The 60,948-nt window shown below is 34.1% G+C and overlaps 4 protein-coding genes and 1 pseudogene across 5 annotated transcripts; 4 read left to right on the forward strand and 1 right to left on the reverse strand.

Moving 5' to 3' along the window:
- The first annotated feature begins 15,356 nt into the window (after positions 1–15,356).
- LOC116132065 (NAC transcription factor 25-like) lies at positions 15,357–17,167 on the forward strand. The gene is made up of 3 exons (XM_031417744.1): positions 15,357–15,504; positions 15,944–16,284; positions 16,394–17,167. The coding sequence occupies exons 1-3, from the start codon at positions 15,357–15,359 to the stop codon at positions 17,165–17,167; spliced, it is 1,263 nt and encodes a 420-aa protein (XP_031273604.1).
- A 7,628-nt stretch (positions 17,168–24,795) lies between these two features.
- Positions 24,796–30,078, forward strand: LOC116132029 (shikimate O-hydroxycinnamoyltransferase-like). Its single transcript, XM_031417710.1, has 3 exons — positions 24,796–24,917; positions 25,617–26,051; positions 29,039–30,078. Exons 2-3 carry the CDS (start codon positions 25,644–25,646, stop codon positions 29,921–29,923), a joined length of 1,293 nt encoding a protein of 430 aa, XP_031273570.1. The 5' UTR covers positions 24,796–24,917; positions 25,617–25,643; the 3' UTR covers positions 29,924–30,078.
- Positions 30,079–33,831: 3,753 nt separating this feature from the next.
- Positions 33,832–34,609, reverse strand: LOC116132047. Its single transcript, XM_031417724.1, has 2 exons — positions 34,368–34,609; positions 33,832–34,275 (listed from the first exon to the last, which is right to left on the reverse strand). Exons 1-2 carry the CDS (start codon positions 34,504–34,506, stop codon positions 34,016–34,018), a joined length of 399 nt encoding a protein of 132 aa, XP_031273584.1. The 5' UTR covers positions 34,507–34,609; the 3' UTR covers positions 33,832–34,015.
- Positions 34,610–34,978: 369 nt separating this feature from the next.
- LOC116132035 lies at positions 34,979–39,850 on the forward strand (annotated as a pseudogene).
- Positions 39,851–42,778: 2,928 nt separating this feature from the next.
- On the forward strand, positions 42,779–48,014 carry LOC116132253 (shikimate O-hydroxycinnamoyltransferase-like). 2 transcript variants are annotated; one of them, XM_031417908.1, is made up of 3 exons: positions 42,779–42,883; positions 43,573–44,007; positions 46,975–48,014. In XM_031417908.1, the coding sequence occupies exons 2-3, from the start codon at positions 43,600–43,602 to the stop codon at positions 47,857–47,859; spliced, it is 1,293 nt and encodes a 430-aa protein (XP_031273768.1). In that variant the 5' UTR covers positions 42,779–42,883; positions 43,573–43,599; the 3' UTR covers positions 47,860–48,014. The 2 variants fall into 2 exon arrangements, with proteins under 2 accessions (XP_031273768.1, XP_031273776.1); XM_031417916.1 differs by lacking the exon at positions 42,779–42,883 and having other exon boundaries at positions 43,501–44,007.
- Positions 48,015–60,948: the final 12,934 nt, after the last annotated feature.

The raw sequence follows: 60,948 nt of genomic DNA on the forward strand, positions 1-60,948 counted from the left end.
TTAAGAGGAAAGATGTGTAGATCAATAAAGTGCATACTGACGACAATCTCATAGATCCACTGACAAAGCCAATATCGCAGCAGAAGCATGAAAGGCACTTGAGATCATTTGGAATTAAATACATGAATGATTGGCTATAGTGCAAGTGGGAGATTGTTAGAATAGATGTCCTAGAGCCAATCAATTATTGTAGAATTAACTCTTTGTAATAATGTTCATTGATCAATAAAAGGCATTTTATACTATATCGCGTAAATCATCATTGTATGTATTGATATATGTCCTTAGAATGGTAGAACCATGACGAGGGTATCAAGTGTTCAAATCTTGATAATGAGAACCTTATGAGCACATATGGTGGCCATTCTAGAAATGTCTGTAGCCCCAGTATTATTCTGAAGTAAGGGCACAGATAATACGGTAAGGCTATCATAGTGTTGAACGACCCTGTCGAAAGGCAGTGACTGATCTCACTTGTCAAGATTGTTTGGTGACAACCAGGTGCAAATGGGTGCTTGTTGTAGGCAAGTTCACTAGACTGACCCACCAGAGGATTCCATATGGATGGTAACCCTAGTGTTTATGGAACAAATCCTCTAACGAATAGTGGTGCATCTGATCCTTAGAGTTGAGATCACCAGAGCGCCTTATGCGTCGATTGATGTAGTTTGACACTAGCCTAACGCAATTCTATTCAGAGCTGTCAATACGGTGGTGATTGGCTGCATTAAAGAGTGTATCAAGACTATGGTGGATAGACAGAGGATTCATCACTCCTGGGTACGGGAGAAGTTATCTCACGGCGGAATTCAGTAAATGGCAATGACACTAAAACTGTGGCCACAATGGGATTGAGTTGTTGCTCTATCCAATTTATAATATAGGTCATTGGTCCAGTAACCGAATACATAATATCGAGAGTAACCGAGGTTGACACTATTTCTATGCCACAGTCTCATCGGGATAATGGATGATGAAAGGATTGGATTGTATGATAACCATATCATTGACAGGTAGTTGTTTCGCTGAATCCGAATCTATCGGATGGCCATGATGCCTTGCTAGGGGCCAATCTTGGTCTGTGTGTAGTGAGACAATTAATTGGTGTTAATCGTGATACTACACACTATCGGTATGATAAGGAGCCTACGAGTCACACACATAGAAGATAATTTAATAACCAGTTAATAAGAATGGTGTTTTCATCTTTTTAGACAAAAGGGTATTCTGGTAATTTCACAGTGCAATTAAATTTGCTGAGGTTGTAGCCTTTATTTAATTTGTTAATTAAAATTAAATAAGTGAAATTATATTTAAATATGTGTTCGCATATATTTAAATGAATTATTGTTATTGTTAAATGTTAATATATGAAATATATATATTAATTGAAAAATAATAATAATAATTATTAAAATATCTAAAGGGGTTGTTTGGATACAAGGAGTGTTTGGGTTGGAGCCCAAGCCTATTCCATGAGGGAATAGGGCATTATGTGCACTATATAAGTGCAGATTTTTTTGTGAAATTAGATGATTGAAATTCATTTAATTCACAAGTAAAATTCCAGCCCCTTTCTCTTCTCTTGCACGCCAGTTTGTATTTTTGATTGAAATCAAAGTTTGCTTGACTTCTTTTGGTTCTTAAAGACTAAAGAGGATCTAGCAAATCCCTCTTTAGTTCGTTAGAGTTATCTTCGTGTAGACTATATTGGTTCGATCCTACACTTGGGTCGGTAGCGAAATCCGTTCAGAGACAAACTTGGAGGAGCCTCCAAATGTGCGTATGATTTCTTAAACTTTAAACTAATTTTTCTGCAGATTCTATTATTATGTATAAACTGTAATTTTTGTGCCCTGATCTTGGTTCTAAGGAACGATCTAGCATGTAAACTGCCATAGATGATCGTTTCCTAACATTTGTTTGGTAGATTACCACACTATTCTACTCATTAAGTTTTTGGTTGTGCTTGCTTTCCTTACTTAAGGGATTTCAATACTCACAAGTTTAGCCTTCATTCTTGTAAATGTGTTTTTATAGGATATAGTTGGTTCACAAGGGTTACAAGAGTATGAATTCTAATGGTAAAGTCTATATAACTCCTAATGTTAGATTTAATGAACTAAAGTTTCCTTACGCTCACAATTTTGATCATTTTGTCTCCTCTTTTGCACATATAGCTTTCCCTAAACAAATATTTCTAGTTTTCCTTTTATTTCCGTCAAACACAACTCCAAGTCAACTGATGCAACTCCTCCAGCTACAGTTCCTCCAGCAGTAACTTGTACTCTGCACGGTCCACCATCATCAGTTCGTAAGAATACTTCTACTACACAATCTGTTGTTCCTTTTGCTTCATCAACTTCCTCACATACACAATCTCTACAGTCATCCTCACAAAATTTAGAATCACCTTTACTATCTTCACATATGTCTCCTTTAAGTTCAAATTCAACTTCATCAAACATAACATTTCCTTTTCTTGCTCCCACAAACAATCTACCATCTTGTCATTTAGAAGTTGATTTAACATCACCTCAATTTTTATCTTCATCTTCTCCAACACTGATCCTTCATTATCATTCTGCCATCTTCAAGTTGATTTTTCTCCATCACAATTTACTCATAAGACTCAAAATACTTCAACTCTTGCAAATACTCATTCTATGCTCACTAGAGCCAAAGCTACTCAAACTAAAACTGCTCTTGTCACTTCCCAAGTCTCATATGTTCAGACTGAACCTTCTTCAGTAAGGGAAGCCTTAAGAAGGGAGGAATGGAAAGAGGCAATGCAGACTAAATTTGTTGCCTTAGTGAAGAATAATACTTAGACTCTTGACCCTATGAATGTTGACCTAAATGTTGTTGGTAATAAGTGGGTCTTTTAAAACTAAGTTTAATGCAAATGGTTGCTTTTAGAAATATAAAGTCAAGCTTGTAGCCAAAAGGTTTCAACAAACCTGGACTGGATTATTTTGAAACCTTTAGTCTAGTTATAATGCCTTACATTAGGATTATACTTACCCTTGCAGTTACACATGGTTGGGATATTCAGCAAATAGATGTTAACAATGCATTCCTAAATGGTACTTTGAGTGAGATAGTCTTTATGCATCAACATTTAGTGTATATTAGTGTATGCCCTAGAAACCATTCGTGTTGTCAGTTTCAGAGCATTTTGTCTTGTATCTATATATCATAAATAATAGATGAAAGAGTTCTTCAATTCATATATATAAATTGCTTCCTTTATTCAGTCATGCATTTAAAATAAAGTACATATATGAATTGTCCAGATGATTCATTTAATCGGTAAATGAATTATCAAAAGGGTTCCCTACGGAAGCAATATAATTTGGGCAAGTATATTGCATAGTAGGCATATTGGATGCTTCCAAAAGATATCATGAGTTGATATAAGTACGGATGACGATGATAGTCATGTCACTGGGGCATTGGTATGGATTGGTGGTTGGTGAACTGTTTTTTCGAACGTGATTGAATAACGACAAATCACTTGGAAAAGCATGTAGTCAATGATTTATCGTTTGGTTATATAAGTGCACAATGTAGTTATTTGACCTGAGACATTGTAGTCGGATCCGATACGGATGCGTATGGTTCATACGCTGTATAAGTATGAGACTAGTCATGTTTCGTATGATAAAGCCTATTTGGTCATGCGTTGTTCATATGCGAAAACGAACAATGGTCAAGAAGGGATCCATTGACTCGGAAATATAGGATTAGGAGTACCACTGACTCCATCTGGATTCGAGTTCCTGGTCGAACGTTGATAAATGTCAGAAATCAAAATCTCTGGCCAGAGTCTATTATTAGTCATACAAAAGCAAGTTTGTGATGATGAGTTCCAGACATATTGATCGACGATTCGGTAGAAGATCGAGTTTAGGATTTTGACATTCCATGAATCCATGCTCGATCAGGATATATCAATGGAGGGACTTTATCTGTATGGTACATATGATCTAAAATGGGTTCGATGAAGTATTTCTTCATCGTGGTTTAAGGACTATGGCATATTGCTAGATGTTTACCATAGTCGTTAGACCTCCGGACAGATTTTTGGATTCATCCAGAACTGGCTCACGGCTAATCCACGGTGGACCTACATGGTCACACCAATAGCCTTGAGAAGTTAGAGAAGGATAAGAGAGAGAAATGATTATCCGAAGAGGGCTAGCACCTTCCGAGGGTAATAACGGGATTTCTATAGTAATAGTTACATAGACATTGTTTGTGACATTTTAAGGGTTAAATGTCAAGCAATAATTAATTATATTTAATTATTATATCTTAAAGCGTATTAATGAGATGAACGAATAACCTTTAATAGTTAAAAGGCAAAAGGGTAATTTATGTTTGTTATATGTAACTAGTTTATTTTACATGGGCCCTTGAATATATTGATTATTCAAAGGGTAAAATAATATATTCGTGGGCTCCTTTAAAATAAGTTTATTGGGGCATAGAAATGAAAACAACTAATACAAAAATGGCCCATGTATATATAAATGCAAATGGTTGCATTTTAGCTTATTATCACTTTGTTCACTCAAAAGCAAACTAAAATCTCTCCCCGTAAGGCACGGCCACTCTCTTACTCTCTCAAGGTGGTGTTAAAGGTGTAGGTCTCAACTCTTTGAGTCTTGACTTCATCAACCTTAAGCAAAGGAGAAGTATAAGTTTCTTACACTTTGTTTGAAATTTTTGAGTCCTATGCATCCAACCTTTCTGCTTTCATTCTTCATTTTTGCCACTCTTCATGCATGTTGTTCTTTCATCAACTTGCAGGTTTTGAAAATCCTCATTTCCTTGCTCATGTGTGCAAGCTTATAAAGCTCTTTATGGGCTTAAACAGCCCCAAGAGCTTGTGTATGAAAAATTGAAGCAAGCTCTCTTGGCCAAAGGATTTAGAAGTATGTTTTTGATACTAGTCTTATCACCATCAAGCATGATAGTTATATGATCTACATTCTCATATAGTAGATGATATACTGATCATAGAGGTCATACTCTTTCATTCATGAGTTGGTACAAACTTAAATGATCAATTCAGCTTAAAAGCTCTTGGCTCAATTCTTTACTTTCTTGGAATTGAAGCCACAAGAACAGATCAAGGTCATCACCTCAAACAAACCAAATATGTTGCTGATCTGCTTGTAAACAAAAATGTCAAATGCAAATGCTTCTCTACACCTATGGCAGTTGGTACTAACTTTTCTCAACTAATAGTGCTACTTTCGAGGATCCAAGCTATGTTTATTGTGTTTATTTTGGTCTCAACCTATTCAATGGAGCTCAAGAAATAGAAAGTTGTTGCCTTATCCTCCACAGAACAGAGTATAACACTCTTGCTTATACAGCAACTGAAATTGCTTGGTTAAAAGCATGTTCTCTGAATTAGGGATAACTTTAAACACCTTTCCTATCATATGGTGTGATAATGTTAGTGTAGAGCATTGGCATTAAATCCTGTTTTCCATGCTAGGACTAACATATTGAAATTGATGTTCATTTCATTAGGGATCAGTGTATTGAAAAAAAGCTTGTGTTCAATATGTCCCTTCTAAGTTATAGATTCCAGCTATTCTTACTAAGGCCTTATCCATTGCTCAATTCCATTTTGAAAAAAAGCTTAATGTGGTAATGGTGAATGTTTCCTGAGTAGTTGTGAAGTGTTGTTGGTTTGTCTGTTACTGAGCAGTTGAAGAAAAGCTTAATTTGGTAATGGTGAATGTTCCCTAAGCATTTTGAAGTGTGTTGGTTTGTCTGTTACTGAGCGTTTAAAGAAAAGCTTAATTTGGTAATGGTCAATGTTTCCTGAGCGTTGTGAAGTGTGCTAGTTTGTTTGTTATTGAGCAGTTGTGCAATGTTCTAGCTAATATGAAGAGTGATTGTGTAGATGCAAAAAATCTACCGTCATAAAATAGGGTGTGATCCCGTGAGGTTGAGGTCACTGACAATCCGTTAGACCTGCACACATGAAGGCAACGTGAAGCTCCGAAACACCGAGGTGGTGTTTGCCGTAGGCACTCCGACGCTCAAGTCAGCAAGGCTGAAGAGATTTAATAAGAATTAAGAGAAGAAGAATTACCAGGAGTCTTGTCGGAGGCTAGGACTACGTGGAGGCGTCGTTTCTTGGGAGCAAGAACTTAGAACAAATGATGGTTTTGAGTGGTGTAGATTGACTGTGAGAGATTGCCTCCTTAATGAGAGGGCAAGCCTCTATTTTTATAGTGAACCTAAGGGTTGGAATCCATGAGGACATTGAGTCCTCTTTTGGGAGATAATCCCTATCATAAAAGAGATAGATTTCTTAACCTTATCAGATTAAGTTTAATAGTTTAAATAAGAGTTGGAATCTTAGTAGACATTAGCCCTATTTTGGGAGATAATCCCTATCATGAAAGATGATTTCTTGACCTTATCAATCAAGTTTAATAGTTTAAATAAGTTGGAACTTAGTAGGACACTAAGTCCTATTTTGGAGATAATCCCTATCATGAAAGAGATATGATTTCTTGACCCTTATCAGATCAAGTTTAATAGTTTGAGTAAGATTTGAAATCTTAGTAAAGAGGAAATAGAATATAGATCTGATTTCCTTTATACTCTGTTGCAGGCTAATGGGCTGAAACACAGTTTAGCTTAACTTATAGGAAGCCCGACTCATAGAGTGGTAGGTCGCAAAGTGTTTTAAGCATGGCCCAATCGGTTGGGTTGAGGCCTTGGGCCGTGACATGTTTATTTCGTTATTGGGCCCCGTCAAGCCCAAGACGATTTTTGGCCCTAACAATTGTCGTAATGGTACTAAGCAATTATGCAGTGTGCAGTTGTGTAATTTAAATCTTTGCTTCTACTTAATCACTCTTGAAGTAAAAAGCTACTGAGTAATCAGTCTTTTGATGCAAGCTTGGTTGTTGAATGATTAAGTAGTTTTCTCTGTACTACACAGAAGATAAGTTTGAGTTGGAATATAAGTCAAATGCTGATATCTAGTAAAGTTCAGATTTTGTTGAAGTGGTTTTGATGCAAGCTTGATTGTGAAATGATTAATTAGTTTTCTCTATACTACACAAGAAGATAAGTTTGAGTTGGAATCTAGTCAAATGCTGAATATGACTAAATTTCATATTGTTAAGCGTGGTTTTGATGCAAGCTTGATTGTTGAAATGATTAAGTGTTTCTCTCATACTGCACAAGAAGATAAGTTTGAGTTGGAATCTAAGTGCAAATGCTGATATCTGACTAATAGTTTAGATTGTAAAGTGTGGTTCTTTTTAGTGCTTCCAGTAGTTACATATTAGTGCTAATTGGTGCACAACTGTTCCATTTTTTTTTTTTTAATTACGTTAAAGAGCCAATTTATTAGATTTTTTTTTTTATATCTAAAATGCATCTTTAGTTAGAATATGAGATGCTGAGAATTCATTCTATTTTTTTCGCTGGAAATTCAATCTTTTGGTTATTGCCCTGCTTGGTTCAAGCAAGCCGTCAAACAAAGTTCCTTTTTAGCAGTAATGGTCCCAAGCTATCAACGTTGTTCAAAAGTTCCCTTTTTGGTTTAAGGGGAATGTGGACTAGAGTGTTAGTTTCCAAAGCTGCAAGGTTATGGAATTCCTGTTTGATTTAAGGGGCAATATGGGCCAGATGTTAGTTTCCAAAGCTATAGAGTTTGTTTGTAATTTTGTTAAGTGATGTCGTTTTGACTCTCTTGTATAGTTGCTAAACCAGTTGGCTACAACTACTACTTTACCATTTGTTGTCTTAAATACAAAATGTAATTTGTATTCCTCATTCTCAATCAATCCAATTACGATATTCTTAACCATTTCTTCATTTCTCTCATGTAACTAGAGCTCCTTTTCATCATTCCTCTTAGTTTCACAAATTCCTTGTAATATATTTTGCCCTAAATGTGGAATTTAGTTGAACCATGTAAATAATTCTGAATAAATTTGAAATTAAAACCATAGAATATCATATTTGTCAAACTTATGACTTGTGTGTGCACACGCACACTAGCTACCAGACTTGTGTCTTAGCTTTTTTTGTATCGAGTGTGTGCACATGTTTGTGTTTGTACACTCGCTTCAAATATTTGCAACCCAACATGAGTTGCATGTTTGATAAAGTGCAAAGATATTTGTTTATCTTTGTTGCTATCTTTTTAAGTGGTCCTAGGGAATAAAGTGATTTTCCTGATTTGTTTTGTGTGTACAAACCAAAGAAAAAATATTTCCTATTTGGACAAACATGGGTCCCCCTTGTTGGCTGACATGACACAACAGCGTTGAGCAAGAAACCCTACATTATATAATTCCCTTTCTTGCGTGTATAATCTAATCTTTTGATCTTTTATTCTTCCTAGTACTCTGAAATTTCCTTAGAGTATATTTCCTCCAATGTTCATGTTCATTTCATTTTGTGCCAAAACCTCACCATATCATTCATTGTATTGTGGCTTTGGAACATGGTTCCTTTGCTGATACTAGTGCGTGGCATCATTGCTTGAACTTGGGCAGTTCACAAGCTGTTCCCGGTGTGAAGAAGGTCCAAGGAGTTTCAACACATTAGGTTCAGAGTGTGGTGCTAAGTGTAAAGTTGAACAGGAGTTTTTTTCCTGTATCTTAGACAACTTTGAACATTGTCTCGTAATGTGTTTTAAACTTAGTGGATGCTTCGATCTGGACAAGGTCTCATGGATATAGGTTAAAGAGTGGATTTTAGCTGAACCATGTATATGGTTATTTCTTTACTTATGCACTTGTTGATGTATGTTCAATTTGAAATCTCTTAATCAACTGGTAGAAAATTTTCGCTGCACTTAAAAATTGGTAACCAACACCAAAGTAGTTAACCAACCTACAACAACCAACACGAAAGAGAAAAAATAGAAACAAAGAGAAAAATATTCATAATATGCTTTTATTATTTATGATTAATTGTTGCTCATATTTTTCCCAATAGTAATAGGTATGAGAGAATTGTGGTTTTGATCTGCAAGTGATTGATTTCTTCAGCGCAAAAACATTGTTGATAGTCACGTGCTATCGGTGATGGGTAAGGACAGTCATTAGTAGTGTTGCAATTCTGCGAAATTGGAACTCTCCTTGCTTCTACATGTATTTCTTTCCACTCCAAACCAACTAACATTTCACCATTAATATAACTTAAGGATTAAATACTGTATATAATTAATTATTTGATAAATACAATACATATTAGGTTGCATCAAACACTTAATAAACACTAATAATATTACTAATATTATATACTGTATAAAATATACATATGAAAATTCTCCAATGTAGACATCTAAAGCTTTAACATGCAGATCAAAGGTGAGCATCTAGTCATTCACTTTTGATTGTATGGTTTGTGATGTGAGTCACTAGCACTCACCTTTAGTCCACATGTTAAAAATTCTAGGTTCGCATTAGAGAATGACATATATTTATACACACACATACTACAATGAAAACTATTACATACTTAAAAATAAGTATAAATATAAGGATTTAGCAAAAATTTCTCTTATTATATGTAATTGTGTAATTAAAAAGGAGGAAGAAGAAATTACCAATTGCAAAGATGAGTAATGCAAGAAGACCAAATGGGAGAAATTCTTTTCATAGTGAATCTGTTGATATTTGTTGATTACTGAGTTTAGTTATTTTTTTGATAAGATATTTCCATATTTATGTTGTGTGAAGTCATGATCCAGAAAAAAAGTTGAGAATACTACTAAATAATAGTTTATTAATGTTAGATTACATAATATCTAAAGATATAGAAATGCATCCAATGAACTTAAATCTACAAGCAAAATGTATATTCCCCCAACTTTTTTTTATTTTTTTTAATTTAATGTTGAGATATATTCTAACTAAATACAATCTAAACTCTAATATTTATTAAGTTTGCAACAAATATAGATTTAATGACTTAATCCTCATGAGGTATGATATAATAACAAAAGATCTTTGAGGTTTCAGAAAACAAAAAAAAAAAAATCTCACTGCCGTAAAATTATAGGTGTTAAAATAAACAGTATATACATTAAAAGGTAAATTAGTCAGAAACTATATTTAAAAAATTTATTTTACAATTTATTTTGTGGAATGCTAGAGTTAACTATTAAATTTCATTTAATCCACTTTAAAATCTTCATATGACGGAATTAATCAAGGTCTAAAGTAGCACAATGATATCTCAATAACACATGGAATGACAAGTTAATTATAATTTAACCAAATAATAATGTTTAATTATCTCACTATAATATCATTACATGTTACCAATTATCATTTCATGACAGAATTAATATTACCATTATGGTTGTATTGTGTTATGGATAAAAATACACATTGACATCAACACCACCAATCAAAATGAGCAGTTAGTCTCATCAACTAAAGTTCAACAAGAGCTAAAGGACAAAATAACATTAGTTGTCAAAACCAAACCGACTCAAGCTGTTATTAAGAGCATTTATATCAATCATATCCTATTTTAAGATAAGGACTAGGTAGGGGTCCTCACGTGTGCCCACAACTTGGAAAATCACTCATTACATTGAGCTTAAAGGTATAAATATGTACCTCTCTTCATGGAATAGGGAGCTGGGCATATGAGAGCTAGGCATACATTTGAGCTTTCAACCATTATTTTTCTCTATAAACAAAGCATTACTTCACCTTTGTATACCTTACAGGCAATATCAGAAAAATAGTCAGAGAAAAAAAAATAATAGTGGATGTAGGATTTGCTTCAAACATCTGAACTACTATAAAAATCTCTCTTGTCAATCTTTTATTTATGTTTCTTCAAACATATATAATCTCAGCACCATAATCAACTCTCATAATCATCTCATGTATAATTTTTAAGAATATCTTAGCACTTTGCACGTACAAAGTCACCGGTGTCAAAATCAAGCGTCAATAGTTTGGCGTTACAGAAAGAGCAAGATTCACATCAGCTCTCCACGTTTTTCCAACAAGTCTCAACTTCTTTCAGCAAGTTTTGACTTCTTATCAAATTTCAGCTTCTTTTTCTAAAATCACGTTATCAGATGTAAAAATTTGAGCAAGATAAAGTCTGAATCTAGAGAAGCCACAAACATAAGAACTGTAGCCCTTCAAGTTAGATTTTGGATGGTCTAAGAATCATCCAAATTCGAGGTCTACAGCTCAAGTTATCGTCAAAATACTGAAGCTTTTTCCAAATCAGAGCTTTCAGATCACGCGCATCAGAGTTCTCAGATCGCACGCATTAGAGATCTCAAATCACATGCTTCGGAGCTCTCTGATCACATGCTTTAGAACTCTCAAGTTCTCAGATCAAGCTTCGCGCTTTCAAATCGAACTTCTTGCGCTCTCAGATAGAGCTCATTATGCTCTCAAAACAAGCTCCTTGTGCTCTTAGATCGAGCTCTTTATGCTCTCTGATCGAGCTCATAAGATCTCACTCATCAGCTTGCGATTGTGTGCTTCTGAGCACCCAGATCATGCTTTCGAAAGCCTACATCATGCTTTCGAGAACCCAGATTGCGTGCCTTCGAGTGCCCAGATCGCGCTTCCAAGCACTCAAATTGTTAAGATCCTTCAAATCTTATGTTCTTAGATCAAGCCCTGCACTTTCTGATCGAACTTCTTGTGTTCTCAAATCAAGCCCTGCGCTTTCTGATTGAACTCATTGTGTTCTTAGATCAAGCCTTGCACTTTCTAATCAAACTTCTTGTGTTCTCAGATCAAGCCCTGCGATTTCTGTCTCTAACTTTTTGTGTTCTCAGATCAAGCCTAGGCTTTCTGATCGAACTCCTTATGCTCTCAAACGCAAAGAGTTCTCAAGCTCTCAGAGCATAAAGAGCTCTCTAGTTCTCAGATCAAAGCTCTCTATGCTCTCTAATTGAGCTCATAAGCTCACTCATTTGCTTAAGATCGCGCAATCCAGATCAAGCTCCTTATCTCGAGATCATGAACCTCAGATCGTTCAGATCACATGCCTCAAGCTCTCAAATTGAGCCTCTATCAGATTGCAATCAACTCTGAGCTCTAAGATTGTGAACAACCTCAGATTATGTTCTCAGCTCTCCAATTATGATCAATTCTTAGTTCTCAGATTGCAATCAACTACTAGCATAAAAAAAAGCATAGAAAACTTAAAACGGCCCCAAAACATGCCAAAATAGTGGATTTTGGCCTTGAAAACAAACCAACAAGGTTAACCGGTTGCCACGACATAGAGCTTGAAATGAGCTTGCTGTTGACTTCTTACAAGTTCCAAAAATCCTCTCGAATGAAAAGTTATGGTTGTTTTAATTTGGCATGTCTGTTTAGGACCTCTGAACTACACATTTGGGCTTCTAACGCTCAGCTCTCTCTAGGGATTTATCTTCTAGATGTTTTATGTCAGCGATTAGATTGTGATCAGCTCCCAGTTCTCAAATCCCAATCAGCTCTCAGCTATCAGGGTGCTCTTAACTCTTAGAGCGCAATCCTAGCTCTCAAATCATTATAGTAGATCAAGATCTCAGTACCCAATCACACCAAGTGTAATTTGAGCTCTTCAGTTCGAGACTGCAACCAATAGTGCAACAGCCATTCAAATCAAAGACATGAGTTTTTGAAGCATGATTATGCACTCCAAAAACTGGAGGGGCTTCTATTATGGATAAAAATACACACTGACATTAGCACCACCAATCAAAATGAGCTGTCAGTCCCACCAATTAAAGTTCAACACGAATTAAAAGACAAAATAACATTAGTTGTTAAAACAAACCAACCTAAGCTGTTATTAAGAGCATTTATATCAATTATATTCCATTTTAAGATAAGGATTATGGAGGGGTCTCCACGTGTCCCCACAACTTGCAAAAACACTAATTACATTGAGCTCAAAGGTATAAATAGGCACCTCTATTCCAAGAAGAGGAGCTGGGCATATGAGAGCTAGGCATACATTTGAGCTTTCAACCATTATTTTTCTCTGTAAACAAGGCGTTACTTCACCTTTGTATGCCTTATAGGCAATATCAGAAAAATAGCAGAGAATAAAAAAATAACAATGGATGTAGGATTTGCTTCAAGCATCTGAACCATTATAAAATCTCTCTTGTCAATCTTTTATTTATGTTTCTTCAAACATATATCATCTCAGCACCATAATCAACTCTCATAATCATCTCACGTGTAGTTTCTAAAAATCTCTTAGCACTTTGCACGTGCAAAGTCGTTGATGTCAAAATCAAGCATCAACATATTGTATTGTATATATTGTGGAATTAGTATACGAACAATTTCTGGTGTTTTTCTAACATAATTTATCTCTACTTGTGTTGTAGAAATACTCATATCCCAACATGAGCGATATTAAAGTATGACAATGACTATACCGATGCGTACATAACATCAAACTAGTGTTAGGAGCCACACACGATGATTCAGCGTGCATGACATCAATGCTTAGGCCAATTCCAATTACAAATATTTAATAAAGTAATGCTACACCCACAACCTCTTCTCACAAACTTTCTCTCACAATCCCGATGTGACAGCTCGCAACTAGTCAGCTGCAATTTATTAGGTGAGACCCATTATGAGCTAACCAATTGCAAGCTAGCACGTCAGGAAGTTTGTGAGAAGAGGTGTTGTGGGTGTAGTATTTTCCTATTTAATATGTACATATATGTCTCTTTCCTACAATATATATTTTGTACTCTTAACAAAGTTGTAATGAATAAACCACTACCAGGTGGCCCTAATGGTAAAAGAGCAAAGACATGGTCTCCCAAGTTCGAGTCCCCTTAATAGTAAAAGAGTAAGAGGAAGATCTAACATGGCCTCCCAAGTTTGAATCCTCACGGTTGCTAATAGGGGTGGCCAAAGTTCGAGTCTCCATGGTTGCTAATAGGGATGGTCACTGAAGCTCTTACTTGGCCGATAGTTCCAGGGTTCTAGATGATTAGTTGAGGTGCATGTAAGTTAGTATGTTCGAGTCCCCATAGTTGCTAATAGGGATGGCCACTGGAGCTCTTACCCGATCGGTAGTTCTAAGGTTTCGAGGGATTAGTTGAGGTATGCCAGAGCCAGCCTAATGGGTAGGTAAGTGATGTACCTGCTCAGGGCCCCAAAAAAATAGGGCCAAAAGGGGCCCAAATTTTTTATAAATTTTTTTTGAATATCTATTCTTGAGACAACCCTAAGGTATGTGCACGATTAGTTCGAACACCCATTATCATTAAAAAAAAAAAAAAAAAAAAAAAAAAAAAAAAAAAAAAAAAAAAAAAATTGTTGTAATGAGTATCAGTTCTAATGGACGGACCTACATATTGATGAGTAAGGGCTGGTAACCCCATTTGGTTTTATTTTTCATTTTGACTACCCTGTATTTGTATTGAAATTTTTAGATTTTACCCCACTGATTTTCTTTCCCTCTATTTTCTATTATATTATTCTGAATTTGTCCCCTTTAAAATTAATTTATGGGTCCGTCCGTGCCATTTGCCATTGTTATTTACGAAGGAAAAAGAGATCTTGGGTTAACTAGGAGCAGAAGGCAAGCCACGTATTCTGTAACCAAAAAAAAAAAAAAAAAAAAAAAAAAACAATGGAAAACAGTGATTCCATTGTTTTTTCATTTAAACTCAGCTAAGAAGTAATAGTTGAATATTGAAGAGGATGGTTAGTTTTAGCCCTATGCTGACTTGGCAGCAGTTAGATATCTCACAACGAACTCCGGAAATTAAGGCGTGAATTTAGGTGATTAGTTTTTAGTTAACTGTCTTTCCCTCCAAAACGTTATCAATATAATCTGAATAATTCTTCGAATTGTTTGACAAACGCTTTCTCATTGCACCAGAGATTTGATCATAGCTCTAATTCAGAAAAACAAAATTTCACAAGAATATTTTCTGAAATATCAGTTCACTTCTTCAGAATTCATGGAATATCATATCAAGAAAGACATGAACAGATTAAGGGAGGTGAAAATAATTGAAAAAAGGAAAAGAAACTGAAATTCCTTCTCCAGGAAGAATCAATGAATTATCAATATGTGGGAATGGTAGAGCCTTCGTTTATGATAGATGTTTATAACAAAATAGAAAATATATTATGGAAGAAAATGATTAAAAAAATTAATTTAAATTTATATATACTTTCAGAAATAATAGGGTACTTATATTTGTAAACCAAATAGAATTCCTAAAATAAATGGAAATGCAACTCCTAATTAACTAATTAGAAGATAAAAGATATATATATCAACAAAACTTAACAATAATCTTCCTCTTTGTTTAATTAATTGAAAGTTGAACCAGAAACATGGCATTCCCATCCGGGTATAGGTTCAACCCAACTGACGAAGAACTGGTGGTCGACTACCTGAAGAACAAAATCTTTAAGAATGCTTTGCCTTGCAACATCATTCAAGAAATTAATCTTTATGATTATCATCCTCAACAATTATACAGTTCGTCTTCTTTAATTAGTTTAATCTTTCCTTTTTCAAGTTTCTCTTCATTAATTTTTGTTATCTTTTCATGGGTTTAATTCTTTTTTTCCTTTTCAAGTTGATTTTTTTCTGTTTTTGAGCATTATTAGAACATGAAAATTTAATTAAAAAAAAAAAAAAAAGAATTCAAAACCGCTTCTCTTCTTTAATTTCATAAATCTACTGTTTAAAATTCGTAATTATTGTATGTTACATCTTTGAGTTTTTCATTAGAATTAATTTGTCGCATAAAAAGAATATTATTTTCTAATCGCTCTTTTTCTTTGATTTTCTTTGACTACTATAGCTCTCTAAGTAAACTGTTTTTTTATTTCTCTCTTAGCAATCCAACAAATTCTTCATGGCTTAAATTAATGATATTTATGTTTTATTATATATATAAATTCTGTGAATGCAGATTCGCACAAGAAGGAAGGGGGTAAGTTCATGTACTTCTTCACTCCAAGGGACCGGAAGTACCCACATGGAAACCGGCCAAAACGACAGGCCGTCGACGGATTTTGGAAGGCTACTGGGGTTGATCATCCGGTTACAGTAAACAATATCAAAGTAGCAAGCAAGAGATCCCTGGTCTATTATAATGGCAGCAATAAAAATTCAACAAAGACTAACTGGATCATGTATGAATATGTAATGGATCAACATAGCACTCCAGCTGCAAGTAAACCGACTTACAGCAAAAAAAGTCAGGCAGCCGCTTCGAGATCAAATGCCACTCCTGATGACAGCAACATGAAGGTAAATTATCGTTCTTTGATTTGGTCTAATTATTGAGATTTGTTCAAGTCAAGTATCCCAACCCGTATGTAATAATATAAATATTGCTTATTTTTTATTTTTTGGGCAGTTGGACGATTGGGTTTTGTGCAAGGTCTACTTGAAGAATCACAAATCAAAGAACAAGAATCAAGCAGCTAGTAGCAGTGGTGCTAGCTCTATTAGCGCGGAGCCTCAAATGCAAGGAAATGATGGGGGCAATTTGCAGCATAATCTTGATTCCGCAATCTCAGTGGCCTCAATGATGCAAAGAGCTCATCACAATGCTGGTGGTTATCAAAACTTTGCACCATTCCTGCAAGGAACTGATCATCATCATCAATACAATTTGCAGAGTTATGGTGGTCCTATCAACGTCTTGCCTCCATTGCAGATAAGACATCATAATTTTGGTTCAACTAGAGCTGCACAGCCAATGGACGCAACTAATTATCATAACGTTAGCTCTACAAACTTTGTTCCCTGGACACAAACTCAATACAATGGGCAACATTATGTTGGTTCCATAGGCATTTCGCCTTCGATTCAACCAAACGAGTGCAATGCCGCAAATTACGTTGGTTCAACCTGTGCGGCGTCTGCATTGCAAGGAGCTAATGGATGTGATGCCACGGATAGTGTTGATTCTACCAATTTTGTGCCGGATAATGTTTTTGGTACGCCTAGCTCTGCGCCTCCAATGCTAAGAATAAATCAATGCGATGTGGGAGATAATAATAGTTCCATCAACTCTGAGCCTTCTGTTACTGATTTTGATATTGATCCTAATCTTTATCTCCAGCCACAAGATCCTAATCTTTATCTTCCTTGGCTTGATGGAACGAAACCAGATAGTCCTAATTAAGTAGTGTGCAAAACTTAGAGTCATTAGTCTTCTTCTAGTTGTTGTTGTTTTTATTAAACTTACATTTTCGTTTAATTAATTCAAATTGTTACTATAATTAGTTCTATATATTTTTTTTTCTATTTTAAAATGAAAAATTATTGTTTTAATTTTATTTTAAAGAGCTTCTTCTTCTACCAAAAACGTCGGCTTCTTGTCACATTAAGCTCGTCATAGCAAGAACTTTAATATAAGAAGCATTAATATAAAACATCAATGGCAATGAACAACAGGGAATCGAAAAGAAAATGCGCGATGGAAACCCAAAAAAAATACAAGTTGGGAGAGAGCAATTATGTATTGTAGAAACCTTCGATTTTCATGGCAAGTTTATGAAATATGATAGACGACTTTACAAATTTAAGGGTAAATTTTATGAATTAAAAAAATTAATCAAGATTTAACTTATAATTAATGCCCCCATTTACTTGGAGAGAAAAATAATCTAGAATATGTTAACTCCGTAATTATAGGTTATTTGAGTTGTAAACGAAATACAACTCCTAAGCTGAATAGAAAAATGCCAAAAAAACACTGAATTAATTTGTCGAGAAATAATTTATACATAAACAAAGCTTGAGTAGTTTTTCAACATCAATTCTTTCAAGGCTTTAGTAGTTTTTCAATATCAATTCTTCAGATTAACATGGAGAATTTTAATTTCCTGGCTGCAAGGAATTTCATATTCCCACCAGGGTATAGATTCTACCCAACTGACGAGGAGTTGGTTGTTCATTACTTGAGCAACAAAGTCTGAACAATGCTTTGCCTTACAACAATATTGTAGAACATAATCTTTATGATTATCATCCTCAAGAACTATACGGTTTATCTTCTTTAATCGAATTATCTTTCCTTTTTTTATTTATTTGGTTTCTCTTCATTAATTTTGTTTTATCTTTTCATGGGTTTAAACTGTTTCTCCTTTTTAGTTTTAATTCTTCTTTTGTGCTTTGTTATTCAATATATCTAAATTGTTCATCTTGTCTTATCTTTCTCAGTTTAATTTTCTTTTGCCTGGATCCTTAGGGTTTCTTTCCGTTTAGGAAGTATGTTTAATAGTTCATTCTTGTTAGGTTTATCTCAAACAAAAAAAACAAAAAAACAAAAAAACAAAAAAATTACAAGAGCGCTCCTCTTTAACTAAACCCTAACTTGGTTTCTAAAACCCTGACTTGGCTTCTATGAGGTTTCAATGCAAATTCATGTTGCCGGTTCTGGTAGCTCTGCGCCTCATAGTACAAAGAACTGATGATCCATGCATTGTGGCCACCTCTAAGCCTGTTCTTGATCATTATGTATCAGTCTTTCCTGGTTTTGATGAGTGGCATCCTCCTAATTTTCCTGGTTTTGAAGAAAAGAAACTAGATAGTCATAAGAATAATGTTATGTGCACTAATAAAAAACCATACAACTCAAGTACTAACTGACGTGACAGACCTCTCTTATTACTACGTCAGTTCCCCTCGAAAACTGAAAAAGAAAAATTTCAAAATTTCAATTGTTAATACTTAGATTAGTATAATTTGGTTAATGTACATAGCATTACTCTTCTCCATAATAATTTCAACTATTAATATATTATTTAGAAACACGACATTAATACATATCTGAATTAATAATACGAGGCTAATAATAATTATCTCTTAGAATCCTTCGTAATTCGTATACCTATATTCCATTAACAATTATATTTATTAAAAAAAAAAAAAAACTCATAAAATCCTATTAATTAAGTTTTTTATTTACACCATTTTTTCTCAATTTCTTAATTAAAGATTAAGAAGAGTTAGAATTAGGGTTTATAATTAAGAATTAAAGGTTAAAAATTAAAACAAAAATATAAAGATAAAGTATAAGCATATTTGAAAGTTATTATGTTATTTATAGAGATTTTTATTAAGGTTAAAATTATCAATTTGATGGAAGCAAAAACTCACTTCCCCTTAACCATTATTGGGTGGCCTGATGGTAAAAATAGTAAAAAAAATTATATGAGCTTTTAAGTTCAAGTCTCCAAGTATCAATAAGAGTAGTCATTTGAGCTCTTATCCGATCAAAAATTTCAATACCCTGAAAGATTAGTTGAGATGTGTGTAAATTAGCCCAAACATTCCTATAATATAAAAAATAAAAATAAAAACCTTACTTCCCCTTTTAAATTGAAGAGAGTTTGAATGATAAAATATGTGGGAGTAAACAATCAAATACTGTTTATTTTTTATTTGTCTACCAATTGGGCCCATCCAAGCCCAATCTCGTTGTTGGGAATTTCATGTTAAGGATTATATATCTTTTTTTAAATTTATTTATTTTTCTATTATTTACAATATAGAATGATTTAATTCTAATTTAACCATAACTTGATCTTGACTGAGTCCAACAACTCAGAGGCTTCTAGGACCTGCTTTTTATTCTTTACTTATAAGTCAAATTGATGGCCCAAAAGGGAAACCAACATCATTTAAAATTTGAAAATTTTCAATTGAATAATAATTAAAATAAACACCAACTATGTCTATCACCATTATATTAAGACCATCATTTCCTTTTAAAATGATTATCAAAATGCATAAACTTTAAAGATCTCACCATGTGTATAATTGTAAAAGCATGCACATAAACTTATACGCACAAAATATTTTAAATATGGTATTAATTAAAAGTTTGATTGAAACTTTACTTAATGCTAATTTTAACTATTAGTGTCGGTGATAGATAATTAACTGGAATTAATAAGCGCTTGTTTGGTTAGGTTTATTTATTGGCTAAATAAGTTTATATGTTGTTCGGTTGTATTTTTTTTTTTTTAGTTAGGTATATGAGGTATCCAAGTCGATATTAGAGTCTGTTTAATCATCAAGACTCTAAGAAACACCTGACAAGCCCTATGAACTAAAATAATTGTATAAGTGTGGTAAGTATCTCTTCTAGACTCGAACACAAGACTTTTTAGATATACCTAATTTCAATNTTTTTTTTTTAAGGTATATGAGATATCTAAGCAGATATTAGAGTCTTTTTAATCTTCAAGACTCTAAGAAACACCTTATAAGCCCTATGAACTAAAGTAATTGTACAAATGTGATAAGTATCTCTTTTAGACTCGATCACAAGACTCTTTGGGTATACCTAATCTAAGTGGTTAATGGGTTTGTCATCCGATCACATAGGGAGGGATTTGTTCAATTGTATTTCAAACGTGTTTATATAAGATTTTAAATAAACTATTTCGCAACTTATTGGAGAAGCTTCGTTCCATAAGTTCCTTTCGAGCTTATTTAGAGTGTTGAAATTTCATAAATATCCCTATTTGATTTTATAAATTAGACTTAATTTACTCTTGTATGTTAAAGCCTTTTTTGGTAAAATAATATGAGAAAACTCTTTACGTCTTCTTAACTAAACAACTATTAAAGTTTTCACCAATGCTCTTTTTCAATAAGCTCTACTTAACAATGTTATACAAAGGGACCCTAAATATAGTTGAATTTTTAATGATAGTAATAAACATTTATATTTTCTTTAAATTTAGACTTGTATCTCCTAAATATTAAAAATATAACATTTTTTTATGTTACTTAACAATAGTAAACTATTTTTTTTTTTTTTAAGGTAATTGAGGTATCCAATCTAATCATCAGGATCACAGAATACCTTACAAGCCTAACAGACTAAGATAATTGTATAAATGTGGTAGATACCTCTTTTATGACTTGAACACAAGACTCTTTGAATATAGCTAACTCTAATGACTAAAGGGTTTGTCGTCTAGCAACAAAAGAAGAGATGACAATGACAAACTATTTATTGTAACTATAACCAATAAACATGATTGAATTATATGAGATTGGGACATTGAAATTAATTGATATTAATGAATGAGACATTGTATACTTAATTTGATTAATTGATAATAATAGTTTAAAATACCTAAAATTACGGAGACTGGTTTAATTAAGTAATGATTAATAATTAATTAATAATAGTAAATATTAAGTAAGTGAATGAACACAGAATCTGCTTTGACTCGTTATCTAGTTGTGTCAACTAACGTGGATGATTTTGGATACAATTTGAGATAAAATAACAATTCTTATTTTAGAAATAATGACATAAATCTCCTTCAGATTTGATTAAATAACAAAAATAACTCCCCTATGTGAATGTTTTATTAACTCGAAGATGTAAAATATATGTTCTAACAGTTTAATAATATTAGGAAAATATTTATTTCGAAAATCTCAAAGAATTTTTGCTATTACGTAAAACCTCAAGGGCGTTAGTGTCTATTCAACTTTTTTTTTTTTTAATTTATATATTAATTGTAAGAGTTTATTTCATTTTCTGGTGTGAGATTGCTTACAATACTCATCCACTTCGGTATAAAATACATCCGTGTAATTATTGAAAATTCCAATAAAAATAGCAAAAATCTCTTTATAAAATTATCAAAAACTTTTTATAAGGGTTATAATAAGCTCTTAACAAAGTGGATGATTTTAATATTAAGTAATCTTGAGGGAAAAATAAAATAAACTATTAATATAATGTTAATAATAAACCACCATTAGGTGACTGAGGGGGCGATAGAGACTATTGGATATATTATTTAAGAGGTTTTGAATTCAATTCCACTAGATTACTAATAGGGCTGGTCAACTTCAAGGCCTCAGGAGAGCAACCGAGGGGTGGCCATAGGATAATTTACCCTGATAGTTAACTTCAAAGCCTCGGGAGAGCAATCGAAAGGTGTCTGCTTAAGGGTTTATCCAGTCGTTAACTTTAGGATCTTATAAGAGCAGTCGAAGTGTGCGTAAACTGACTCAAACACCCTCGGTCACCAACCAGTAGGAAATCTCACCAACTCCATGATGACGAAAGTGAGAGTCATCTGGGTTTAGGTGAGATCAAAAGGAATTCACAATTGCGTGGAACTAATAAAAACATAAAAATCTACCAAACAAATGAAGATAAAGATAAAATAAAGTTAGTTCAATAGTGGCAAGATTTAGGCACTTGCTCCCTTTTCCAATCTTAGGTCACCGTCTCACCAACTTCTTCTCATTTTCTTTTCTTTTTCTTTTTATTTTGGACCTGATTGGGATTATCTACTTCAACACCCTTTATTTATTTTTATTTATTTTATATGGGAATATCCACTCCAACATCTTTTGCTTACATTTAATATGCACACTTCATCTTCTTAAAATGGAAAATAAAAATAAAATTCTCTTATTAACTAGAAGTATAGTTATTCACATACTTTAATTAATATTTTTATGATATAGTTAAGGGTAAGTACAACAAACCCCTTGTGCTTATCCCGAAATAAAAACCCCACTTTCACAATGGGATATTATCACTAGGAGTCTAGGATGACATAATTTTTTAAAAAATTATGTCATAGATGACGCAAGTTTCGGAAACAATATATAAAGACACTTAAATGGTGTTTGTATAAGGAGTTATGTTACACATTCTAACATATGTTCTATAATTTTTTTTTATTATTATTAGACAAAGGGTGGTCCATCGGAGATATTTAGATCAATTTACATACATCTTAACTAATCTCTTAGAACTTTAAAATTATAGACCAGTAAAAGCCTCCGTGGCTAGTAAAAGCCTCCGTGGCTATCCCTTGTCTTTTACCATTAGACCACCCAGTGGTAGTTAAAAGGTATTCCATAATTGTTATACTAAATGATGTATCATGTTATATCATTTACAAAATCATTACTTAGGATAAAAAAATTGTGTAACATTATTCTTGTAGAAAGAGTAATGTTGCTTATCTTAAGATTTAAAGGATAATACTAAGCTTGGAAACTCTTCTCACTAACTTTTTCTTACAAACGCAATGTAGCAATTCTCAATGGATCCTGCCTGACCAATTACGAGTTAACCAATTGCGAGTTGTTACGTCGTATTTGTGAAAGAAAATTAGTAAGAAGGTTTATCAGCCCATCTTTATTGTATTTTAAATTTCTTATTGCAAATGATGTAACATTTTATCTAGCTATTATCATATCATTTACCAAACTGTTCTTGAAAAATTAAAGTTAGGGGATTAGTAAGTTTTATTTAAAACTAAAGGGTGTTCATATATTGTAGGGAAATTGCAGGGGGTTAGTAAAGTATCCCTAAATTTTGAGAACCAAAAATTAACAAAACTGATTACCATACACAAACACAAACTAAAGAAATCTAAAAATGAAAATAAAAATAAGTTGGTACATAGTAGTAATAAAAAGTTAAGAAGAGTGAGAAATATAATACAAATACAAAAATAGAGTGGATTGAATACAAAACTAAAGAAAGATTAATTTCAATAACGAACAAAAACAATGGAATTCAAAATTAGATTAAGTAAGAAAGTGAACACATACCAAATTGGTTATCTTAATCTAACTTAATTAAAACGTTAAATAGATCATTCAAAAGTAAGAACACAAGAGAAGACAAAGTAAATGATGAAAGAGTTTAAAAAGTTTACACCTCAGGTTTCCTCGAGTAACAATTTGCCCCTCAGATATCAGAAATAACGATTTACTCCGTATTCTCATTGTTCCATTGAGATTTTAGTGCTACATATTTAAAATAATTTATCCCAAAACTCTCATTCTAAATGATGGTTAATCCTTGACACGTATATAAAGTGGTGATTTGGTGAATGATATGATAATGCTAAATAAGATTTGACATTATATGAGATGTGAATTTTGGGATATATTTTATGACAAATAGGATTAATCATACATTGTACACTAGTTTCGTTAACTTAAATACCGAAATCCTAATAGAAGATTGATGATAAGGGGTAAATTATGAGTAAACGGCTTTTTCCCACCCAAGATTTGCTTTAATGACCTTTCCCATCTAAAATGTTTCAAAATATCACTTTCCTATCCGATGTTTATATTTCGCTAATACCCAAAATACAGTTTACTTTCTTAGTCGGCGTTAGGTGAGTTATTAGGATCCAAGGTGAGAGGGTTATTATAAAGTGGAGGCCAGTAGATCAAATGGTGATGACCGATTGAATATTCGCTATTAAAATTAGCTGAAAATCAGACAAGAATAGGAAACCCTAATTTTGTAATGGTTGACAATCGACAAGAAATCAGATGCCAGTATGAGAAAGGTTTTGTAGAGAGGAGATTGAAAATTCAAATGATGGTAACAAAAAGAACTTTTACAACTGGAATTGGTCGATATTGGCTTGGATAGTGACGGAATATTAACTTTGGGAAGAAAAGTGTAATTAAGGCAAACCTTGGGTGGGAGAAAGTTGTTTACTCGATAAATTATTTAGATACATTGCGGGAATATTGTTGTTTGAGGAAACCTCAGGGAAAATAAAGTTAACCTGATGATGAGGTTGATCGAGTAGACTCTAGACTGTAGAGAGATTACTTTTGTTGGGTGAAACATAGCAAAATAATGAGTGTGGGTTGGCAAAGATAAAGGAGTATTGGGGGTGTGCGTACGTGGCAGTTGGTTTATGGTCAGCTTTAGTAGGCGGTGGTAGGTGAATGACAGAACACAACACTTATTATTTAGTTCTCTTCTGTAACTTCATTTTTTGGAAGAAGAAGAAGACAAGTTTTGTTTTAAACGCTCTTCTTCTTCTTCTTCTTTCTGTGTACTACTAACATTTCATTCATTCATCCATCCATTCTTCTGTTTCTTCTTCTTCTTTGTTCAGGTAATTCAATTTCTTTCTTCCTCTTCATCTTCTTCTGTTTTCTGATTCTTTGTTTGATTTGTTTTCTTTCTCCAAATCATGTTTAAACCGTGAAAGATAGAACGAAACTACTTTGTTCTGATGTTCATTGTTTGTTCACTGAGTTCGAGGAATTCAACATTCTTCAGGGAAACTGAGAAATTTTTTACTCTGTTCACTTCACCTAGAATATAGCTGCAACGTACCTACCGTTACGGGACCCACATACCAGACTACCAAAATCAACATCAACATTTCCCATGCTTATTTTTTAATTTTTTAATTAAAAAAAAAATAATATATTCGGGGGCGGATTCATCGTGTAATGGATTCTGGGAGTGGAATCAGAGTTTTGTTAGAAGGGCCAATTTGTGAAATACTAAACATTTGGGGCTAAAAATTCTTAGCGTGAAATTATACAATTTGCTCATGGCGGACTCGCTAATTGAATGAATCAAATCCTCGAATTTTAATAAACATTAAAATATGTTGATATTTTATTTATTAATTTTTGTCTATTCTAGTGATACTGTCTTAGTGTCTTGCGTATATTTGTCAAAGAGACGGATGCTGTGTACTACTCACAAGAAACTTGACTTTATTTCAGTAGATGTTAGACTCTTCTTCAACTTTCCTTTACATTTATAAGCTAACTCGAACTTTTCAATTTCGATTTCTCAGCCCGGCGACGGCCCGCAATTTTTTAAAATGATAATCACCGTGAAGGAGTCGACGATGGTCCCGCCGTCGGCGGAGACTCCGAGGATATCGCTGTGGAACTCCAACGTGGACCTGGTGGTTCCCCGATTTCACACTCCCAGCGTGTACTTCTATCGGCCCACCGGGGCCCAAAATTTCTTTGATGGTAAGGTCCTCAAGGAGGCTCTCGGCAAGGCCCTGGTGCCGTTCCACCCCATGGCTGGACGGTTAAAGCGTGACGAAGATGGGAGGATTGAGATTGATTGTAATGCTGAAGGCGTCTTGTTTGTTGAGGCCGAAACCCCTTCTGTTGTTGATGATTTTGGTGACTTTGCGCCCACTTTGGAGCTCAAGCAGCTCATTCCGACGGTGGATTACTCCGGCGGGATCTCTACGTATCCCCTATTGGTGTTACAGGTACTTTTAAAATTCTTTTCCTTTCCTTATATCAATTTACCATCAAGGTTACTTTCTTGGATTTGTTTACTGTGCTACGGTGCCGGGTCGTTGTCGCAATGATTTATTAAGTTATAAATATAGCAAATGTTACAAGACTTTACGTTTTACCTAAACATTGACTTTTGGGGTGGGGCATACTGTGTTACTGGTGTGCTATTGTTACCGGATTGGTAATTTGGGATTGTTAGGTAACGTTACTGGGTTTGGCAATATAGCCATCCCTTAGGAGTTATTTAAGTTCGAAGTGTCGTATTGAATGTTATTGTTGTGAGATTGCGGGTTATAATTAAGGCTAGAAAAAACTTGTCACGGTAAGGTTGTCCCCTATTATGATGGTTGCTGTTTTCTGATAGTGATTGTTTCTGGTCCTTCAGACGTTTGTTTGGTTATTTGAGTATCTAATTTTCGCGACTAATACTACATATACAGACTGATATGGCTATTTTGCATGTTTAACACATCATCAACATTAATTATTTAATTTATTAATAATTAAAAATCACCCAATTACATTTAAACACATCAGTTTGTATGAATGAGTTTATATGAAGAGTTTGTATATGTAGTATTATTCTAATGGAAGTCTATGGTGATCAGATGCTTTATATATGAGTAATACTACATATACAACATTTTTATACAACATTTTTATACAACATTTCTCATACAATATTATATGGTAAAATATGATTAACTGATTTTAAAATAAAATTAAACTTTCACTCAATCATCTTTTGTCATATAATGTTGTATGAAAATATTGTATGGGTAGTATTATTCTTTATATATTATGACTTACTCAATTATTTTGACGTTTCTTGCATTTAATAGGGCTATTAAAACGGGCTAAAATTTGGTGTGTCTTAGGCGGTTGGTAGTTATGAGCTGGATGGATGGAGAAAAGACTTTTGATAAGATATCTTAGGAGAAGATATTTGAAGTAATAGAATGTGAAACAAGAAATATAGTGTGTTTGATATTACTCCAACTAATTCCAGTTTTAATTAGCTTACTTGAATAGAAACCACATTTTAATGAACTTAATTGATATGTTGTGATGGATTAGTGGCGGAAAAGTTTGGGATAATAAGATATCTTGAGCAGGGGAATTATTTTCCATAACATGAAAAGCTCTTTCAAATCGTCAAATGCTTTTAAATGCATTTTTTAGTATTTGTTATGATTATAATAGCAAATGTGAACTTCATATATACCTGATTTACTGTGGAATGGAGAAGTTCTACGAGTTTATTTAAAAGCAGGAAAATAACAGTTATTTATGTAAAAGGCTTTCAAATACTTTTTGATGTTATATACAGGCTTGCAGTTCATAGTACCGGTTCTTACGATTCAAGTAGTCACTGCCATTTCGTATATACCCGTTTATGTTATAGGAAGTCGTAGTTTTAAGTATTGAACAATTTGCCATGAAATGAAATAGAGCAAGTCTTTTTCCAAATAGGTTAGAGACCAATCCTGTTCTTTCTATTGGTGGATGCATAACATTTTCCTATAATGGGGGTTAAGGTGTAATAACAAATAGGTTAAAATGTCACATCAACATAATGAATGTAGAAACTGAGGTTGATGCTTATATTGATGTTCTTGTGGTAATTGAGGTGGTGCATCTTTCATATTTTTTCAACACATTCATATTGAGAGCTCTTCTTTTTGTGACTATAATTTCATAACTTTCAAGCAACCGTGTCGTTGTACAATTTAATGATACTGCATTTCAAACAATTATAATTTAATGATTTTGCTTTAGGAAGGTAGAGACAAATGAATTGCACAGGCACCTTGTTATTGATCTTGATGATTGCACACCACCTATTGCTTTCCTAACACATGCCCACATAAATGAAATTGGTACTATCACCATGAAGCGATGATGTCACCTAACATACGTTTATCTTAAGCATCTAACCAACTTGGTCCCTAATTGCTTCTGTCACCGAAAATGATAATTCTTCCTGTCCCCCCTAAGGAGAAAAAAATTGATAATTTCTTCCTGTCGACAATTTTTTTGCTTTTTTTGATATGAAACAAGCTTATGCATCTTCAAACAACTTTTACCTCACCATTCACCAAGGTAAGAAAAAGACCTGTTATCAAAGTGTTCTTTTTCCTATATATAGGCCCTGAAATCTGAAACTTAGGTGAGCCTGAGGAAATAAAGGAGGGAGTTTAATACGCAGGTCACTCAACATTTAAGGAATCTAAGGACTTCTTTTTTCTTCATACTTAATTGAGAGGGAGTTTGGGCGAACTTTGTATAGTTTATTTATTTTGGCACAGGGAAGGGAATATTATCTTTTACATATTTTGCCACTGTCTAGTTTTGGATTTTTGATCTCTTTCTGGATTTCTAGTCCATTGAGGTACCTACCTCATATCTTGTTTATTATACTTTAACAGCGTCTTATAAAATTTTATAAAAATAAAAATAAAGACTGTAAAGCATTAGCTACAATAACAAAGAAGACGAACCTGGGAAGACACAGGATTGAAATTAATACTTGCAAAACTTATCACTAAACATGGTTTTTTTGGTGAGTTCGTTTGTCATGTCTTTATGGTCTGTGAACTGTGGATTATACATACAAGTTGCTCTTAAGGCAATAATGAAAGCATGAGTTTGGATTCTGGTTTCTCTGATTTTACTTTTTGTTATCTAGGCATAACTAAGACTTATAATATATATGTCTGGGTTGAGATTTTCTCATTGAACATTGAGAATGTTTTCAAGTTTATAAAAATCTTTCAGTGGTTTTTACATGCCAATTTCGCTTAGGTTATAGCTGAAACCCATTTGGGGACACACTACCAAAATTGAACTAAAACGCTTAACGAGTAATTGTACACCAACCAAATTCAAATCACTACAGTCAATTTGAGCCATTGGAACTCTAGCTCACCAACCAAGGCATTTTCATTTTCTGCAGGTCACTCACTTCAAATGTGGTGGAGTTTCACTTGGTGTTGGTATGCAACACCATGCAGCAGATGGATTTTCTGGTCTCCACTTTGTGAACACATGGTCAGACATTGCTCGCGGTCTTGATGTTACCATCCCACCGTTCATCGACCGAACTTTGCTCCGGGCCCGGGATCCGCCTCAACCTACTTTCCAACACATTGAATACCAGGCACCTCCTGTCTTGAAAACTCCTCTGCCATCAGTTTCTGAGCCTACAGCTGTCTCCATTTTCAAATTGACACGGGACCAGCTCAACATCCTCAAAGCCAAGGCCAAAGAAGATGGTAACACTATCAACTATAGCTCATATGAGATGCTGGCGGGTCATGTGTGGAGATCTGCATGCAAGGCACGTGGACTATCTGATGATCAAGAGAGTAAATTGTACATAGCAACAGACGGACGTGCTAGATTAATCCCCCCCCTTCCTCCTGGTTACTTTGGAAATGTGATATTTACGGCCACACCAATAGCAGTAGCAGGTGATCTCCAGTCAAAGCCTACATGGTATGCTGCAGGTCGTATTCATGATGCATTGGTTCGAATGGACAATGACTATTTAAGGTCAGCCCTTGATTACCTAGAGCTTCAGCCTGATTTATCAGCATTAGTTCGTGGTGCCCATACATTTAGGTGTCCAAATCTTGGGATTACTAGTTGGGTTAGACTGCCAATACATGATGCGGATTTTGGGTGGGGTCGACCCATATTTATGGGGCCCGGTGGGATTGCATACGAGGGTTTATCATTTATCTTGCCAAGCCCTACAAACGATGGGAGCTTATCAGTTGCCATCTCTCTACAATCTGAACACATGAAACTATTTCAGAAGTTCTTTTATGATATTTAAAAAACACCACTGTAGAAACTTTTTGGAATTAATTCAAACTAGACAATTTCGCACAAACCATTTTTTCTTTGGTGGTGATTTTTTTTATCATGTATTGACAAACCTTGCTTGGTTTAAAATATAACAAGTGCAAACTTGATTTGGTGCATTCTATATGTCAATTCACTTTTATGGACTTTAGAGAATTTGTAGTGCTAGTTTGATTTAATGATGCTGATTTTGTCAGATAGTGTTGACTTAGGTTAGGTTGCTAATTTCTAGCTTGGAATTTCTCAACAGTTCTAAGGCAACATATTGATGTAACTTTGAAGCACCTTGTGTGTAATTAATTCATGGGCATATGAAGTTAATAAAATTGGGAGTTGGTGGTTTAGCTTTTTCTTTATTAATAATGCTATTATAGAAATAGTAGAGGACATTGAGTTGACTCACCTTCTTGAAGACTTCTGCAATTAATTTGATTTCTCATGGATGAGCTGCCTACTTACCTGTGGACCTATTTGTTAAGGACACCATTATCTTTTACTGTCGCTAGTGTGGTGGTCCTGAGGTTTAGCTATTAGAAGCTTTGATCAGTCATGTATCAGATGAAGATGGGGGATAAAAGAATCTATCATATTTCCTCACTGGCACTTATTATGAACCCTCTTAAATAAGACTTGATGAGACTTATTTGCTGAATTAGGAGTAGAACAAGTAACTGCTATGAAGGCAAAAATAGCTCATATCCATAATGTTTTGTAGTTTAATTAGGTGGTGGTAGGATTATTGGTTCTACTTAAACAGGTTAATAGTACTAGGTACCTGGCGGCTGGCTAAAGCAAAATCTACCCCGCAATCTGCACCGCCAACCTTCCAATTAGATCAACCATCCAATGATCTCATTGGACGTTTGTCGGTGCATCCGCTGTATGGTAATGGTAGACAATCTACCGTCAGGACTTTAACCCAAAAGAAATCTAGGTTTGTTTTTGACATTAATAAAAAGGGGTGGTTAAGACTTAAGATCTAATCCATCCTCATCTTATCCATAAAAGTTGAAAGAGCAAATCACACATTATCCTGGTTGGCTCATGAAACAAATTCCCAAAAACAATTGAAAGTTGATAAAAAGTTGCTAAAGCTATTGGAAGTGAAGACATGAAGCACCAAAACAACTATAGAAGCTGCCAAGCTTATGATATATACATGAGTTCTGATATTTAGCTCTGACCTTTCTTAATAGTTCTTATTTGTTAATTTTGATATATTTAATCTTGAAAAAAAGTAATTATTATAAGAGTAAACGACTTTTTCCCAAACCAATGTTTTCCTTAATAACACTTTCCTACCCAAGAAGTTTCAAAATACTACTTTCTCACCCAAAGTTAATATTCTATTAATATCCAAAGCTGATTTCAACGACGAAAATTCTTTCTATCACCACAACTTGAACCTCTAGTCTGCTCTCTATAAAACCTCTCTCACTTCGGCACCTGATTTTTCGTCAATTGTCGACCATTTCAAAGCTAAGGTTTCCTTTTTTTAGTTGATTTCTAGCAGCAAATATTCAATCGATCACTGCTATTCGATCCATCGGCCTCTACTCTACAAAACTCCTCTTACCTTGGCTTCTAGTAAATCGTTGAACCCCGGCTGAGAAAGTGAAGTGTATTTTGGGTATTAACAGAATATAAACTTTGGGTAAGAAAGTGATATTTTGAAACTTTTTGGAGGAAACGTGTCATTAAGGCAAACCTAAAAGAGTCGTTTACTCCTTCATAAAGGACATTATTTTGACAAATTTTATTAATGCTCCTAATAATTAATTACACTAACTTTAATTTCTTACTTAGACGACATTAATTCCATGTTGAATTTCAAATATGTAATTAATGAGTTTTATATTCTTGACATTTCGGGCCTATCTTCATATTTTTATTTTTTTGAAGAATCTCAAAATCCTCTTTACATATACTAAGAATTTACTTTGAAATCTTAATATACATAAGATTAAAAATTGAAAATAATATTTTTAGGTTTGAAAATTTTGTACTTTTATAATAAAAAAATGCATATTTTCTATTTATTGATTTATTAGAGATTCAATTTTTTTTTTTAATTCAAGTTATATTCATTTTTTCAATCACTTGGTAAATTTATTGGTAGTTATCCTGATAGAAATGTAGGTAGTTATTTCTAAAATGGGGCCAATAGAGACATGATCGTAAATATGGACTTCATGACAGAGGCCCAAAAGAGGGATTATTGTATTAATAAATGGGCTAAAAAGGAATGAAATCGGAACTTTGTTAAAAGGGTTAGTCTGTTCGATACTAATTCATTTAAAGAGCCCAAAGTAGCTATTATTAATTTATTATGCAAGTAAAGCAGAAAGGCTTTTCCAAAATCATTTTATTTTATTTTTTTAAAGTTAATCTTACTGTATTTCCAACACGGGCGAACCAGTCACTGGTGTATTGCAGAGTCGCTGACCCGGGCTACTGCCTGGATCATATATATATATATATATATTTTTTAATTATTATATTAAATTGACTGAGTTTTTTGTTGATCCTAAAGTTTTTATCTTTACCATATCAGTCCAATTTCAAGAAAGCCACCTAAAGAATTGTTTTAAAGAACAATATAATAATCTTTATATAGTTAAAAGGCCACTTATTACAAGAAAATAAAAACAATTTATTTTATATACATATTTATAGTTCATCACTCCCTAACATTAAAGAAAAAATATTCTATTTTATCAGTCTTGAATAAAGAAAAATCATAATCTCTACATATTAGAATTTAGAAGACAACCACTATTTACATATTATCCCCTAAAGTATGATTATTTTCAATTAATGAAATGTTTTTGAACCATCAATATTCATCCAATATATCTATATTTTGAAAATACTTTCAGCCCTACCCAAACTAAATTCCTGGTTCCGCCCTTGCCAACACCAACACAAACTCAAAATTATTCGCTACTTTGGTACAAAAATATGCTGATTGTCATAAATCACATGATATGACTCCTAGTGATAAATTTGAATGCACCAAATTAACTTATAAATTTTAGAGAAGTGGAAAAGAAGAAAAATGTAAGGAAAAATTAATAAAATAACTTACAATTGAAAAACATAAATTCCAATTTCATTGTACTTATATAATTTTGATCAAACTTTTTCAATTGTATAAATTTCATCCTCATTATTTGAAAATATAATTAGGGATTAAGATTGAGAGAGAAAACAAAATTTTTAGATACGTATAACTTTCTTATATCTTATTTAATAATTTTAAAAGGGACAAAATTGTAATTAAAAATTTAATAATAATTGGGGTCTAAAGAGATCAAATGTAGGGAGGCCAAGAGCATCATTCTTTAAAAAAAAAAAAAAAAAAAAAATTTAAAAGAAACTGATTAAAAAAAAAATGTTTTCATGTGAATAGTCTTTTTTAATAATCTTTTATTTGAAATTGTAAAAAACCAAAGAAATTCAATGAAAGGTCAATCTAAAATAACAAATACTCTTTAATTAGGTCTTGGTCCTTTTAAGATTTGTAGCCCACAGTGTATTCTCATTCCTTTCGTTTTTAGCTTTGGTCATGCTATTAAGGCCGGGCCAAATTGTTAACCCGAAGTTCTTGCTTTTGACTTATGAAGCAACGGGTTATCACAACTCAATTTTATAAACTTTTTTTCACCGATGTGTTAACGTGTCAATTTGCAATTAGTCCGTTTATAATTGGATAGATGGGACACGTAATTAGAAAAACGAGACTCATTACAAATTATCACGTCAAGATTTTAAGAGAAAGTTTATAAAATTGGATTATAAATATAATATTGTCCATGAGTTATAAGCGATAAAAACGTAATTGTGGATGACGCATAATTTAAATTGAGAGAGTAGCCTTAAAACACTATTTAATAAAATAATAAGAATTTATCACAAACCTTGCTCACATTATAACATGATGGCTTTCCATGAATGAAAAGGAGAGATGCTCATGAAACAAATAAAATCCCAGAAACTATTGATAGATAGGCAGGCCTTCTTAGTGTTGGCCTGTTGGTTGATAAGAGTTGCTTATTGAAGGTTAAAACACCCCAAGCAGCAATATTACTAAGAAAGCTGCCAAGCTTATGTTTATCACAACAGTAGACATGAAACAAATAGTTGATGATAGTGAAGCTGGACTTCTATTTTTGCGTGGATGATGAGCCGGATTTCCACCGCCATAGGTTCCCTTTCCTTTCTGTCCCTTTCTTTCATTAATAATATCATGATTTCCCTCTAATCCTCTTCTTTCGCTTTCTGCATATAATCCAATTGAGATATTTGCAGCTGCATGTCTCACTGTCGAAAAACCGATGAATCATTAACCACTCTGGAGAAATTTTTTTTAGCTCTCTCTATACAAAAACTATATAAAAAAGAAGATTGCATACCATGAAGCTGTCCTCCAAATTTTGGTTCCGTAAGATTGAAATCTTCAACTTTTGATGTGGGAAAGCCTTCAAACCCCAAACATGTTAAACAAAGAGTACACAATATAAATAAGAACCATGCGAGAAACCTTACCTCCATTTACAGTCTTTGGATCTTTTATTTATTTTTCTAATTTTCTTTGGTTATGGAAACTTTTAGGGGATGATTGGAGAGGTTTTTAGGGTATGGTTGAGCTGTTCTAACAAGCCTGTGAGATGTTATATTATATGGGGTTCAGGTTTCCTGTAGAGAGTGAATGGAAATGATATGAAATATGCTGTTCTTTTCAGATGGAATCAAAATGAGTGACTCATACAGGTTACCAGGGTGTTCTAGTAAACATCAAGATAGTGTAAAAGGAACTTTCGGTTTATTTTAATAGTATAAATATATTATGAACAGAAAAGACGGTCCAAATTGCAGTAGCTTAAAGATAGCATTTTGTTAGATTATTATTCATGTGTCTCAGGTGCTGTAATTTTCACTGTAGCAGTGATTGACTTCAAAATCTGAACTTCTGAAGCTTGCGATGTACCCACTGGACTTAAAAAGTTTGTGCAGGAGTCTTGTTGTTGAGGCCGAAACCCCTTCTGTTGTTGATGATTTTGGTGACTTTGCGCCCACTTTGGAGCTCAAGCAGCTCATTCCGACGGTGGATTACTCCGGCGGGATCTCTACGTATCCCCTATTGGTGTTACAGGTACTTTTAAATTTTTTCCTTTCCTTATATCAATTTACCATCAAGGTTACTTCTTGGATTTGTTTACTGTGCTACGGTGCCGGGTCGTTGTCGCAATGATTATTAAGGTATAAATATAGCAAATGTTACTAGACTTTACGTTTTACCTAAACATTGACTTTTGGGGTGGGGCATAGTGTGTTACTGGTGTGCTATTGTTGCCGGATTGGTAATTTGGATTGTTAGGTAACGTTACTGGGTTTGGCAATATAGCCATCCCTTAGGAGTCATGTAAGTTCTAAGTGTGATATTGAATGTTATTGTTGTAAGATTGCGGGTGATAATTAAGGCTGGAAAAAACTTGTCACGGTAAGGTTGTCCCCTACTATGATGGTTGCTGTTTTCTGATAGTGATTGTTTCTGGTTCTTCAGACGTTTGTTTGGTTATTTGAGGATCTGATTTTCCCGAGTTATACTACATATACAAACTTTATACAAACTCATTCATGGGTGGCTATTTGCATGTTTGACACATCATATCTTTAATTATTTAATTTATCACTAATTCAAAATCATCCAATTACATTTAAACATGTCAGTTTGTATGGATGAGTTTTGATATGTAGTATTATTTTTAATGAAAGTTGTGGTGATCATTGTTTATATATGAGTAATACTACATATACAAAGTTTCTCATACAACATTGTGGTAAATATGATTGACTGATTTTAAATTAAAATTAAGTTTTCACCTAATCATCTTTTGTCACTAAATTGTATAAAAATATTGTATGTGTAGTTTATTCTTTATAGTTATGGCTTACTCAATTATTTTGATGTTTCTTGCATTTAATAGGGCTATTAAAGGGCTAAAATTTGGTGCGTCTTAGGTGGTTGGTAGTTATGAGCTGGATGGATGGAGAAAAGACTTTGGACAGATATCTTAGGATAGAATATTTGAAGTAATAGAATGTGAAACAAGAATATAGTGTGTTTGATATTACTCCAACTAATTCCAGTTTTAATTAGCTTACTTGAATAGAAACCACATTTTAATGAGCTTAGTTGATGTTTGTGATGGATTAGTGGCGGAAAAGTTTGGGATAATAAGATATCTTGAGCAGGGGAATTATTTTCCATAATATGAAAAGCTCTTTCAAATCGTCAAATGCTTTTAAGTGCCTTTTTTAGTATTTGTTATGATTATAATAGCAAATGCGAACTTCATATATACTTGATTTACTGTGGAATGGAGAAGTTCTACGAGTTTATTTAAAAGCAGGAAAATAACAGTTATTTATGAAAAGGCTTTCGAATACTTTTTGAGTGATATACAGGCTTGCAGTTCATAGTACCGGTTCTTACGATTCAAGTAGTCACTGAATTTCATATATACCCGTCTATGTTATAGGAAGTCGTAGTTTTAAGTATTGAACAATTTGCCATGAAATGAAATAGAGCAAGTCTTTTTCCAAATAGGTTAGAGACCAATCCTGTTCTTTCTATTGGTGGATGCATAACATTTCCTCTAATGGGGGTTAAGGTGATAACAAATAGGTTAAAATGTCACATCAACAAATGAATGTAGAAACTGGGTTGATGCTTATATTAGTGTTCTTGTGTGTTGAGATGGTGCATCTTTCATATTTTTTCAACACATTCATATTGAGAGCTCTTCTTATTGTGACTATACTTTCATAACTTTCAAGCAACCGTGTCGTTGTACAATTTAATGATACTGCATTTCAAAATTATAATTTAATGATTTTGCTTTAGGAAGGTAGAGACAATGAATTGCACAGGCACCTTGTTATTGATCTTGATGATTGCACACCACCTATTGCTTTCCTAACACATGCCCACATAAATGAAATTGGTACTATCACCATGAAGCGATGATGTCACCTAACATACGTTTATCTTAAGCATCTAACCAACTTGGTCCCTAATTGCTTCTGTCACCGAAAATGATAATTCTTCCTGTCCCCCCTAAGGAGAAAAAAATTGATAATTTCTTCCTGTCGACATTTTTTTGCTTTTTTTGATATGAAACAAGCTTATGCATCTTCAAACAACTTTTACCTCACCATTCACCAAGGTAAGAAAAGACCTGTTATCAAAGTGTTTTTTTCCTATATATAGGCCCTGAATCTGAAACTTAGGCGAGCCTGAGGAAATAAAGGAGGGAGTTTAATACGCAGGTCACTCAACATTTAAGGAATCTAAGGACTTTTTTTTCTTCATACTTAATTGAGAGGGAGTTTGGGCGAACTTTGTATAGTTTATTTATTTTGGCACAGGGAAGGGAATATTATCTTTTACATATTTTGCCACTGTCTAGTTTTGGATTTTTGATCTCTTTCTGGATTTCTAGTCCATTTAGGTACCTACTCATATCTTGTTTATTATACTTTAACAGCGTCTTATAAAATTTTATAAAAATAAAAATAAAGACTGTAAAGCATTAGCTACATAACAAAGAAGACGAACCTGGGAAGACACAGGATTGAAATAATACTTGCAAACTTATCACTAAACATGGTTTTTTTGGTGAGTTCGTTTGTCATGTCTTTATGGTCTGTGAACTGTGGATTATACATACAAGTTGCTCTTAAGGCAATAATGAAAGCATGAGTTTGGATTCTGGTTTCTCTGATTTTACTTTTTGTTATCTAGGCATAACTAAGACTTATAATATATATGTCTGGGTTGAGATTTTCTCATTGGAACATTGAGAATGATTTCAAGTTTATAAAAATCTTTCAGTGGTTTTTACATGCCAATTTCGCTTAGGTTATAGCTGAAACCCATTTGGGGACACACTACCAAATTGAACTAAAACGCTTAACGAGTAATTGTACACCAACCAAATTCAAATCACTACAGTCAATTTGAGCCATGGAACTCTAGCTCACCAACCAAGGCATTTTCATTTTCTGCAGGTCACTCACTTCAAATGTGGTGGAGTTTCACTTGGTGTGGTATGCAACACCATGCAGCAGATGGATTTTCTGGTCTCCACTTTGTGACACAGGTCAGACATGTCGCGGTCTTGATGTTACCATCCCACCGTTCATCGACCGAACTTTGCTCCGGGCCCGGGATCCGCCTCAACCTACTTTCCAACACATTGAATACCAGCCACCTCCTGTCTTGAAAATCCTCTGCCATCAGTTTCTGAGCCTACAGCTGTATCCATTTTCAAATTGACACGGGACCAGCTCAACATCCTCAAAGCCAAGCCAAAGAGATGGTAACACTATCAACTATAGCTCATATGAGATGCTGGGGTCATGTGTGGAGATCTGCATGCAAGGCACGTGGACTATCTGATGATCAAGAGAGTAAATTGTACATAGCAACAGACGGACGTGCTAGATTAATCCCCCCCTTCCTCCTGGTTACTTTGGAAATGTGATATTTACAGCCACACCAATAGCAGTAGCAGGTGATCTCCAGTCAAAGCCTACAGGTATGCTGCAGGTCGTATTCATGATGCATTGGTTCGAATGGACAATGACTATTTAAGGTCGCCCTTGATTACCTAGAGCTTCAGCCTGATTTATCAGCATTAGTTCGTGGTGCCCATACATTTAGGTGTCCAAATCTTGGGATTACTAGTTGGGTTAGACTGCCAATACATGATGCGGATTTTGGGTGGGGTCGACCCATATTTATGGGGCCCGGTGGGATTGCATACGAGGGTTTATCATTTATCTTGCCAAGCCCTACAAACGATGGGAGCTTATCAGTTGCCATCTCTCTACAATCTGAACACATGAAACTATTTCAGAAGTTCTTTATGATATGTAAAAAACACCACTGTAGAAACTTTTTGGAATTAATTCAAACTAGACAATTTCGCACAAACCATTTTTTCTTTGGTGGTGATTTTTTTTATCATGTATTGACAAACCTTGCTTGGTTTAAAATATAACAAGTGCAAACTTGATTTGGTGCATTCTATATGTCAATTCACTTTTATGGACTTTAGAGAATTTGTAGTGCTAGTTTGATTTAATATGCTGATTTTGTCAGATAGTGTTGACTTAGGTTAGGTTGCTAATTTCTAGCTTGGAATTTCTCAACAGTTCTAAGGCAAAGTATTGATGTAACTTTGAAGCACCTTGTGTGTAATTAATTCATGGCACATGAAGTCAATAAAATTGGAGTTGGTGGTTTAGCTTTTCTTATTATAATGCATTATAGAAATAGTAGAGGACATTGAGTTGACTCACCTTCTTGAAGACTTCTGCAATTAATTAGCTGCCTACTTACCTGTGGACCTATTTGTTGAGGGCACCATTATCTTTAATGTCGCTAGTGTGGTGGTCCTGAGGTTTAGCTATTAGAGGCTTTGATCTGTCATGTATCAGATGAAGATGGGGATAAAAGAATCTATCATGTTTCCTCACTGGCACTTATTATGACCCTCTTAAATAAGACTTGATGAGACTTATTTGCTGAATTAGGAGTAGAACAAGTAACTGCTATGAAGGCAAAATAGCTCATATCCATAATGTTTTGTAGTTTAATTAGGTGGTGGTAGGATTATTGGTTCTACTTAAACAGGTTAATAGTACTAGGTACCTGGCGGCTGGCTAAAGCAAAATCTACCCCCAATCTGCACCGCTACCTTCCAATTAGATCAACCATCCAATGATCTCATTGGACGTTTGTCGGTGCATCCGCTGTATGGTAATGGTAGCAATCTACCGTCAGGACTTTAACCCAAAGAAATCTAGGTTTGTTTTTGACATATAAAAAGGGTGGTTAAGACTTAAGATCTAATCATCCTCATCTTATCCATAAAAGTTGAAAGAGCAAATCACACATTATCCTGGTTGGCTCATGAAACAAATTCCAAAACAATTGAAAGTTGATAAAAGTTGCTAAAGCTTGGAAGTGAAGACATGAAGCACCAAACAACTATAGAAGCTGCCAAGCTTATGTATATACATGAGTTCTGATTTTAGCTCTGACCTTCTTAATAGTTCTTATTTGTTAATTTTGATATATTTAATCTTGAAAAAAAGTAATTATTATAAGAGTAAACGACTTTTTCCCAAACCAATGTTTCCTTAATAACACTTTCCTACCCAAGAAAGTTTCAAAATACTACTTTCTCACCAAAGTTAATATTCTATTATATCCAAAGCTGATTTCAACGACGAAAATTCTTTCTATCACCACAACTTGAACCTCTAGTCTGCTCTCTATAAAACTCTCTCACTTCGGCACCTGATTTTTCGTCAATTGTCGACCATTTCAAAGCTAAGGTTTCCTTTTTTTAGTTGATTTCTAGCAGCAAATATTCAATCGATCACTGCTATTCGATCCATCGGCCTCTACTCTACAAAATCCTCTTACCTTGGCTTCTAGTAAATCGTTGAACCCGGCTTGAGAAAGTGAAGTGTATTTTGGGTATTAAGAATATAACTTTGGTAAGAAGTGATATTTTGAAACTTTTTGGAGGAAACGTGTCATTAAGGCAAACCTAAAGAGTCGTTACTCCTTCATAAAGGACATTATTTTGACAAATTTTATAATGCTCCTAATAATTAATTACACTAACTTTAATTTCTTACTTAGACGACATTAATTCCATGTTGAATTTCAAATATGTAATAATGAGTTTTATATTCTTGACATTTCGGGCCTATCTTCATATTTTTATTTTTTTGAAGAATCTCAAAATCCTCTTTACATATACTAAGAATTTACTTTGAAATCTTAATATACATAAGATTAAAAATTGAAATAATATTTTTAGGTTTGAAAATTTTGTACTTTATAATAAAAAAATGCATATTTTCTATTTATTGATTTATTAGAGATTCAATTTTTTTTTAATTCAAGTTATATTCTTTTTTCAATCACTTGGTAAATTTATTGGTAGTTATCCTGATAGAAATGTAGGTAGTATTTCTAAAATGGGGCCAATAGAGACATGATCGTAAAATGGACTTCATGACAGAGGCCCAAAAGAGGGATTATTGTATTAATAAATGGCTAAAAAGAATGAATCGGAACTTTGTTAAAAGGGTTAGTCTGTTCGATACTAATTCATTTAAAGAGCCCAAACTTATTAAATTTATTATGCAAGTAAGAAAGGCTTTTCCAAATCATTTTATTTTATTTTTTTTTAAAGTTAATCTTACTGTATTTCCAACACGGGCGAACCAGTCCATGTGGTATTGCAGAGTCGCTGACCGGGCTACTGCCTGGATCATATATATATATATATATATTTTTTAATTATTATATTAAAAGTGACGAGTTGGAAATCTAAAAATGAAAATAAAAATAAGTTGGTACATAGCAGTAATAACAAGTTAAGAAGAGTGAGAAATATAATACAAATACAAAAATAGAGTGGATTGAATACAAAACTAAAGAAGGATTAATTTCAATAACGAACAAAAAAAATGGAATTCAAAATTAGATTAAGTAAAAAAGTGAACATATATCAAATTGGTTATCTTAATCTAACTTAATTAAAACGTTAAATAGAATAATTCAAAAGTAAGAACACAAGAGAAGACAAAGTAAATGATGAAAGAGTTTAAAAAGTTTACACCTCAGGTTTCCTCGACTAACAATTTGCCCCTCAGATATCAGAAATAACGATTTACTCTGTATTCTCATTGTTCCATTGAGATTTTAGTGCTACATATTTAAAATAATTTATCCCAAAATTCTCATTCTAAATGATGTTTAATCCTTGACACGTAAATAAAGTGGTGATTTGGTGAATGATATGATAATGCTAAATGAGATTTGACATTATATGAGATGTAAATTTTGGGATATATTTTATGATACGTAGGATTGATCATACATTTTACACTAGTTTCGTTAACTTAAATACCGAAATCCTAATAGAAGATTGACGATAAGGGGTAAATTATGAGTAAAGGACTTTTTCCCACCCAAGATTTGCTTTAATGCCTTTCCCACCCAAAATATTTCAAAATATCACTTTCCCACCCCAACTTTTATATTTCATTAATATCCAAAATACACTTCACTTTCTCAATCTGTGTTAGACGAGTTACCATGATCTAGGATGAGAGAGTTTTTATAAAGTGGAGGCCGATAGATCAAATAGTGGTGACCGATTGAATATCTCTATTAGAGAATTGGACAAGAACAGGAAACCCTAGTTTTGTAGTGGTCGTCAATCGACGAGAAATTAGATGCCAGTTTGAGAGAAGTTTTTATAGAGAGGAGACTGGAGGTTTAAATGGTGGTAAATAAGAGAATTTTTACTACCCAAATTGGTTGGAATTGGTTTTGGGTAGTGACAGAATATTAACTTTAGGTGGGAAAGTGGTGTTTTGAAAATTTTTTAGTTGGGAAAGTGTTATTAAGGCAAACCTTGGGTGGGAAAAGTTTGTTTACTCGATAAATTATTTAGATACATTGGGGGGGAATTGTTATTTGAGGAAACCTCAGGGGAAAATAAAGCTAACCTGATGATGAGGTTGATTGAGTAGAGAGATTACTTTTGTTGGGTGAAACATAGCAAAATAATGAGTGTGGGTGGCAAGGGAATAGGAGTTTTGGGGGTGCTTACGTGGCAGTTGGTTTATGGTCAGCTTTAGTGGGCGGTGGTAGGTGAATGACAGAACACAACACTTATTATTTAGTTCTCTTCTGTAACTTCATTTTTTGGAAGAAGAAGAAGACAAGTTTTGTTTTAAACGCTCTTCTTCTTCTTCTTCTTTCTGTGTACTACTAACATTTCATTCATTCATCCATCCATTCTTCTGTTTCTTCTTCTTCTTTGTTCAGGTAATTCAATTTCTTTCTTCCTCTTCATCTTCTTCTGTTTTCTGATTCTTTGTTTGATTTGTTTTCTTTCTCCAAATCATGTTTAAATCCTGAAAGATAGAACGAAACTACTTTGTTCTGATGTTCATTGTTTGTTCGCCGAGTTCGAGGAATTCAACATTCTTCAGCGAAACTGATAAATTCTTTCCTCTGTTCACTTCACCTAGAATCTAGCTGCAACGTACCAACCGCTTTGGGACCCACATACCACACTACCAAAATCAACATCAACATTTCCCATGCTTATTTTTTGTTTTTTTATTTAAAAAAAAATTAATATATCCGGGGGCGGATTCATCCTGTAGTGGATTCTGGGAGTGGAATCAGAGTTTTGTTAGAAGGGCCAATTTGTGAAATACTAAACATTTGGGGTTAAGTGAAAATTATACAATTTGCTCATGGCGGACTCGCTAATTGAATGAATCAAATCCTCGAATTTTAATAAACATTAAAATATGTTGATATTTTATTTATTAATTTTTGTCTATTCTAGTGATACTGTCTTAGTGTCTTGCGTATATTTGTCAAAGAGACGGATGCTGTGTACTACTCACAAGAAACTTGACTTTATTTCAGTAGATGTTAGACTCTTCTTCAACTTTCCTTTACATTTATAAGCTAACTCGAACTTTTCAATTTCGATTTCTCAGCCCGGCGACGGCCCGTAATTTTTTAAAATGATAATCACCGTGAAGGAGTCAACGATGGTCCCGCCGTCGGCGGAGACTCCGAGGATATCGCTGTGGAACTCCAACGTGGACCTGGTGGTTCCCCGATTTCACACTCCCAGCGTGTACTTCTATCGGCCCACCGGGGCCCAAAATTTCTTTGATGGTAAGGTCCTCAAGGAGGCTCTCGGCAAGGCCCTGGTGCCGTTCCACCCCATGGCTGGACGGTTAAAGCGTGACGAAGATGGGAGGATTGAGATTGATTGTAATGCTGAAGGCGTCTTGTTTGTTGAGGCCGAAACCCCTTCTGTTGTTGATGATTTTGGTGACTTTGCGCCCACTTTGGAGCTCAAGCAGCTCATTCCGACGGTGGATTACTCCGGCGGGATCTCTACGTATCCCCTATTGGTGTTACAGGTACTTTTAAAATTCTTTTCCTTTCCTTATATCAATTTACCATCAAGGTTACTTTCTTGGATTTGTTTACTGTGCTACGGTGCCGGGTCGTTGTCGCAATGATTTATTAAGGTATAAATATAGCAAATGTTACTAGACTTTACGTTTTACCTAAACATTGACTTTTGGGGTGGGGCATAGTGTGTTACTGGTGTGCTATTGTTGCCGGATTGGTAATTTGGGATTGTTAGGTAACGTTACTGGGTTTGGCAATATAGCCATCCCTTAGGAGTCATGTAAGTTCTAAGTGTGATATTGAATGTTATTGTTGTAAGATTGCGGGTGATAATTAAGGCTGGAAAAAACTTGTCACGGTAAGGTTGTCCCCTACTATGATGGTTGCTGTTTTCTGATAGTGATTGTTTCTGGTTCTTCAGACGTTTGTTTGGTTATTTGAGGATCTGATTTTCCCGAGTTATACTACATATACAAACTTTTCATACAAACTCATTCATGAGGTGGCTATTTTGCATGTTTGACACATCATCTACTTTAATTATTTAATTTATCACTAATTCAAAATCATCCAATTACATTTAAACATGTCAGTTTGTATGGATGAGTTTGTATATGTAGTATTATTTTAATGAAAGTATGTGGTGATCATATGCTTTATATATGAGTAATACTACATATACAAAGTTTCTCATACAACATTATGTGGTAAATATGATTGACTGATTTTAAATTAAAATTAAGTTTTCACCTAATCATCTTTTGTCACATAATATTGTATAAAAATATTGTATGTGTAGTATTATTCTTTATATGTTATGGCTTACTCAATTATTTTGATGTTTCTTGCATTTAATAGGGCTATTAAAAGGGGCTAAAATTTGGTGCGTCTTAGGTGGTTGGTAGTTATGAGCTGGATGGATGGAGAAAAGACTTTGGACAAGATATCTTAGGATAAGATATTTGAAGTAATAGAATGTGAAACAAGAAATATAGTGTGTTTGATATTACTCCAACTAATTCCAGTTTTAATTAGCTTACTTGAATAGAAACCACATTTTAATGAGCTTAGTTGATGTGTTGTGATGGATTAGTGGCGGAAAAGTTTGGGATAATAAGATATCTTGAGCAGGGGAATTATTTTCCATAATATGAAAAGCTCTTTCAAATCGTCAAATGCTTTTAAGTGCCTTTTTTAGTATTTGTTATGATTATAATAGCAAATGCGAACTTCATATATACTTGATTTACTGTGGAATGGAGAAGTTCTACGAGTTTATTTAAAAGCAGGAAAATAACAGTTATTTATGTAAAAGGCTTTCAAATACTTTTTGATGTTATATACAGGCTTGCAGTTCATAGTACCGGTTCTTACGATTCAAGTAGTCACTGCCATTTCGTATATACCCGTTTATGTTATAGGAAGTCGTAGTTTTAAGTATTGAACAATTTGCCATGAAATGAAATAGAGCAAGTCTTTTTCCAAATAGGTTAGAGACCAATCCTGTTCTTTCTATTGGTGGATGCATAACATTTTCCTATAATGGGGGTTAAGGTGTAATAACAAATAGGTTAAAATGTCACATCAACATAATGAATGTAGAAACTGAGGTTGATGCTTATATTGATGTTCTTGTGGTAATTGAGGTGGTGCATCTTTCATATTTTTTCAACACATTCATATTGAGAGCTCTTCTTTTTGTGACTATAATTTCATAACTTTCAAGCAACCGTGTCGTTGTACAATTTAATGATACTGCATTTCAAACAATTATAATTTAATGATTTTGCTTTAGGAAGGTAGAGACAAATGAATTGCACAGGCACCTTGTTATTGATCTTGATGATTGCACACCACCTATTGCTTTCCTAACACATGCCCACATAAATGAAATTGGTACTATCACCATGAAGCGATGATGTCACCTAACATACGTTTATCTTAAGCATCTAACCAACTTGGTCCCTAATTGCTTCTGTCACCGAAAATGATAATTCTTCCTGTCCCCCCTAAGGAGAAAAAAATTGATAATTTCTTCCTGTCGACAATTTTTTTGCTTTTTTTGATATGAAACAAGCTTATGCATCTTCAAACAACTTTTACCTCACCATTCACCAAGGTAAGAAAAAGACCTGTTATCAAAGTGTTCTTTTTCCTATATATAGGCCCTGAAATCTGAAACTTAGGTGAGCCTGAGGAAATAAAGGAGGGAGTTTAATACGCAGGTCACTCAACATTTAAGGAATCTAAGGACTTCTTTTTTCTTCATACTTAATTGAGAGGGAGTTTGGGCGAACTTTGTATAGTTTATTTATTTTGGCACAGGGAAGGGAATATTATCTTTTACATATTTTGCCACTGTCTAGTTTTGGATTTTTGATCTCTTTCTGGATTTCTAGTCCATTGAGGTACCTACCTCATATCTTGTTTATTATACTTTAACAGCGTCTTATAAAATTTTATAAAAATAAAAATAAAGACTGTAAAGCATTAGCTACAATAACAAAGAAGACGAACCTGGGAAGACACAGGATTGAAATTAATACTTGCAAAACTTATCACTAAACATGGTTTTTTTGGTGAGTTCGTTTGTCATGTCTTTATGGTCTGTGAACTGTGGATTATACATACAAGTTGCTCTTAAGGCAATAATGAAAGCATGAGTTTGGATTCTGGTTTCTCTGATTTTACTTTTTGTTATCTAGGCATAACTAAGACTTATAATATATATGTCTGGGTTGAGATTTTCTCATTGAACATTGAGAATGTTTTCAAGTTTATAAAAATCTTTCAGTGGTTTTTACATGCCAATTTCGCTTAGGTTATAGCTGAAACCCATTTGGGGACACACTACCAAAATTGAACTAAAACGCTTAACGAGTAATTGTACACCAACCAAATTCAAATCACTACAGTCAATTTGAGCCATTGGAACTCTAGCTCACCAACCAAGGCATTTTCATTTTCTGCAGGTCACTCACTTCAAATGTGGTGGAGTTTCACTTGGTGTTGGTATGCAACACCATGCAGCAGATGGATTTTCTGGTCTCCACTTTGTGAACACATGGTCAGACATTGCTCGCGGTCTTGATGTTACCATCCCACCGTTCATCGACCGAACTTTGCTCCGGGCCCGGGATCCGCCTCAACCTACTTTCCAACACATTGAATACCAGGCACCTCCTGTCTTGAAAACTCCTCTGCCATCAGTTTCTGAGCCTACAGCTGTCTCCATTTTCAAATTGACACGGGACCAGCTCAACATCCTCAAAGCCAAGGCCAAAGAAGATGGTAACACTATCAACTATAGCTCATATGAGATGCTGGCGGGTCATGTGTGGAGATCTGCATGCAAGGCACGTGGACTATCTGATGATCAAGAGAGTAAATTGTACATAGCAACAGACGGACGTGCTAGATTAATCCCCCCCCTTCCTCCTGGTTACTTTGGAAATGTGATATTTACGGCCACACCAATAGCAGTAGCAGGTGATCTCCAGTCAAAGCCTACATGGTATGCTGCAGGTCGTATTCATGATGCATTGGTTCGAATGGACAATGACTATTTAAGGTCAGCCCTTGATTACCTAGAGCTTCAGCCTGATTTATCAGCATTAGTTCGTGGTGCCCATACATTTAGGTGTCCAAATCTTGGGATTACTAGTTGGGTTAGACTGCCAATACATGATGCGGATTTTGGGTGGGGTCGACCCATATTTATGGGGCCCGGTGGGATTGCATACGAGGGTTTATCATTTATCTTGCCAAGCCCTACAAACGATGGGAGCTTATCAGTTGCCATCTCTCTACAATCTGAACACATGAAACTATTTCAGAAGTTCTTTTATGATATTTAAAAAACACCACTGTAGAAACTTTTTGGAATTAATTCAAACTAGACAATTTCGCACAAACCATTTTTTCTTTGGTGGTGATTTTTTTTATCATGTATTGACAAACCTTGCTTGGTTTAAAATATAACAAGTGCAAACTTGATTTGGTGCATTCTATATGTCAATTCACTTTTATGGACTTTAGAGAATTTGTAGTGCTAGTTTGATTTAATAATGCTGATTTTGTCAGATAGTGTTGACTTAGGTTAGGTTGCTAATTTCTAGCTTGGAATTTCTCAACAGTTCTAAGGCAAAGTATTGATGTAACTTTGAAGCACCTTGTGTGTAATTAATTCATGGGCACATGAAGTCAATAAAATTGGGAGTTGGTGGTTTAGCTTTTTCTTTATTAATAATGCTATTATAGAAATAGTAGAGGACATTGAGTTGACTCACCTTCTTGAAGACTTCTGCAATTAATTGATTTTCTCATGGATGAGCTGCCTACTTACCTGTGGACCTATTTGTTAGGACACCATTATCTTTTACTGTCGCTAGTGTGGTGGTCCGAGGTTTAGCTATTAGAAGCTTTGATCAGTCATGATCAGATGAAGATGGGGATAAAAGAATCTATCATATTTCCTCACTGGCACTTATTATGAACCCTCTTAAATAAGACTTGATGAGACTTATTTGCTGAATTAGGATAGAACAAGTAACGTGCTATGAAGGCAAAAATAGCTCATATCCATAAGGTTTTTGTTTAATTAGGTGGTGGTAGGATTATTGGTTCTACTTAAACAGCTATAGTACTAGGTACCTGGCGGCTGGCTAAAGCAAAATCTACCCCGCAATCTGCAACCGCCAACCTTCCAATTAGATCAACCATCCATGATCTCATTGGACGTTTGTCGGTGTATGGTAATGGTAGACATCTACCGTCAGACTTAACCCAAAAGAAATCTAGGTTTGTTTTTGACATTAATAAAAAGGGTGGTTAAGACTTAAGATCTAATCCATCCTCATCTTTTTTCATAAAAGTTAAAGAGCAAATCACACATTATCCTGGTTGGCTCATGAAACAAATTCCCAAAAACAATTGAAAGTTGATAAAAGTTGCTAAAGCTGTTGAAGTGAAGACTGAAGCACCAAAACAACTATAAGAGCTGCCAAGCTTAGATATTACATGAGTTCTGAATTTAGCTCTGACCTTTCTTAATAGTTCCTATTGTAATTTTGATATATTTAATCTTGAATAAAAGTAATTATATAAGAGTAAACCTTTTTCCCAACCCAATGTTTGCCTTAATGACCTTTCCCTACAATAAATTTCAAAATACCACTTTCTTACCCAAACTTAATATTCTATTAATATCCAAAGTTGATTTCAACGGCAAAAATTCTCTCTATCACCATAATTTGAACCTCTAGTCTGCTCTCTACAAAACTTTTCTCATCTTGGCATCTGATTTTTCGTCAATTGTTGATCATTTCAAAGCTAAGGTTTCCTTTTTTTACTTGATTTCTAGAGCAATATTCAATCGGTCACCACCATTTGATCACATTCGAACCACCAGCCTCCACTTTACAAAATCCCTCTTATCTTGGTTTCAGTAACTCGTTAAACCTCGTTGGAAATGAAGTGTATTTTGGGTATTAATGGAATATGAACTTTGGTGAAAAGTTGTATTTTGAAACTTTTGAATGAGAAAGTGTCATTAAGACAAACGTAAAAAAGTCGTCTACTTTTATATAAAGGACTTATTTTACAAATTTATAATGCTCCCAATAATTAATTACACCAACTTTAATTTCTTACTTAGACGATATTAATTCCTGTTGGTTTCAAATATGTAATTAATGAGTTTTATATTCTTGCATTTTGGGACTATCGTCTATTTTTATTTTTTTGAAGAATCTCAAACTCCTCTTTACATATACTAAGAATTTACTTTCGAATCTTAATATACATAAGATTAAAAATTGAAATAATATTTTTAGGTTTTAAAATTTTGTACTTTTATAATAAAAAATGCATATTTTCTATTTATTGATTTATTACAGATTAATTTTTTTTTTTTTTTTAATTCAAGTTATATCATTTTTCAATCACATGGTAAATTTATTGGTAGTTATCCTAACAGAATGTAGGTAGTATTTCTAAAATGGGGCCAATAGAACACGATCGTTAATATGGACTTCATGACAGAGGCCCAATAAGAGGGATTATTGTATTAATAAATGGGCTTAAAAAGAATGAAATCGGAACTTTGTTAAAAGGGTTAAGAGCCCAAAGTAGCTATTATCTCTTCCAAATCATTTTAGCTTGCATCATTTTATTTTTATTTTATTTTAGTTAATCTTACTGTATTTCCAAGTTCCAACACGGGCGAACCAGTCCCCAGTGTATTGCAGAGTCGCAGACCCGGCTACAGCCGGGGTCGTATTTTTTTTTAAATTATTTACTAAATTGACTGAATTTTGTATTGATCCTAAAGTTTTTATCTTTACCATATCAGTCCAATTTCAAGAAAGCCACCTAAAGATTGTTTTAAAAAACAATATAATAATCTTTATATATTAAAAGCCCACGTATTTATTTTATACATATTTATAGTTTCACTTCCTAACATTAAAGAAAAATATTCTATTTTATCAGTCTTGAATAAAGAAAATCATAATCTCTACATATTAGAATTTAGAAGACAGCCACTATTTACATATTATCCCCTAAAGTATGATTATTTTCAATTAATGAATGTTTTTGAACCATCAATATTCATCCAATATACTATCTATATTTTGAAAATACTTTCATGCCCTACCCAAACTAAATTCCTGGTTCCGCCCTTGCCAACACCAACACAAACTCAAAATTATTCGCTACTTTGGTACGAAAATATCTGATTTCATAAATCATATTGTTGGAAATTAAATAGAATAACATATATCCTAACATTATCCCAAGATCATAGTCACCATTGCAATCACTTTGTACATAAATGAACTACATGAATTAACACAGCATAAATACCTCATTTCCTTATCTCTGAAGCAACAAAGTAATCTGGAAGAAAAACCACAAATCGTATTTCTGTTTTTCAAATTCTAGAGAGAGAGAGCGTATATTTCTTTTGCGTTTTTGAAGTGACCGTGTGTAACTTTTCTAAAAGAAAAAACCTTCCTTTTATATGGGAAGGTTCGTGAGAAACTGTCTTTGACAGTTTACACTTCTCACACCCCTTCATCATGGTGTATTATCCAATATCTCCCCACACACATGATGAGACTCTGTGCTTCTTTAAGGTTCATACTTTATTATATGCCGTGTGACCATGCATACTTCGAGTGCACGTTAGTCATAAATCTGTTAGGAGTATATAACTTCTCGAATTGTGAAACTCAGTTGTTATGTTGTATGCAATACCCTAGATTACTTATCACATTTTTCTAACAATCTCATTTACAAAAAAATCCGTGTTATTCATAATTATGTTCTATCTTTACATAAAAGTAAACATAATTGGTCGACCAATGAATACACGTGATTATAATGTATAATTTAAAATCGTAATCTTCCTCTTTTCTCGATTCTTGCAACTTTCATTTACTTGCTTTTCTAGAAATGTCCCAGCAGATTGAATTTATCTTAATCCTTTGGTAACACTCTAAGATAGCAATCATTAAATGAAGTTTTCAAGAAACAGAATAGAGTAACAAGGGTATTCTATGAGATTTTATTCTTAAAAACTCAGGGTCTCACACAATGTTAAAGTTGAGATTTTGACTTTCATTACCCTTTGGTCAATGTTTTGCACATGGTGTATGAATCATATGCTATAGCATTCCTCCTTTCCCATGGAGTGCATGTCTCTTTTCTTGTAGCTGTACAGATTTAGTTCAGACATACCTAATGTCTAACTTGAGTTCACTTTACATACTTTTAATTCATCAGAACTCTAATCTAGCAATTAGACAGATAAAGTGGTCATTTATCACTTATGGTCACATTTCATTATGACATATTTTAATTTTCGTTTTAGGCGACGTTGACTTTTTAAGCTTGGCTCTCTATTATCACCAGATATAAGCTTAAAATCGTCTCATCTCCATCCCTACGAAGTAATGGAGGCGATTGCCTGTGTGAGAAGACCAATCTTTAACTGTCCGACATGCTTTTAAAAATGACATATATAATATTTACATAACTAATATGTATATATATATATACTTCTTATGTATGTTCCATAAATCTTAATTGAGCTGACAATATTGTTATTTAATATTGATACACAATGTGAACAATTTTGGGAAATCTCAAAGTATAAGCACTTCACACCTACGTAAGCCTAGAGATCTAACATGTCTATTGAAAGATCTCTTGGTATAGGCTTTGTGAATGGATCCGCAACCATGTCATGCGTAGATATGTACTCATGTTCACCTCCTTTTGTGCCACCAAGTCTCGCACAAATTATATTTGATATCTATGTGTTTCGTTTTACCATGATATTTGGGATCCTTAGTGTATGCTATTGCTGCTTGACTATCACAGTTTATTCTTACTGGTTTAATGCAACATTAATTATTCCCAGATGATTCATGAACCGTCTTAACCAAACGGCTTCTTGTACTGCAGCTGAAAATGCTACAAACTCACTCCGTTGTAGATAAGGCTATGCATGATTGTTTCTTACTGCTCCAAGATATGGCCCCGCCATTTAGTAAGAAAACATATCCGAAGTAGATTTCCTCTCATCTAAATCTCCTCCCCAATCAGCATCGGTGTAACCTCTCAAGTGTAAATCATTTCCTTGATAACATAATGAGAAATCAGCTGTCCCTTTAGATATCTTAAGATTCTCTTCACTGCTTTCCAATGTGCTTGTCCTGGTCGGACTGGTATCTACTTACCAACACATGGCATAACAGATGTCGGCTCTAGTGCACATCATGGCATACATGAGACTTCCAACAACACTTTGTAAGGAACATTCTTCATTTGTTCCTTTTCTTGTGGAGTCTTCGGACACATTTTACGACTTAAAGTCTCGCCTTTCGCGATAGGGTTCTATGGGTTTACAATCTTGCATATGAATCGTTCAAGAATTTTCTTAATGTATGGTTCTTGTGAAAGAGATACTAATTTTCTTGAGCGATCTCTTGAAATCTTGACTCCAAGAATAATGCAGCTTCACCCATATCTTTCATCTCAAAATGAGATGATAACCATCCTTTGATTTCATTGACAAATCTCTTATCATTTCCAGCTATAGTATATCATCAACATATAATGATAATATAACAAATTTGTTATTGGATCTCTTTGTATATACACAATGATCTTCATTTATCATTTTGAAATCATACGACATTATCGCATTATGAATCGAATATACCACTGTCTTGAGGACTGCTTGAGGCCATAAATTGACTTTAAAAGTCTACACCTTGTGTTCTTGACCTTCTCTAATAACCTATTGGTTGATCCATATAGATTTCTTCTTGTAATTCTCCATTGAGAAAAGCGGTCTTTACATCCATTTGATGCAATTCAAGATCCTGCTAGCAACTATAGCTAGAATAGTCAGATTGAGGTAAACCCACAGGTGAAAAAGTTTCTTCATAATCTATTCCTTCTTGTTGTGTATACCCCTTCGCGACTAAGCGAGCTTTGTATCTTTCAATACTGCCTCAGCTTTACGCTTGATTTTGAGAACTCACTTGTTCCCAATGCTTTGCGTCCTTCGGTAAATCAACCAATTCCCATACTTGGTTTGATTTCATAGACTCAATTCTTCTTCCATTGCTTTCATCCATTTTTCCTTAAAAGGGCAATTGAGAGCCTCATTTACATTCCTTGGCTCTTCGTCATCTTGTGGAGTAACTAGAAAAATTTCCCCCTCAATCTCAAATCGTCGACATGGACTTGTTTCCTGTTTGATCGCGTATTGGAGATTGATTAGTGTACTCCCACTTGGACCAGCTATCAAGTTGGATCGCTAGTAGGGAATGATGGAGGATCTGAAACGGATTCATCAACTTCCATATTGCTCCCACTGGATAAGTATAACCAACTGATTGTCGGCAACAGAATTGCCTTGGTCTTGTGTTTCATATAGAAACAAGTCTTTACCTATTTCGCCCTTCTTAGGAAAATCGGTTTCTAAGAATGTGACATCTCGTGATTCAAACTCAGTGAGCTACCACTTTCTTGTTCTCCTATGAAGACTTATCCCTTTGGATGTTCGAATATCTTATGATACATTTCTTCCCCCTTGGACCTAATTTTCCATATTTTAGGGAAGGATCATGAACATAGGCAGCACATCCCCATGGCTTTAGGAGACTCAAATCGGGTTTCTGATTTGTCCATAACTCATTGGTGGTTTAATAGATTTGATGGTACTCGATTGAGGATATATGTGGCAGTCAATAAGGCATCACCCCAAAAAGTGATGGGCAAGTTTGCTTATGCCATCATAGACCTCACCATCTCAAGTAGGTTCTGTTTTCTTCTTCTGCAACACCGTTTTGTTGCGGAGTCTTGGAATAGTTAATTGACGTTCTATTCCCATTTCATCACAAAATTTCTGAACTGATCAGATAAATATTCACGTCCTTGATCGGTTCGTAGAACTTTTATCTTTTATCTAATTGATTCTCAACTAAGTTTTTAAACTTTTGAAAGTATTCTAAAGCTTCTGATTTTTGAGAAATCAAGAAAACTACCCTATCGAGTGAAATCTTCTATAAATGTGATGAAATAAACAGCCCCATGTCTAGCCCTCACATTCATTGGACCACATTGTCAGAATGAATTAGTTGCAATGGAACTTCAGCTCTTATCGCTTTCCAAATGGTTTTCTTGCTGTTTTGTCCAGCTAGGCAATGTTCACAAGTAGTCAAGTCTACTTTGTTAAGGATCCTAACAAGCCTTCCTTGCTAGTATATTCATTCGTTGTTGGCCAATATGGCCAAGCTTGCATGCCATACATTCACATCATCATTATTAGAAGATGTAATAAAGGAAAAACAAACATTAATATTATTATAAGCAACACAAGTACTATAAAACCATCGGAAAAATAACCACAACCATAGTATGTTGTGTCCAAAAATAAATGGACACCAGTATTGGAAAAATTTAAATTAAAACCAAGTTTAACAGTTCTAATACGAAATCAAATTTCGACGAATATCGGGTGCATATAACACGTCATGTAGGTATAGGATTCGACCTCCACGCATGATCAATTTGCATGGGCCGATCCCTTTAACTTCCACTTTTGAATTGTTACCTACATATAACATTTGTTTCCCGTGGTATTCGTCGAAATTCCACAAAAGTACTCTTGTCTTTCGCTATGTGGTCTGTTGTTGCTGAATCTACAGTCCACAAAGGATGAGACTCAGTTAGAAAAACAGAACTGGAAACATTTATATAACTTACTTGTGCAAACAAGTAATTTACCTTCTCGCTCGCTACAATCGCGAGCAAAATGTCCCTTGTTACCACAATTATAGCATTTCACCTTTGCCATATTCCTCTTTCTGGCAGGATGCTTTCCTTTTCCGTGTTTGAAGAACTTTCTCTCTTCCCTTGAGCCTTTTCAGTATTGCCTTTTCTTTGGGATCCATCTTGGAATTTCGTTTAAATCCCTTCCCACCATGTGAACTGGAACCAGCAATATACACATCAGTATTTGCCTTACTCGCATTAAGGCGATCTTCTTCCAGTTCCAAATGGCGTATGACATCTTCTAAATTTCTGATGCCCTCATTGTGGGTAAGGTGTATTTTCATATGTTCCCAATTTTGAGGCAATGATCTTATGACAGCTTGAACCTGTTGTCATCAGTTAAGACATGACCTGCATCTCTCAACTCACTTATCATGTTTGACAAATGCCGTAAATGTACTCTCATAGTATGTTCAGGCTTCTTTTTATATGTGTCAAACTTGATAGTGGTGACCGGAGTTTGGTTATGGACGTACGCCAAACTTTGTAGCAAGTGCGGACCACATGTCCTTTGCTAATTCGTAATCCCGTACTTTTTCATGAGATTATTGTCCATGTTGCTCAACAAAGTAATGCGAGAAATGGATTCTTCTTCTTCCATATGTCATAAGCTGCACGGTCTCGTCTATGTTGAGCCGTGACTCCCTCTTCAGCTCTTCCATGGTTGTAGTAAGAGCTTCAAAAACCTCTTGTTCTTCCAAAACATATTGGATTTTCATGCTCCATATCTCATAATTGTCGCCGTTAAATTTTTCTCCTTTGTTAGTTCGACGACAATGTTCTTAGATGCAGATGCCATTTCTAAACAAAATTACACATTGGATAATGCATGTTATTCAATCTTGGAACATACATGTTCATTAATTAATTATACCAATAATATATATATTAGATTTGGAATCAAAAGTTACAATGTCCAACATCATCTCAAAATTCCAATTTCCAATTATCATAGATATAATTAATTGCAATTCTAAAAAATATATTTAGACACAATTTTATAAATATAAATCAACATCAATTCACATAAAATTTTAAATTTTAATAAACAAAATTAATTTCATTATGTAAATATAATTCAACTTGTAATAAAATTAAAACAAACAAATTCCAAAACAAAAAAAAAAAAATTAAGTGTACAGCCACATTCCTAAAACTGGGAAGGATCTGATAATCTTTATCCTAAGGTCTTTATCTAACTTGTAATTAACCCTAGACAGGGGAACTCCCAGTTTCTTGTGATGTCTTTTACGAGTGGAGACTCCTATAGATACACCAGCTGTCTTTTTTGCACCCCAATCTATGTACTCCTTGATATAATTGTTGACCAAACGTCTATAATTTTTATTGTCATCTTTAAAGTTAGAACTTTCAGCTTGGTCCAAACCATATCAAGGAACCAACGAGATTAGGGTAACTAAGAGTCTCTCTTAGAACTTGATATTTCGACTCATCTTCCTTAATCCGCCTATCCAGACATTTCCTGAATCTTTTTATTCACATGAATGAAATGATTTACGAGTTACACCAACTCATCCTCTGTGTCTCTTAAAATCAATGTGTGAGTTTGTAGAGTTCTAAACATGTTCATAACCCTTTCCCTTTGAGCGGGTGTTCTAGCAACCATTGCACGTCTATAACGTAACATTTTTCTGTAATAAATACAAAAAAACTATTTATTATCAAATAAAGGTTGACTATATTTGATAAATAATACACGTGTTTATGTTCAATAACAAAATTAGACTCATAAAAATATACCATATGCATTTTTATTCTTTACAGCAAAAAAAAAAAATTACAATACTTCACGTGCCCCCACACGCCGGCAGGATAGCCACACCCCCCACGCGCCGTCCAGAAGCGGCAACGATCCGACAGGAGCCCCACGCGCCCACACGCGCCGCAGGAGCTTCCACGCGCGCGCTACGCGCTCACTCACAATACGGGTTGGTCAACCCGTTTTCACACTAAACCGGGTCTATCCTGACCCGAGTTGGCCGTTGACCTTGTTGACTCGCGGGTCGGGTGTTGACCGGGTTTGACTGACCCGTTTGACTTTACGGGTCGGGTTTGACTCATTACCGGGTGTGACTAACCCGTTCGGTCATATAGGTCGGGTCCATGGGTCAACTTGACCCATTTTTTATTTGGATTATGGTTGGGGGCGATAGGAATATAATGGCTTTGTGAATATAGTTAACACCAAAACAAAATTAGCCCAGTGGTTAGAGTCTTGGGCTTCAACCATAGACTTGGGTTCAAGTCTCACCACCCACCCTATTTAAATTTTTTTTTAAAAAAACTAACAGGATTAAAAACGACATGTCTTCATAAGGGTGATAAAAAACGCCGTGTCGGTTTGTGTTTCTTCAACCTGTCCGGTCTGCAACTAGGTACCCGACCCGGAAATCAACCTATTCGAAACCCGAAACTTCAAAGAGGCATATCTAGTCATTTTACTCCATTTTTTATGAATCAAAAACCATTTTTTTCATAATTTCATAAGGAATTTAATGGTCTAATAATCATTATCAAAAAGATAACTTTTTACGTACAAATTTAAAAATCAGAACTGCATTTGACAAACCAATAACATGCTCAACATTACAGTATGAATTTCAAACAATATGAACCACGGCTCTGATACCAATGTTGGAAATTAAATAGTAAACATATATCCTAACATTATCCCAAGATCATAGTCACCATTGCAATCACATTTCTACATAAAATACTACAATGAATTACACAACATAAATACCTCTTTCTCTATCTCTGAAGCAACAAAGTAATCTGGAAGAAAAACCACAAATCGTATTTCTGTTTCCAATTCTAGAGAGAGAGAGAACGTAATTTCTTTTGCGTTTTTGAGAGTGACCGTGTGTAACTTTTCTAAAAAAAAACCTCCTTTATATGGGAACGGTTCGTGAGAGACTGTCTTTGGCAGTTTCCACTTCTCACACCCCTTCATCATGGGTGTATTTATCCAATACATATGATATGACCCTAGTGATAAATTGAATGCACCAAATTAACTTATAAATTTTAGAGAAGGTGAAAAGAAGAAAAATGTAAGAAAAATTAATAAAATAACTTACATTGAAAAACATACATTCCATTTTCATTGTACTTATATATTTTGATCAAACTTTTTCAATTGTATAAATTTCGTCTTCATTATTTGAAAATATAATTAGGGATTACGATTGAGAGAGAAAACAAAATTTTTAGATACGTATAACTTTCTTATATCTTATTTAATAATTTTAAAAGGACAAAATTGTAATTAAAAATTTAATAATAATTGGGGTCTAAAGAGATCAAATGTAGGGAGGCCAAGAGCATCATTCTAAAAAAAAAAAAAAAAAAAAATTTAAAAGAAACTGATTAAAAAAAAATGTTTTCATGTGAATAGTCTTTTTTAATAATCTTTTATTTGAAATTGTAAAAAGCCAAGAAATTTAATGAAAGGTCAATCTAAATAACAAATACTCTTTAATTAGGTCTTGGCCTTTTAAGATTTGGAGCCCACAGTGTATTCTCATTCCTTTCGTTTTTAGCTTTGGTCATGCTATTAAGGCCGGTCAAATTGTTACCCGAAGTTCTTGCTTTGACTTATAAAGCAACGGGTTATCACAATTCAATTTTACAAATTTTTTCTCACCGACGTGTTAACGTGTAAATTTGCAATTGGTCCGTTTATAATTGAATAGATGGGACACGTAATAGAAAAACGAGACCATTACAAGTTGTCATGTCGAGATTGTAAAAAAAGTTTGTAAATTAGGTTATAAATGTAATATTATCCATGAGTTATAGGCGATAAAACGTAATTGTGGATGACAAAGTAGCCTTAAAACACTATTTAATAAAATAATAAGAATTTATCACAAACCTTGCTCACATTATAACATGATGGCTTTCCATGAATGAAAAGGAGAGATGCTCATGAAACAAATAAAATCCCAGAAACTATTGATAGATAGGCAGGCCTTCTAAGTGTTGGCCTGTTGCTTATTGAAGGTTAAAACACCCCAAGCAGCAATATTACTAAGAAAGCTGCCAAGCTTATGTTTATCACAGCAGTAGACATGAAACAAATACTTGATGATAGTGAAGCTGGACTTCTATTTTTGCGTGGATGATGAGCCGGATTTCCACCGCCATAGGTTCCCTTTCCTTTCTGTCCCTTTCTTTCATTAATAATATCATGATTTCCCTCTAATCCTCTTCTTTCGCTTTCTGCATATAATCCAATTGAGATATTTGCAGCTGCATGTCTCACTGTCGAAAAACCGATGAATCATTAACCACTCTGGAGAAATTTTTTTTAGCTCTCTCTATACAAAAACTATATAAAAAAGAAGATTGCATACCATGAAGCTGTCCTCCAAATTTTGGTTCCGTAAGATTGAAATCTTCAACTTTTGATGTGGGAAAGCCTTCAAACCCCAAACATGTTAAACAAAGAGTACACAATATAAATAAGAACCATGCGAGAAACCTTACCTCCATTTACAGTCTTTGGATCTTTTATTTATTTTTCTAATTTTCGTTGGTTATGGAAACTTTTAGGATATGATTGGAGAGGTTTTTAGGGTATGGTTGAGCTGTTCTAACAAGCCTGTAAGATGTTATATTATATGGGGTTCAGGTTTCCTGTAGAGAGTGAATGGAAATGATATGAAATATGCTGTTCTTTTCAGATGGAATCAAAATGAGTGACTCATACAGGTTACCAGGGTGGTCTAGTAAACATCAAGATAGTGTAAAAGGAACTTTCGGTTTATTTTAATAGTATAAATATATTATGAACAGAAAAGACGGTCCAAATTGCAGTAGCTTAAAGATAGCATTTTGTTAGATTATTATTCATGTGTCTCAGGTGCTGTAATTTTCACTGTAGCAGTGATTGACTTCAAAATCTGACTTTTGAAGCTTGCGATGTACCCACTGGACTTAAAAAGCTTAAGCTATTAAGTAAGTTTAAAAAATAATAGCAAACTCACAACTATGCAAACCAAATATTGATTTGTTTTCTTGATGAATATTATAATTGTTGAAGTTGAATTTCTCTCACATTGCCAAGTTTGTGGATTATTATAGTAGATATATGTGGTTAAGTTCTCTCCTCCTTTGAGATAGCTTTTGAGATTGAGTTCTACCCAAACTCACTTTGATGAGTTTGGACTCGGCCATGTACGCTGAGTGTGAGGGAAGGTATTGAAGTTGAATTTATCCTAAATTATCAAATTGGTAGATAGTTATGATTTATATATGTGTTTGAATTCTCCCATTCTTCGAACTAGCTTTTGGGAATGAGTTCTACCTTAGCTCACTTTATCGATAATCTCTTTCATATTCTTGGCTTATCTTTCTCAAATTCTGCATACTTTGTGTTTTATATATATATATATATATATATATTAGCTCTGATATGATCAAAATCATGTGTGTTTATTTTATTCATGACCATTTGATAGAAAGTTGTTTGTTCTTGTTTCTTCAAATGGATGGAAGGTATCAGTTAGGTTTTCCGCTTTTAATTGCTTAAACTAGCAGCATTGACTAGGTCCCTCTGGTGGTTT

The sequence above is a fragment of the Pistacia vera genome, unplaced genomic scaffold (genome assembly GCF_008641045.1).
Source record: "Pistacia vera cultivar Batoury unplaced genomic scaffold, PisVer_v2 Contig1071, whole genome shotgun sequence".
Lineage (NCBI taxonomy): Eukaryota > Viridiplantae > Streptophyta > Magnoliopsida > Sapindales > Anacardiaceae > Pistacia > Pistacia vera.

Coding starts and splice junctions, on each gene's coding strand:
- LOC116132065 (XM_031417744.1), top strand. CDS start 15,357: ATGGCATTCCCATCCGGGTATAGGTTCAACCCAACTGACGAAGAACTG. Junction 15,505..15,943: donor TCATCCTCAACAATTATACA/GTTCGTCTTCTT, acceptor CTGTGAATGCAG/ATTCGCACAAGAAGGAAGGG. Junction 16,285..16,393: donor CTGATGACAGCAACATGAAG/GTAAATTATCGT, acceptor TTTTTTGGGCAG/TTGGACGATTGGGTTTTGTG.
- LOC116132047 (XM_031417724.1), bottom strand. CDS start 34,506: ATGGAGGTAAGGTTTCTCGCATGGTTCTTATTTATATTGTGTACTCTT. Junction 34,276..34,367: donor ATTTGGAGGACAGCTTCATG/GTATGCAATCTT, acceptor GTTTTTCGACAG/TGAGACATGCAGCTGCAAAT.
- LOC116132029 (XM_031417710.1), top strand. CDS start 25,644: ATGATAATCACCGTGAAGGAGTCGACGATGGTCCCGCCGTCGGCGGAG. Junction 26,052..29,038: donor ATCCCCTATTGGTGTTACAG/GTACTTTTAAAA, acceptor CATTTTCTGCAG/GTCACTCACTTCAAATGTGG.
- LOC116132253 (XM_031417908.1), top strand. CDS start 43,600: ATGATAATCACCGTGAAGGAGTCAACGATGGTCCCGCCGTCGGCGGAG. Junction 44,008..46,974: donor ATCCCCTATTGGTGTTACAG/GTACTTTTAAAA, acceptor CATTTTCTGCAG/GTCACTCACTTCAAATGTGG.